Source organism: Saccopteryx leptura, chromosome 3 (assembly GCF_036850995.1).
Source record: "Saccopteryx leptura isolate mSacLep1 chromosome 3, mSacLep1_pri_phased_curated, whole genome shotgun sequence".
Classification (NCBI taxonomy): Eukaryota; Metazoa; Chordata; class Mammalia; order Chiroptera; family Emballonuridae; genus Saccopteryx; species Saccopteryx leptura.
In genome coordinates, this window is record NC_089505.1 from 275,460,020 (window position 1) to 275,532,108 (window position 72,089).

A 72,089-nucleotide genomic window follows, 5' to 3' on the forward strand; every position below is an offset into this window, starting at 1 on the left:
TGAAAGCCTTAGGGAATGTGCTGTACTGGAAAGGCGCCTCCTCATGAGGCCTGTCAAAACTGATCACACATGCAGGTCAAAGAGGATCCGGGGAGGAAGGATGGGCGTAGTATGTTCATAGTACAAGAGAAAGCTTTGCTATAGTCTAGGATGGTGCTAAGGTATAGTGGAAAACCAAGTCAGTTATTGTCTAAATAATTCTGACATGTAAGAGGTAAAAAGGAAAAAAAAGAATTAGCATTTAATCTTAATATATTAGCATTTAAAATGCTAATATATTAATATAGGTAAAAATCATGGCGCCTCAATTGGCGGCCTACTTTGATATACTTATGTTTATAAGTATGAAAGGTGCTTATTGTGTGGTATAGAACAGGCATTAGTTAGCAAACTACAACCCATTGGTCAAATACAGCCTGTTGACCTCTGTAAATATAGTTTATTGGACCATACATCCATTCATTTGTGTATTGACTACGGTTGCTCTTGTGTTATAGTAGTATAATAGCAGAGTTGAGTAATTGCGACAGAGATCATATGGTGTTCAAAGCCCGACATATTTATTCTCTGATTCTTTACAGAAAAAGTTTGCTGACTCTTGATATAGAGAAAAGAACACATTGTTCTAAGTCCTGGGTCTATATCTTTGAATCCACACTAGCTTTTATAATCAGCCTTTCAAAGTATTAACTTCTTATCTGTGAAGTGGGGGGGGGGGGTTGTACTACTGGTGCCAACTAACCACTTAACTCATTAATTATGAAAATTTATGGCACTAAAAGAAATAATAAATGTGAAAATGCATGTTAAATTGTAAAAAGTTACACAAACACTAAATCGCATTAGGGCTGTGTTCAAAGTATTTGGCAAAAAAGAGAAGGCAAAGAAAGTTGTTTGCTCCTTGGTAGAGGTAAAGAAGAAACAAATAATAAATGATTGCCAAAGGGCACAGTAGCCTTTTTTTTGTGTGTGTGTCCGTTGATGTATATAGTTTTGAGGCAATTTTAGCTGGGCTATTACAATTAAAGAGAAAGAAATAAAATCCACAGCAACTTTGAGGCTGGATTGAAGAAATTAGGTACAATAGGGTACCATGGCCGTCAGAGAGGAAGCCTGTGCATCTAGGAGCAGCAGGGTGGGGCTGGTGGGGGCGGGGAGAGGAAGACTCCAGGAACTATGGAACTATAGATTTACAATAGCAACTATGCATCGCTTATCCGAAATTCAAATCTAGCTGGGCATCTTGTATATTTTTTTTGCTAAATCTGACAATTATCCCCACCATGTGTGGTTTCAGAGGGGTCGCTAATCACAGGAGCACCCCCCTCCCTCATCACAAAGCTTGTCTTAGATTCTAGGTCCTCAGACTCTGAATCTTAAGTAAAAATGAATAAGGATGAAAGTGCCAAACATATGATGGTAATGTTCTAGAAAACCTCCAGAACTGCTGCCCTGTTCTGTCCTTTCCTAGGCCGGGGGTTCAGTCCTTTTAATTCTGCAAATAAGGTCTTTTATTTTCAATGTATCCCTGTTTCTGAAGTCCGCCAGGGTTGGTTTCTGTCAAAGAACCCTAAGCCATATACATATATATCAATGCCCCCTAATCAATATCTAATAAAATATCATGGGGGTGGGTGGCTGACAAAGGTGTAGACAGAGTGCGATTAACTAGGGAAAGCTTTGGGGGTGAGGATCTGGACACAGGAAGGAGGGAGCAGATAAGCACCTTCTGGATCCAGAATCTGGTGTTTACCATTGCAGTACCATAAAGTCACAGGTAGCTCCTCAGTGTTCTTGAGCAAGGAGGAACCTGATAAAAATGACATTTGTTTAACAAAAAATATTATTTCTAAAACTGTATTTTAAATGTGTTGGCAGGGGAAGATGGCAGCAGGGTAGCTGGCTGTTCTCATATTCCACACGTCAGGCTGGGGTCTGGCCCTGGTAGAGAAAATCCGCTCAGAGGAGACTCTCAGATTTTAGTAACTTTCTGGTCCCAGGAAACATCCCAGTGGGAGGAGGGAAGGGCTCCAACGGATAACCAATCAGTGACTTAACCTTGTGGGGCTGCCGGGACCATGGGCTTCCCAGATCCCATGGCCGCAGGGCAGGCTGGACAGGAGCTGGGGAAAGAGCAGCCCTTCAGCTGGGAGGCTGGTCCTAATAATTGGCTCAGAGTCTCCAGCCCCGGGAGGGATGTGGTGAGAGTGGAGTCCGTCCAGCAGAAAGTGACAGGAATGATTAAAGGGATGGAAAATCAGGCCCATGAAAAAAGGTTAAAGGGATTGCCGCTATTTAGCCTGGAGAAGAGAGACAGCGACGTAACAGCTCCCTGCAAGTCCCTGCACGGTTATTAATAGACGCGTGCTGGGCAGCTGCCCCGCACGTCCGGAGGTGGGGGTGGGGGTGGGGGTGGGGGAGGCAGCAGCACCCCCCCCCCTCACCGCAGGCTGGGTACCTCCGCAACAGGAGGGGGAGTGCAGGCCCCCCAGGGAGGCAGAGGCATAATTATAAAGGCTCTTTTGTGGTCTCTCCCAAGTGCCTTCTCCCCTCCCCTTTGTTTTTGGCATCTGTCATTATGCGGTGCAAACCACAGCCAGGCCTCTTGACGGCACCTATATCTGCTTTCCTGCTGACTGGGAAGGTAATGTGGCTACAAAATTGACGACTTAGATAAATACCAGTACAAAGGGCAGACTGTTGAGCTCTGTGGCGCGTTCCTTTGGGTTTCCCCGACCTGACCCGACCCGGATAAAGCATCCCATCACCCCAGCCCAGTCTACTCCAGCTGGGCTCTGACAACTCCCCAGGAGTTTGCATTTGCTTGGCCTCCCTGTCTAATTTGTCACTTTGGCAACTCAAGAGGTCTTCTACAATATTTCTTCCCAGGTCAAATATGTTTCATTTCACTTTCTTTCTTTCTTTGTTTAAAATGCGAAGCTCTTCTCAGCAGGCCAGCCTATCTTACTCTCTTGTCTGGGCCGCCACAGTCTGTCCCAAAGGAGGCCAAGAAGGTGGCCGATGGAGGCCAGGTCAGATCCCTGCTGGGGTGACCCAGGGCCTAGGTGTGTGGTGGCTGTGTTTCTCTGATGGACACGTAAGGGATATATATGGTCACTGGAGGAGGTTAGGAACCTTCTCACGAGCAAAGGGAAGGGCACAAGAATCCTTGGTTCTGCATGGAGGCGTGGCCATCTGTGAGCTCCATTCTGCTGGCAAAATCAGAACAATTCCCATTATTTTTGATTCCCAGACCTTGAATGTGTCAGGCTTCAGATTCACTTCCTACATCTCTCTCATCGCCTGGATCTGCAAGTAATTTAACCTTGTTTATACAGAGCGCAGAAACATTCTGCTTGTTTACACTGGAGACAAATTTTCCTCAATTGACGCAATCCTATTAATTAAATAATGACTTTCTTCCTCACTTAAAGGTAATTTTGGTTGGTATCGCGACATGGAGGGGAAAGTGAATGCCTCTTCTGTCCTGCTGTTCCCCTGCTCCCTGCCTGGCTGGCTCAGTTTTCTCACCTGTTCTGGACCCTTGACAGGCAGCTGAGCGAGGGTGGTGCCAGGACCCTGTGAAGTGGTGGGCTCAACACGGACAGGCTTGGTTAGGGACACTGAAGAGCCTACATTTGCTCAGGAATGGATGTCAAGGTTGGGGCAGGGTAGATGCACCTTTGTTTTAAGAATGAATTTAAGGGGGTTGGGGATGAGCAAAATGGGTGAAAGGGGTCAAAAGGAACAAACTTCCAGTTACAAAATAACTCATGGGGATATAATGTTCAGCATGGTGCCTATAATTAATTATACTGGATCGCATATTGGAAAGTTGCTAAGTGAGTAAATCAAAGTTATCACAAGAAAAAATTTTCTAACTATGTGTGGTGACAGATGTTAATTATTTATCATGGCGATCATTTCACAATGTATACAAATATTAAATCACTATGTGGTACACCTGAAGCTAATATAACGTTATATGTCAATTACACTTCATTTAAAAAATAATAATAATAAAATAGCCCTGGCCAGGTAGCTTAGTTGTTAGAATGTCATCCCAATACACCAAGGTTGTGGTTCTATCCCCAGTCAGGGCACATACAAGAATCAACCAATGAATACATAAATAAATGAAACAACAAATCAGTCTCTCTCTCTCTCTCTCTCTCTCTCTCTCCTTCCCTCTCTCCCTCCCTCCTCTCTTCCTCCATCTCTCCCTCCCTCTTTTCCTCTCTCCCCTACCTCTCTCTCTAAAATCAAGAAATAGAATTTAAAATAGTAAAATAATCAACTTGATTTGCTTTCAAGATTATTAACATTTAATAAACTAGGACCTGCACATAAACCATGTTTTCAAGGTCACATCAGATGATAGTCAGGACATGTCATTGGAGCCAAAGATCTAAAATCAAAGGGAAGGGAAGCACACTCAGAGGGACAACAAGATGTGGGGGTGTCACAGAGATTTGGGTGTTCTTGGCTGAGTTCCTGAAGTTCATCAGGGCCCAGATTTCTCATTTATGAAACAGGGGTGACTGGATCAAATAACTTCTAAGGCCCTTTCTCCCTTCTATGTGCTGTGACACAAACAAATCTGGAAGCTGTGTTATTATTGGCTTCCATTCCAGGTCCTTCCACCATGTATTCCAGTAAGAATAAGTCTAGAGGATGACATTGGGGGGATGGGACCTCTCTTCCATCGCCTCTCTGTCATCTCAAGACAGTCAATGTGTTGTATATTAATAATGCCAGTTAGAACTAGACACCACCATATGCTCTACAGGGGACAGTGTATTATGCAGTGATTTAAAAAATAATTTAGAAAATCTTTGTAATTTCTTGGGAATGTATCTCCCAAAGCAAATGGGAGCAAGATGGTGACAGGAGAAAATGAGAGCTGACATTATTTACTGTTCTAGGCACTTCCATGCATTGCTTCCTTTGCTCTTTACCAGGGATCGGCAAACGTTCTCTGTAAAGAGCCAGATGGTAAATACTTGAGGCTGTGCGCTATAACGTCTCTGTTGCAGCTATTCAACTTTGCCCTTGTATCAAAAAAAAGCTAGCCATAGGCAATCTGTAAATAAACGTTCATGGCTGTGTTCAAATAGAAATTTATTTATGGATCCCCGAATTTGAATTTCATAGAATTTTCATGTGTCACAAAATATTCATCTTCTGAATTTTTTTTTCCAATCATTTAAAATGAAACAAATAAACAAACCATTCTTAGCTCACAGGATTCAGAGAAACAGGCAGTGACCCATGGTACATAGTTTGCTGACCTTGGTTATTTACCACAACATTTTAAGGGAGGAACTCTTTTGTAGATGAACAAATCAAGGCTAATGAGGTTAACTATTATAACTTGTCTGGGTTTACCATTTAGAAGTCACAGAGATGGACTATCTTCTGAAAGGCCAGATTCAGGAACTTGAACTTTTAACATACACACTTCAGGGGTTGTCAGTTAAGAGTGGTGGACTGTGGGGGACCTTGTGCCCTCTGACTGTGGTTTAACATAGTTACAAAATCATCTTTTCTTTTCTTTTTTTGGTATTTTTCCAAAGTTAGAAGCAGGGAGGCAGTCAGGAGACTCCAGCATGCACCTACCCGGGATCCACCGGGCATGCCCACCAGGGGGCAATGCTCTGCCCATCTGGGGCGTTGTTCTGTTGCAGCCAGAGCCATTCTAGCACCTGAGGCAGAGACCATGGAGCCATGCTCAGCTCCTGGACCAACTTTACTCCAATGGAGCCTTGGCTGTGGGAGGGGAAGAGAGAGACAGAGAGGAAGGAGAGGGGAGGGGTGGAGAAGCAGATGGTCGCTTCTCCTGTGTGCCCTGACCAGGAATGAAACCTGGGACATCCACATACTGGGCCAATACTCTACCACTGAGCCAACTGGCCTGGCCAGGGCCCAAATCATCTTTTTGATCACTTTTTCATGGTGGTTTAGGTGAGAAAACATTAGGACAAGACTGGTCTCTCACAAGGCTGGGAGATATTTGGCTGGCTTAGGAGTCACGTGGGACAACAGCTCAAAAGGAGACTGAGCAGGAGGGAGAGGGAAAGAAGGAAACAGCTCGGTGAGCATCAGCATCCAAGGCGACCGGCCATTCTTGTCCAGGAGGTTTGGCCTGGCAGGGGGTCAGTTCAGCTCCTTCTAGGGATGGAGAGGGTCGAGGCTAAGGGAGGAAGAAGGAGACTGCCAGACCTCCATTGCCTGCTATTCCTGTTCTCGAAGATGATGTATTTCAGAGAGTTCTTGAATGCTTCTTTGGACAGGCCTTGTCTCCACAGCTAAACTATCACTTCTCTGGGGAGGCCTGTGTGCTTTCTTCCTTACACCTGGCATGGTCCGGGCACAAAGGATGCCAGGTGAGTGAGGCCTCCCAAGTCTAGAACAGAGTGCTTCAGGCAGCCGTGAGCTGCCCGCTCTGGAAGCATTTGGGGTTGCTCACTGCCAGAGGACCTTTGAGGTGGGAGGTTGGTGTAGAAGAGGGCTCGGAGACTGCACCCACATAATAAACACTTGCTTAGTACTTGTGTGTAGGATCCAAATACAGGAGACCCCACAGATATCATTTTCTTTGATTCCCACAAGTAACTTCTGAAAAGGCATTGTGGTCCTATTAGACAGATGGAGAAATTGAGGCTCAGAAGAGCTTATTATTTTCCTGAAGAGATGTAGCAGATGGCCCGCACAGGCCCCTACTTTGGGCTGTGCAGAGCAATGGGCTGCAGTTCTCACTGTGATTTTTGCTGGTTACGTAGCTTGAACAAGTTACTTGACCTCTCCGAGTTTCAGTTCACCTGTTTAAGGGTTGTATCCAGTGGTGGGATTCAGCCACTTTGCACCAGTTTGGCAGAACCAATACCTAATTTTTTGTTGAGTTTGGCGAACTGGTTGTTAAAATGGCATTTGTAATGAGGGTACTTGCTGGGCACCTGGGCAGCCGCCCAATGTGGCAACCGCAAATTCACATTTCTTACTCTTTTTTAACATTCATCTGCGCAACAGTGTTTTCTAAGTGCCGTAGTAATGTTCAATCCGTCCATAGGTCAAGGATGGGATCCTACTCCTACAGTGAAAAGATGGTCAGGGATAAATCACACAGCCCATCATGCTCGGATAAAAGCAAAGAAAATTGCAAATGAGGATGCCGATCAAGAAGCAATATGGAAATGTCTTATTAAATAAGTTTTATTGTTTTTTTTGTCAGGTTTTATTTAATTTTTTTTCATTAATATTTTAAACATAATCTAGTTTTGTGTACCTCTTCTATTGTTCTTTTTTAAGTATTAAATGCATGAAAAAATAAACTACCTTCGGTATATCAGTTTTTTATAGTTACAATGGTCATTAGGCAAATAACTGGTTGTTAGATTACTTGGATCCAACGACTGGTTATCCCTACTTTTGACAGTTGTCATGAAACAAAAACTGGTATGTTAGGATGGTGCCTAAAACAGTGCTAGACATGGAGCAAGTTATACACATGGTTGCTTTCTTCCTTCTGCTTCAAGATGATGTGGTTTTGTGAAGTTGACTGAATAATCAATCTTACTCAGTTTGGGGTTTTCAGGGCCTAGCAGAAAGCCAGGCATGGAGCAGACACTTAATAAATATTTGTTGAATGAATGGATACACAATGCTTATATCTACTCATGCCAGCCATCTGGATACTTAGAAACTATTAAATGGATAGATTCTTTCTTTTTTAAGATATTAATATCATTTTACTTTTTTAGTTTTTTTAAAATCATTTTTTATTTTTCAATTACAGTTGATATACAATATTATATTAGTTTCAGGTGTACACTCCAGTGTTTAAACATATAACTTACTAAGCGATTGTCCTGAGAAATCTTGTACCCATCTGACACCATACATAGTTATTAGAATATGGTTGACTATTTTCCTATGCTGTACTTTACATCCCCATAACGATTCTGTAACAACCAATATGTCCTTCTTAACCCCTTCACCTCCTTCACCCATCCCCCAGCCTTCCTCCCATCTGGCAACCCTCAACATGTTCTCTGTATCTATGAGTCTGTTTCTGTTCTGCTCGTTCGTTTATTTTATCTTTTTTTAGATTCAATTGTTGATAGATATGTTTTTTATTATCATTTTATTGTTCATATTTAACATTTCATGTAATACTGGTTTGGTGGTGATGAACTCCTTTAGTTTTTTCTTGTTTGGGAAGCTCTTTATACATCCTTTGATTCCTGATTTTTCATCTGAATGTTGGATGCCATGCTAGACTAAAAGGAGAAAACATCATCCAAAAGATATAAATATTAATACTTTCAGGCCTTGCCGTTGCAGATTCTTTGGGAGCAATGTATGAATCGGTGAAAGTATGCTGAGGCTATATTTAAAGAAAGATGATTTGTTTTTTTCTTTTCTTTTTTCCTCCCTCCTTCCCTCCCTCCCTCTTATTTATTTATTTATTTATTTATTTTTATTCAGTGAGAGGAAGGGAGGCAGAGAGACAGACTCCCACATGCACTCCAACCAGAATCCACTCAGCAAGCTCACTAGGGAGCGATGCTCTGCATCTGGGGCGTTGCTCCATTACTCAGCAACTGAGTTCTTCTTAGTGCCTGAGGTGGAGGCCATGGAGCCATCCATCCTCAGCACCCGGGGTCAACTGGCTCCAACTGAGCTATGGCTATAGGAGGAGAAGAAAGAGAGAAAGAGAGAGAGAGAGAGAGAGAGAGAGAGAGAGAGAGAAGTGAGAGGGGGAGGGGTAGATAAGCAGATGGGCTCTTCTCTTGTGTACCCTGACCGGGGAAACAAACCTGGAATATCTACATGCCAGGCCAAAACTCTACCACTGTGCCAACCAGCCAGGGCTGATTTGTTATTTTCAAATAACTCCAGCTATGTTGCCAGGTTTATTTATTTACCACCCATCCATCCATTCATCCAATCCTTCAACAGTGGCCTAGAGGGGCTCTTAGGGCCTCCTTTAATAAACAGAAAAGAAAGATTATCTGGAGCATGTCGATTGTTTGTAGATAAATAGAAGCTTCCAACTGCTTATGGGAGCTTGGCTATTGCTTGTTCTCAAGGGTTTTAGACATTCCTGCAATATCTTGCATGCTCTGTTTCTGTGTACCATCTCTGAAGAATCCTTGTGCCAATTTAAAGTCATATTCTTATCTGCTAAAAGGGTGGAAATGCTGAGTGCATCTGTCTGTTGCATGTTAAATACATCTGAAGAGGAAGTGCTAACACAGGGAGGGATGTCTCATTTTCCACACTGAAAATGACGTATGGACTCAGAGGAGTGCTTTGAACTGGGTGAAGCTGGGCCATTATTCTTGTAATCAAAAGATGAGTTGAAGAACTCCTTTTTTGTGTATGTGATTCAGGCACCCAGTAATACATTCAGGTTTACTGAGGTGTGCATGGCTATTGAGTCTTATGCTAAAATAATTCCGGGTTTCAGTGCTTTCGGGACTTCTATTTCTATGTTTTTTATTTTTGCTACCAGGCGTCTTACAGCTAACTATCACTTCTGCAATTCTCAATATGCTTTCATTAGCAGTTCAACCCCTTTCTTTTAATTTGTTGGCTGCTTCTGATATTCCAGAGATAGAAAAATAATAATAATAAAACCAAAAAACAAAAACCTAAAAGGTAAGCTTTTAGAACTGTTTGTGAAACAAGAGTTGGAAAGGATCTAAATGAGTCTGAGAGGCGTTTCAGTGAGCAAGTGGCCTGAACGTTGGAACCTGGACATTTGTGATGTCGATGCTGGCTGTTTGGGGCCTTTTCTACTTCCTTGCTCTTGATTGTAAGCTGGAGAAGTGACTTCAGGATTGGTGAGACATTACCATGTGTGTTGCACCGCACCGTGGCTGCCTCATGCATCTCTCTGAGGTGGGCCTGCGGCTTCCCTTCCCAGCGAGGGGACTGAGGGGGAAACAGGAAGGCGTGAGTAGTGGCTCTCCTGAGGTGTGGCTCTCAGAATCACGCTAAAGAAATGGTGCGGTGGGGTGTTCATTTGGTAAGGGCCCACTTTGACCCACTTATCACAGTTTTGAAACTGATTTTTGATACTCTGATCAGAGCTGCTTCTTATTTATTTATTTATTTATTTATTTAGAGGAGGGGAGGCAGAGAGACTCCTGCATGCGCCAGATGGGGATCCACCCAGCAAGCCCACCAGGGGGCACTGCTCTGCCCATTTGGGGCCCTTGCTCTGTTGCAACCGGAGCCATTTTTTAGCACCTGAGGCAGAGGCCATGGAGCCATCCTCAGCACCCGGGGCCAACTAGCTCTAATTGAATCATGACTGCAGGAGTGGAGGGGAGAGAGAGAGAGAGAGAGAGAGAGAGGAGAGAGAGGAAAGGGGGAGGGGTGGAGAAGCAGATTGGCACTTCTCCCGTGTGCCCTGGCCGGGAATCAGACCTGGAACTTCTACACGCTGGGCCGACACTCCACCACTGAGCCAACTGGCCAGGTTAGAGCTGCTTATTTCTTGATTTCTTTCAAAGATATTCTAGAAAATTCTTGTGTCAGAAAGGAAGCACTCAGGAGTCAGGAATCAAGGGTTACAGACTAGATCTAGCTCTGTGAAGTTGCTTAACCTGTCTGAACCTGATTATAAAATGTGGGGGGCTTTGGCTAAACCTGACGATTGTTAGGAACCCTCCAATAACACCCTGGGTGTCTGATTTTCTCTAGCTGCAGAGCTGACCATCTTCAGAACCCAGAGGAATGTGGCGTGATGACAGCCTGTCTTCCTGTGGAAAATAGCTGGGCAGCTGGGCTGTCTTCAGAGCATCACAGCATTGTGGCATCATGGCCGCAAGAGGGGCTTACAACAGTGACCTTCGACACCCTCCCTAGGCACGTGCCTGGGGCTCTAGAAGGACCTGCATGAGATGCAAGGGGGCATCAGCTGTTCAGGTCCATGCTTCATTCCCTTGGGAACCCCTTTGTGCCTGCCTTTATTCTCTGCAGCCTATCCTGGCTGGAGCCACTGGCAGGAGCCACCAGCAGGCTTGTCCTGTTCCCCGGCCAATTCTGACCAAGGCAGGAAATGAATGTGGAGCCTCAGCCTGCCACTGGAGGGAGGAGGGGCTGGAATTCAGTCTCATGTTTTCAATCAGTAACAATCGTGCCTTGGTTAAACCTCAGAGGCGACGGTACTACCACGGCTCAAAGCTGATAGTAAGTCATGATCCTCAGATGTGGGATCCAGAGGCTTAGGCACGACTCACAGGCTCCTGGGTGCCTTCCTCCTGCTCTTAAGTCTCCTTTGCTCAAATCCAAATGAGGATCGGGTGTGTCAGAGGCAGCCTGGCTGCCCGGGCAGCCCCCACTTCCAGAATTTCCCATTCATCCCCATCCTCCAATGCCATAGCTGCGGTTCCTGAATCCATAATCTCTCCATAGTCTTGTCCAGTATTCTGACTCTGCTCCTCTTCCTTGCATTCTGGTTTGAAGGTAGAGGTCTCCCCAAGTTACAGCAGCCTGCTGGGCAGGGTCCCGCTGAGGATGGACAGCTCAGGGTCCCACCTGTGCCTGGATTCTGCTGGTGTCTCCTCTTGTCTCAGTGGGGCCAGACTCTCAGTGATTACCTGCAAGAATCACACCTGAGCTTGCCTTGCGTGGCTCAGTGCCTTCCCAGAAGTGTCCTCAGAGGCTGGAACAAGTAGCCCAGAGTCTCACCACACGTGGTTCCTAAGCCTGCCTTTTCCACGCCTCTGGAAAAGCAAGAGAAAACCAATAAATATGTTTTGAAAGAATGTCTGAGTTTGTGGAAGAACCATCCTGAGATGTGATTTAAACTTGGGGGGGCCTAGGTCTCTCTGAAATCTTCTTGAAAGAAATCAATGATCTTGAACTGTAACTAATACCTGTTAAGCCATCATCTAGGAAAAGGTAACATGAGGAAGGTTGTAGAGATGGGAGCTTTCTGTGTCTGAGGACCAGACTGAAAACAGAGAAGCCGAGGAGGATATAGAATTTGACAGGGTGTCTGCCCTGGGGTGAGTATGTTCTGATTCTAGACAACAGGTGCTGGGTCTCAGACAGAGGGGCACAGGGGTGGTTGAACATGGCCCTAAGCCCATGCAATGCCTGGGCTCAGCGTCTGTGCTCCTAAATGCGAGTCCCAGCCACTGTTGGCCACAGGGTGGCCCTCCGCCTCCCCTCTGGGGTTCACTGTGGGTGGACACCTAACACTCTGGCTTACCTTTTCAGTCCTGGCTGAGTTTGCCATGAAACAAGGAGAGCCAGGACCAGCGCTTCCCTGCTTTAAGTTCTGAGAAAACAGGCTTCAGGGTATGTAAGCTCCTGCTGCCAGCCAGGTCCTCTGTCGGAGCCAAACTCATCTGCAGCCTTTGGGCAGAGATGCCTTTCTACCCTACCCCCAGGGTGCCAGGCATCAAACATGGGGGACAGAGTTGGGGTGCAGGTCAGGGAGGCTTCTTCACTCCTTACCTGGTGCCTCCATCCCGCCATGAAAATGCTCAAAAGGAATGGTCCCTTTAGAGTCCTCTGAGACAATCCTCAGGGGCCCAGGACTGGAGATCTCAAATCCTTTAGAAGGGTCTGGGAGTGAGAGTGGGGTGAGGGAGGGAGTGAAGCCCAATTGAAGTTCGGAATACCCCCCCCCCCCCAGTCCCTGCCTGCCCCAGGGTGATGATGGGGCCATAGCGCCCCCTTGTGGTCACTATGTCCAAGTGCTCCTCCACTTTTCCTATCCTTACGCTTCCGGGCTTCCCACTTCCTTTCCAGGTCCGACCTCCTCTTCCTAGGACCCTGCTTGCCCACTGTTGTTTTCTTCTATCTTTTGCTTTCATCTAGTCCCTTCTCTTTGTCTCCTGACAGAACTGAGCTTTTGTCTTTTGAAACCTTGCTGCAGAAAACCATCCTGTAGTAGAGCCAAGATGGATACACTAATAGCTGACAGGTTAGCACTGGTCAGGGGCTCACCCCGCTGGAACAATATTTCTGTCAATGCACTATTTGTTTTTTGAATTTCCTCCATTCCTCTTCAACCCTAAACAACTAAAACCGTCTAAATGCCTAGTCAGTGCCAGTCTCCACGTTGGGGCTTTACTCCCTGCCTGCTTTTACTCCTGGTCAGAAGCATCTAGTCCTGATGGGGGCGGGGAGGAGTGGCAGGGAAAAGATGTGAGTGCAGTCGGATCTCTAGCCGGCCCTGTCCTCAACTCCCTCTGACTCGGGCTGGTCATAGTGACCTGGCTTTCTTCAGTCTTGGAGCACAGGGCCCTCAAGCTTGGCTGCCTCATTCCATAAGGTGGATAAGAAGCAGCTGCCCAAGTGGAGTTCTGCATCGTGGGCCTCGTCAGTCCCGCCCACCTTGGCCTCCGCGGGGGTCCTGGCTTCTCACTGCTTGGGGCTGCACAGCACAGCATGTGGGGAGGAAGCACCCAGTTTCAGGAGGCCAGGACGGCAGTCTCCCTCCCACCCCAAATGAGCCTAAAGGCAACAGTAAAAAGTCAGAGGCCTTTAATTTTCTCAAAAAAAAAAAAAAAAAAAGCTAAAAATATTCAAATAAAAATGAAGCTTATGATAGTGCAAAAATCTTTTGGCCTGTGTTCCAGTCCCAACATGTACCAACACTCACTCCCTGCCCCAGGCTGTAATTTCCCCACCTGTACAGAGGCTGGAATACTCTCACCCCCAAAGATCCCTGTATGTGCTGCAGTACTGATTGCAATTCTCTTGCTTTTGCACACTGGGCCAGCTAGGATGCAGCTTTTATCTGTGCAAACTGGGTCCTGTCATAGCATGGACTACCTCGCAGGCCCTCGCCCCTCCGGTGGATTCTAAGCTTGCATTTTTGCCGGAGTAATATTTTTCTAGTGTTTATTTTGAAAAGCTCTGCATCTGTGGTGACCATCTCCCATTTGGAAAATTAACTGCTTACAGATGTTGCATGTGGCACAGCGTTCTCCCAGGCAACCAAACCACTGGGGTTTGGCTGTCATTTCAAAAGGAAGAGGAGGGAAGAAAAGTTACATGTCTCTGATGTAGGTGGCAAAACTGCTTGACCTTTTATAAAATGCTCGAATGAGATTTACTTTTAGAAATTGAAGGGTGGAGAATTTCTTAAGTTTCAAGGGCCCAGTGTTAAAAAGCTCTCATTGAAATGGTCATTTGTGGGATGTCTGTGGCTGTGACTGCAGAGGGGGGGACGCTGACTGCCCAGCTGGGGGTGAGCTAACTCCTTCTACCCCTGCACGCAAAGCATGGAGTTCAGCCCTCACTCCCCTCAGGGTCATGGTCAGTTCTGGCCAATACAAGTGGTGACTTCCTTTTGGGTCCAGGATGACTCTCTGAGTTTTGGTAAAGGGCATCCCAGCTTAGAGCAGAACCCACGAGATCCTTTCCCTGGGGTCCTGGGTGTAGTTATTAGTGCTCCACCTTCTGTTCCCCTCCCCACCCTAGTTTCTGCCCTCCCTAGAAGCTTCCTCCCTGAGGCCCCCACCCCCAGGACTCAGCCCCTCTCCTCCTACCCATGCACAACAGAAAACCAGTCCTGGCCTAAAATGATATCTTGTGAGACCCCAAGGGACCCCCATTCAAAGCCCATTTTTGTTTTCTAATTTACTCGCCACACCCAACTCCTACCTCTTTAGCAGTTTTCAAATCCAGACACAAGACTGGAAATTAAGGAGGAGGAGTCATCACCAACTCTCTGTGTGGGTGCTTACGGTGTGTGTGTGTGTGTGTGTGTGTGTGTGTGGTGGGTGGAGCATTGTGATGTCTAAATATGGTATGTGGGGGGGGGGTAGGGTGTGTGTGCTGTCTGTAGATGATGTGTATGTCGTGTGTGCATGGCGAGTGTGTGGTGAGTATGGTGTTCACAGGCAGGGGGTAGGGTGTGTGGGTGAATGTGTGTGGTTTGTGTGTGTGTGGTGGCATTTGTGGCTGTAAGCAGCAGATAGTGGAGCAGCGTCTTCCCCCAGCTGCTCCTCATCCAGGACATTTTTTTTTTAAATTTTTTATTTATTTATTTATTCATTTTAGAGAGGAGAGGGAAAGACAGAGAGAGAGAGGAGAGACAGAGAGAGAGAAGGGAGGGAGGAGCTGGAAGCATCAACTCCCATATGTGCCTTGACCAGGCAAGCCCAGGGTTTCGAACCGGCAACCTCAGCATTTCCAGGTCGACGCTTTATCCACTGCGCCACCACAGGTCAGGCCTTCAGGACATTTTTTGTCTAGATTTGGGACAGCTTCCTTTCTGCTATAATCCAATTCCCTTTCTCAGCTTAACGATTTCCCTGATTTCTGCTGCTTCCTACTGGGAGGCAGATTCCTGTTGCCTTGGCCCTGGGAGAATGAGCAAGAAACTTTGAGCAGAAGAGAACCTTAGAGACTGTCCCTAATTACAATGAATCTGACCACTTTAAATATGACAAGATTGAGACTTACTCTGGGTAGTCTATTTTTTTAATTGATTTTAATTTATTGTGTTTACATAGATTCTAGTGTTGCCCTGAATGCATCCCCGCTCCCCCGTACTCCCCTCAACATCTCCCTTTTCCTCCCTCCCCATAGGGCCCTCCCCCTTCCCTTCAGATTTATCCCGTCCTATCATCCCCCTTCTGTCTGTCCTCTTTTCCTCTGGTCCCTTTGATCTCTCCTCTGTCTCAATTCTGTTCCTCAGTTCACATTGTTCATTGGATTCCTCAAATGAGTGAGGTCATATTATATTTTTCTTTTTCTGCCTGGCTTATTTCACTTAACATAAGTTTCCAGGCCCTGGCCAGTTGGCTCAGTGGTAGAGCATCGGCCTGGCGTGCAGAAGTCCCGGGTTCGATTCCCGGCCAGGGCACACAGGAGAGGCGCCCATCTGCTTCTCCACCCCTCCCCCCTCCTTCCTCTCTGTCTCTCTCTTCCCCTCCCGCAGCAGAGGCTCCATTGGAGCAAAGATGGCCTGGGCGCTGGGGATGGCTCCTTGGCCTCTGCCCCAGGCGCTAGAGTGGCTCTGGTCGCGACAGAGCGATGCCCCGGAGGGGCAGAGCATCGCCCCCTGGTGGACAGAGTGTCGCCCCCTGGTGGGCGTGCCGGGTGGATCCTGGTCGGGCGCATGTGGGAGTCTGTCTGACTGTCTCTCCCGTTTCCAGCTTCAGAAAAATACAAAAACAAAAACAAAAAAAACACTTTTAACATAAGTTTCCAGGTCCATCCATGTTGTTGCAAAAGGTAAGATTTTCTTCTTTTTCATGGCCCCATAATATTCCATTGTATATATGTACCACTGCTTTTTAATCCACTAGTCCACTGACGGACACTTGGGCTGTTTCCAGATCTTCGCTATTGTGAACAATGCTGCCATAAACATGGGGGTGCATTTCTCCTTTTGAAGCAGTGCTATGGTGTTCTTGGGGTATATTCCTAAAAGTGGGGTTGCTGGGTCAAAAGGCAGTTTGATTTTTAATTTTTTGAGGAATCTCCATACTGTTTTCCACAGTGGCTGCACCAGTCTGCATTCCCAGCAGCAGTGCAGGAGGTTTCCCTTTTCTCCACATCCTCGCCAGCACTTATTCTGTGCTGTTTTGTTGATGAGCGCCATTCTGACTGGTGTGAGGTGATATCTCACTTTATCCACTATACCACCACAGGTCAGGCCAATGAGGTGATATCTCGTTGTGGTTTTAATTTGCATTTCTCTAATGATTAGTGATGTTGGGCATTTTAAAATATGCTTATTGGCCATCTGTATGTCCTCTTTGGAGAAGTGTCTATTCATTTTTTTGCCCATGTTTTGATTGGATTGTTTATCTTCCTGGTGTTGAGTTTTACAAGTTCTTTATAAATTTTGGTTATTAACCCCTTATCAGACGTATTGTAGAATATGTTCTCCCATTGTCTTTTTATTCTGTACTTATTTTCTTTAGCTGTGCAAAAGCTTTTTAGTTTGATATAGTCCCATTTGTTTATTCTGTATATTTTATTTCACTTGCTCGTGGAGATAAATCGGCAAATACAATATATTGCTGCAAGAGATGTCAGAGAGCTTACTGCCTATGTTTTCTTCTAAGACGTTTATGGTTTCACAGCCTACATTTAAGGCTTTTATCCATTTTGAGTTTATTTTTGTGAATGGTGTAAGTTGGTGATCTAGTTTCATTTTTTTGCAAGTAGCTGTCTAATTTTCCCAGCACCATTTGTTAAAGAGGCTGTCTTACTCCATTTTATACTCTTACCTCCTTTGTCAAATATCAGTTGTCCATAAAGCTGTGGATTTATTTCTGGGTTCTCTGTTCTGTTTCATTGATCTATATGCCTGTTCTTATGCCAGTACCATGCTGTTCTGAGTACAATGGCCTTGTAGTATAACTTGATATCAGAAAGTGTGATACCTCCCACTTTATTCTTCCTTTTCAAGACTGCTGAAGCTATTTGTGTTCTTTTTTGGTTCCATATAAATTTTTGGAATATGTGTTCTATATCTTTGAAGTATGTCATTGGTATTTTAATTGGTATTGCATTGATAAATTGGTAAGCAATTTATAGATTGCTTTGGGTAATATAGACATTTTAATGATGTTTATTCTTCCTAACCATGAGCATGGTATATGCTTCCACTTGTTTGTATCTTCCTTGATTTCCTTTATCAATGTTTTATAATTTTCCAAGTATAAGTCTTTAATCTCCTTGGTTAAATTTACTCCTAGGTACTTTATTTTTTGGTTGCAGTAGTGAAAGGGATTGTTTCCTTAATTTTTATTTCTGCCAGTTCATTGTTGGTATATAAAAATGCCTCTGATTTCTGAGTATTAATTTTATATCCTGCCACCTTGCTGAATTCATTTATCAGGTCCAGTAGTTTTCTGATGGAGACTTTAGGGTTTTCTATATATAATATCATATTATCTGCAAATAATGATAGTTTTACTTCTTCTTTTCCAATTTGGATGCCTTTTATTTCTTTTTCTTGTCTGATTGCTGTGGCTAGAACTTTCAGAACAATGTTGAATAAGAGTGGTGAAAGGGGGCAACCCTGCCTTGTTCCTGATCTTAAGGGTATTGCTTTTAATTTTTGCCCATTGAGTATGATGTTGGCTGTGGGTTTGTCATAGATGGCCTTTATCATGTTAAGGTATGTTCCCTGTATTCCCACTTTGCTGAGAGTTTTTTGATCATGAATGGGTGCTAGATTTTATCAAATGCTTTTTCTGCATCTCTTGAAATTATCATGTGGTTTTCCTCCTTCCTTTTGTTCATGTGATGAATCACATTGATTGATTTGTGAATATTGTACCAGCCTTGCCTCCCCAGAATAAATCCCACTTGATCATGATGTATAATTTTTTTCATGTATTGCTGGATCTGGTTTGCTAATATTTTGTTGAGCATTTTAGCATCTAAATTCATCAGGGATATTGGCCTATAATTTTCTTTCTTTGTGTTGTCTTTGCCCGGTTTTGGAATCAGAATTATGCTCGCCTCATAAAAGGAGCTTGGAAGAGTTCCTTCCTCTTGAATATTTTGAAATAGTTTGAGAAGGATAGGAGTTAGTTCTTCTTTGAATATTTCATAGAATTCACTTGTGAAGCCATCAGGTCCAGGACTTTTGTTTGTTGGAAGTTTTTTGATAACTGTTTCGATCTCATTTGTTGTAATTGGTCCCTTTAGGTTTTCTGATTCTTCCAGATTGATTTTTTAAAAGATTATGTTTTTCAAGGAATTTGTCCATTTTATCTAGGTTGTCTAATTTTTTGGCATACAGTTCTTCATAGTATATTCTTATAATCCTTTGTATTTCTGTTGTGTCAGTTGTTATTTCTCCACTCTCATTTCTAATTTTATTTATTTGAGTCCTTTCTCTTTTTTTCTTGGTGAGTCTAGTTAAAGGTTCATCAATCTTATTTACCTTTTCAAAGAACCAGCTCCTGGTTTCATTGAGTCTCTGTATTGTTTCTTTAGCCTCTATGTCATTTATTTCTGCTCTGATCTTTATTATTTACTTCGTTCTACTACCTGAGGGCTTTACTTGCTGTTATTTTTCTAGTTCTCTTAGATGCAGGGTTAAGTTGTTTATTTGAGCTTTTCCTAGCTTCTTAAGAAATGCTTGTAATACTCTGAACTTCCCTCTCAGGACTGCTTTTGCTGTGTCCCATAAATTTTGAGTTGTTATATGCTCATTATCATTCATTTCTAGGAATTTTTTATTCTTCTTTGACCTCATTGTTAACCCATTCATTATTTAATAACATGCTATTTAGTTTCCAAGTGTTTGAGTATCTTTCAGTTTTTCTGTTTTGGTTAATTTCTAGTTTTAATGCCATTGTGATCGGAGAAAATGCTTGATATGATTTCAATCTTCTTAAATTTGTTGAGACTGCTTTTGTGCCCTAACATGTGGTCTATCCTAGAGAATGTACCATGAGCACTTGAAAAGAATATATATTCTGCTGCTTTAGGGTGAAGGGTTCTGAAGATATCTATTAAATCGAGTTGATCTAGTGTGTCCTTTAAGTCTGCTGTTTCTTTGTTAATTTTCTTTCTTGAGGATCTATCTAGTGATGTTAGCAGGGTATTGAAATCCCCTACTATTATAGTATTGCTGTTGATCTTGCCCTTTATATCCATCAAGGTCTGCTTTATATATTTAGGTGCTCCTATATTAGGTGCGTAGATATTTCTATTGGTTATATCTTCCTGTTGGAGTGCTCCCTTTATCATTATGTAGTGACTTTCTTTATTTCTTACTATAGCCTTTGTTTTAAAGTCCATTTTGTCTTATATAAGTATTGCTACCCCAGTTTTTTTTCATTTCCATTTTCATGAAATATTTTTTTGAATCCTTTTACCTTCAGTTTATGTGCATCTTTGTTTTAAGGTGTGTCTCTTGTAGACAGCATATGTATGGATCCTGTTTTCTTATCTACACAGCTACCCTATGTCTTTTGATTGTATTATTTAATCCATTTACATTTAAGGTTATTATTGATATGTAGTTGTTTATTGCCATTTTATTCTTTAAAACTGTATTCCTCTTTTGGTATATTGTTTCCCCCCTTTGATCTGTTTACAACAGGCTCCTTCACATTTCTTTCAGCATTGGTTTGGTTGTAATGAATTCCTTGAGTTGGTTTTTTTTTGTCTGGGAAGCTTTTTATTTCTCCTTAAATTTTAAACAACAGCCTTGCTGGATAAAGAAGTCTTGGTTGTAGGTTCTTGTTCTGCATTACTTTGAATATTTCTTGCCATTTCCTTCTGGCCTCAAGTGTTTCTGTGGAGAAGTCAGATGTCATCCTTATAGGGGCTCCTTTGTAGGTGATAGCCTTTTTTTCTCTACAGCAGCTTTTAATACTTTCTCTTTATCACTTAGCTTTGGTATTTTTATTATGATGTGTTTTGGTGTAGATTTCTTTGGATTTCTCTTTAATGGAATTGTCTGTGCTTCTTGAACTTGTGTGACTTTTTCCTGCATCAATTTAGGGAAGTTTTCAGCTATGATATGTTTGAACAAAGTCTCTATCCCTTGTTCTTTCTCTTCTTCTTCAGGAACCCCTATGATGCGGATGTTATTTCTCTTCATGTTGTCACAGAGCTCTCTTAGAGTTTCCTCGGACTTTTTGAGTCTCTTTTCTTTTTGCTGCTCTGCTTCTATGCCTTCGTTTATCTTGTCCTCTAACTTGCTGATTTGATCCTCAGCTTCATCCATCCAGCTTTTAATTCCTTCCAATGTGGTGTTTATTTCTGATATTTTATATTTGTCATTTCTAACTGATTCTTTTTTATTATCTCAATGTCCTTTTATATACTTGCTATATCTTTATTTAGGTGTACATTATGTCCATTTATTGTTGTTCTAAGATCTTTGAGCATCCTAACAATCATTATTTTAAACTCTGCATCTGGTAGTTTGGCTATATCTGACTCATCAAGTCCTTTTCTGGGGATTTCTCTTGATTAATTTGGGTTGCATTTTTCTGACTTCCCATTTTGTCTGTGTATAAGAAAGGTGTGGCTTCTGGAGTCCAATGGGCATAGCCTCTGTTCCCTAGGTGTGGTCTGTCTGCAGGCCCGCCACCCCTTGCCATGCCCTGGGCATTTGCGTATGGGCATTGCTGGCGCTGGCCTGCTGTGGCTCTCACTGCGATTTCTGCCTCTCCTCCACAGGTGGGGCTGTGCGCTGCACCCCAGGTTGCAAGCCTTGGCACTGTGGACAGGGCTGTGCACTTATGCTCTGCTGCAGGTCTTTGCCCGTTTCAGGCTTTTGCCCCACCCCCGTGGGCAGAGCTGTGTTCGTGCGTCAGGCTGCAAGCCCCAGCTCCACATGCTGGGAGGTGCTGCATGCCCGTGTTCAGCCAGGGTCTCTGCAGTTCCCAGGATTTTGCCTTTGCCCTGTGGGCAGGATTGCAGGTGGAATCACTCTTGGTTGCCTGGCCCTGCAGCCAGGCTGGACCACTTGCTTTCGTGTGTCCCCTCCATCCCTTCCAGGCTAGACTGAACTCACGCTGGGCCTCAGTTTTGGCCGGCCTGGCTTCCGCCCTTGCCTACGGGACTGTGCTGCCTGCCCTCCAGCGAGCCCTCAGCAGTGTGGGTGGTGGTGCTGCAGCTCAGACCTAAACACTCAATACTGTATTCCTGAAGGCTCCCTCCTTCTAAGCGACTCTGCTCTGAGTGCCATGGGAGAGCTTGTTTGGCTGGTGTCTTGCTTCCCTTTGCTGGTATTGCTTGTTCCAGGGGAAATATTCACTTTAGATTGGGGGGGTGACTCAGCCCAGGGATTAGGGTGGCTGTCCCTCAAAGTGTTTCTCCCTGTCCCTCCTAGATTACACTCTCTTTCTGCTACTCCGGTCCTCTCATCTCTCCCCGTACCCCAGAGCCCCAGGTGAGTGGTTGTGAAAGAGGTTTTCTGTGCGGTCCCTTTAAGAAGAATCCTGGGTCTGAGAAATCTGTCTCTTTCTCACAACCAGTATCCTGACTTGTTTTGAAGCTAAATATTGTCCATATGCTTCTCCTAGGCTCTGGGGCTGCAGGCTGGGGCTTTCTTCCTGGGGCTCAGGACCCTCCCTTCTCCGCTAAACTCTCTTCCCACCATGCAAGTCTCTCCTGGCTACTGTCCGCTCCTGGGAGTTGGGCAGCCCTCTCCATGTTTCTACTTTTCCTACCAGTCTCAGTGTGACTTCTTCAGTGTTCCTTGGTTAAAGAGTCTTCTTAGTTTAGTCCAAAGTTGGTTTTTCCAGATGATGGTTTTTAAAATTAAGTTGTAATCCACTTTGGTTCTGGGAAGTGGAAGTTGGTACATCCACCTACTCCATCGCCATCTTGCCACCGCCTGTGCAGTCTATTTGAATAACAATTTCATGCTAGTTCCAAATCAGTAGATTTAAACATTGAAGCAATACTATTTTGTATTTTTGGTGCGATTTATTTTATAAAAGAGATAGCTTACAATAACAAGGGGAGTATATGTAATATTTACCATAGGCAGTTAGACATGTGTTTAGAATATGGAGATTTAGAAGATAAACATCAAGCTAGATACATTTTCCCCCCCAAATCCTGTAAAATAAATATGAGACGAATAAATTGAGTGAAGGTAAATTTATGATTAGGTATAGTGTTTTCTCTTGGAACACAGTAACTATTTAAAGAAAACAGTATGCACGAATAACACTTCAGTAGGAAATATTGATGTTATACTCAAATCTTTTTTTACATATATAATAAGGAGAAACACAATTTATTCTTTTTTAAAGAAACAACATAGAAATTTATCAGTCATCTCTACCATTTGGGAAGTGCTGTCTGGTACAAAGTGGGGGAAACAGAAAAGGAGACAGACAAAAGACAAGGCCACTGGTGGATGGTAAGGCAGTCCTCTCTTTTAGTAGTTATATGAAAGTGGGCAAAGCTGAGCTAATACTCCTGCCTGTCCAGGGTTTGCATATAAGCATATCAGAGAAAGTCTTTATCTAGTGTCCTTTCATCATAAAATATCAAACCCAAGATTACCTTTTAGGCTTGAAATCTGGGACAGAAAGGAAGAAATTGTTAATTGCTTCCTAACTGATCACACAAAGAAAATATTTTCTTACTGTGCAAGTATTCTCACCACTTTGAAGGGCTTCTTTGGTTGAAAGCCATCATGACCTTGAGGGGGAAGCTGGCCCCACTACCCAGACCTCTTACCCTGCCTCACACCTCTTGCAGATGAATGGATCGGAACTTATATGCAAATATGCAGCCCCTCTTTTGGTCAACATCTGCTTTCTAGTTTATTTGTACTTGGTCCACATGATGCTGAACAACTGGTCTGGCTGGTTTTTGTTTCTGTAAAGGGATGAGACTGACCTATTTGATGTCCTGTGGAGACACGTGGGAACAGGCTCCCTTTGCTTGGAGGCAAGATTGAGTGTTCGTGTTTGTATAAGGTATTTCCATACAGCAGGCCTGTAAGGATATGTTCTCAGTGGTTTCAGAGTAGGTCTGGAAAAAGCAACCACCAACCACACCATACCCCGATGGGAGGCACAGGAAATGGAGTTTAGTGGTGGGTCTCAGAAGGACACAGGCTGTTGGGGATGCTGATGTGATTCATGCCAACTCCAAAGCATGGGCAGTGGCTGCAGGAAGGAGGGGCCACGAGAGAAATGGGGTGCAGGACACCCATTTCTGGGCCTCTTGAGGTCCCATCTATAGGGAGCATCCAGACATTGGTGACCACATCAGAAAAATGGTACCAGTGAACTCAGTATAATTCTGCTCCCAATTCCAATGTGTGCGTGCCGCCCCCCCCCCCCCAATTCTCTGACACCAGCTGGTTGTTCTACGATTCAATTCTGACACTGTTTATCTGGAGATACCGTCATATCCCACAGGTTAACAGCTCAGAACTACAAGGGTGCCCAGTCCCTACTTTAGATATTGGTACCTGGTTCAAGTGACCCTTCTCTTTGGGTTTGATTAATTTGCTAGAGTGGCTCACAGAACTCAAAAAACATTTTAAGTACTAGGTTTCCAGTTTATTATCAAAGGATACAACTTGGGAACAGCCAGATGAAGGAGGTGCATAAGGCAAGTTGTGTGGGAAAGAGCACGGGACTTCCATATCCTCTCTGAGCATACCACACTCCCCAAATATCCATGTTTTCCACCAACCCCGATATCCCTGAACCCCATTCTTTTATATTTTTTATGGAGGCTTCATTGCATAGGCATGATTAATTAAATCACTGGACATTGGTGATTGAACTCGATATCCAGGCTGGGTCCCCTCCCCAGAGGTTGTCAGAGGGTGGGACCAAAAGGCCCAACTCCCCAATCACAGTGGTTGGTCCCCATGGCAACCAGTCCCAATCTTTAGGTGCTTTCCAAAGTCACCACATTAATATGAACTCAGGTGTGGTTAAAAAAACATTTGTTCTATGACTATCAAGCTACCTTTATCTCTAATCACTTAGGAAATTCCAAGGGTTTTAGGAGCTCTGTACCAGGACTGGGGACAAAGACACAGTATCACACTCAGGTTCCTGCACATGTAAATATAACATTTGTTTTGCATGGCATGGTTCACCCTGAGTCTAGCCACTGATAACTACTTGGTACTGAATTTTACAATGACTCCAATTCTGAGACAAGTTGGCACAATGGATTTGCTAGTTACAAGTGATTGACTTCATTATGCAAATTTAAAATGGTTTAATATGCCTCCTCCCTTCCCCAACAAATTGTTCGATTTGTAGAATTACGTTTTATAGATAGCATGTGTGGTCATATTGTTAGCCTGTCTGGGTGTCTGTGTGTGTTGCTTGGGCATAAATGCCAGAACTTTGGTGGTATGATAGTAACTTGAAAGATTTTGAAGAGTCAATATTGTCCAGGCAAAGTAAATGGGGCAGAGACAGTCAGGCTGGGGTTAGGCAGAATTTTCTGGTGGATCCCACAGACTCCCAAAAGGGCTGGGTTGAAGAATGCTGTCTTAGGGGGTAGAAGGATGAAGCCAGGGAAGGGGCTCTCTGGGGCGAGGTAAGGACGTGCTTTCTCATCAGGGAGGTGGGGCCAGGGTGGGACCTGAGACTGCTGGGCCTGGGCAGAAGGGCTCTAAAGAACCCCACATGATACAAATACACAGAAGCATGTCACTCTGGTGCGGCACTTAGCATTGGCATGGTGTGACTTGCAACTCCAGACGTTCACTCTCTAACACCATTCAAGAGCTAGCAAATGCTTCTCCATTTGTTTTGAGCGGTGTGTCCTTGGGAAGAAAGGTGGCTATGTTTCCATAGGAGGAAGGTTTTGGGGTTGTGTTGCCACCAATATCAGAAAAGGGTACTGTTTCAGAGTGCAAGAAGGATTTCAGTGGCAGTGTTCTTGGGTGGAGAACAAGTTGATTTGTTAAGACAGTCATCTGAGATAGCAGAAATACTATGAATTCTTACCAAATATCATTTTCTGGAAGTGCTTAACATCCATAATAATTCAGATTACCCTTATTGGTATATATGTGCATCTAGATGTAATGTGTGTTAAGTATATGACTCATTTTTTACATTAGCAAGAAACTGGGTAGATTTTGAATGCAACTTAAAAATAAAAAATGCTTTACTTTTATAAAGATGCTCAGTATAATATTAAATTTTCAGAAAATCAAATTAATATGTTACCCTTATTTAGAAATTTATATTTATTAATTATAGTTTGTATTTTTCCATTTAATTATAACAGATAATTTTAAATATTAAATATAATTAAAATAGATTTAAAATATAGGAGGAAATAATTTTACTTTTTCTTTCTTTACATTTTGATGAAATACAATAAAATTAGGCCAATTTTGAATAGAACCACCTTTTATATTAATCCTTTTATAAATGAGAATAAGTTGAGGTGGTGATAAAACATGTAAAATAGGAGAGTAACATTCAGAAGCTGAAAAGAAACAGCACATTGCTAAAGATGTGACCTGCTTACGTCTTTAAAAACTGCAGAAATAGTAAGTGAGTGGCCTTTTGTTGGACCATTCCATGTAAACTTTTTACACAGAACCTTACTAATTACTTAGTGAAGATCTAATTAGTGATCAAAACAGTGAGAATGTACAAGGGAATTATTCATATCAAATTCACAAAATGGATGTAACTTGCACCTTCCTAGGAAACACCAAGAAAGTTACATTCACGAAATGAGCCCAACCGGAGAAGAAGAGAGAAATGGGAAACTTGGGGGCGTTCCGTGCTTTGGGAGAATGTCTCCTCAAAACCCAGCCCCATCTAGGGAATGATTGCAAATCTTGGATGAACATCACAGAAAATTTCATATTTTATTTCATACCATAATTCTTTCAACTGGAGAAAGAAATGATAGAAACTGGCTTTTCTATATTAAATTCAAGGATGGTATTTTGCTAATTCTGTACCGATCATAACCAATATTGAAGATCACCTTTGGCTAGAGAAAATATTTACGGCCAGAAGATGAAAATCACATGTCAACAAACAAACAAAAATCACACAGGTGATTGAGGAAAAAATGTGAATAAGCAACAAACAATGAATAGTTTTAAACAAAGGCAAGTAAATACTAATACAGGACATTGGCCTGATAGTCTGAACAGAGAAATATTATGTATCGAATATTTAGCCAAATGAAATGATGTTTATAATGGTACTAATTATATAATCTTTATGGAAAACATTGGAAACTTGTCTGGGTTATATAGAAATGAATTAAAAATCTGCTGCTAGAATGACCAAACATGAAAGAAATTTAAACACCAATGATCATGACTGAAGATGGAAGATTAAAAAGAGATTATTAAATTAATGGGTAATAAAGTGATAAAAATATACATAAACTTTAAAAAAGAAAATATTATTCAGTCCAACTAGGTTGTAGCAGAGTCAAAAGTCATGCTGAATGACTCACATTTATGATACTTGTTGCTAAAATGTCTGGTGGAAACAAGAAACTTGAAATTATAATAATAAGTATTTTATTGATTTTTCACCTGTTGTGAAAAATACAGGCTTTGTCTTAACTGAAAACATAGCTTTAAATTTTAGCTACTGATTTAAAAGATTATTGAGTGTAAGCCTATGATAGTAATATTAACATGATTGTTAAAAAAAAAAGGTGCAGGCCCTGGCCGGTTGGCTCAGCGGTAGAGCGTCAGCCTAGCGTGCGGAGGACCCGGGTTCGATTCCCGGCCAGGGCACACAGGAGAAGCGCCCATTTGCTTCTCCACCCCTCCGCCGCACTTTCCTCTCTGTCTCTCTCTTCCCCTCCCGCAGCCAAGGCTCCATTGGAGCAAAGATGGCCCGGGCGCTGGGGATGGCTCTGTGGCCTCTGCCCCAGGCGCTAGAGTGGCTCTGGTCGCAATATGGCGACGCCCAGGATGGGCAGAGCATCGCCCCCTGGTGGGCAGAGCGTCGCCCCATGGTGGGCGTGCCGGCTGGATCCCGGTCGGGCGCATGCGGGAGTCTGTCTGACTGTCTCTCCCCGTTTCCAGCTTCAGAAAAATGAAAAGAAAAAAAAAAAAAAAAAAAAAAAAGGTGCAGAATCCATAAGTTTGGCTGAAATACGGAAGCATGCTGTGGTTTGAATTTAACACACATAGTTTCAGCTGTGCTGGTAGCACTGGTCTTCCTTGGAACATTTCAAAGACTATATACATTATTTTCAGTATGTTATGTTGTTATTGCCCAAAGGTGGAACATCTTGATGAAAAACATACCAAATTTGACCGATGAACATTCTGCTCTACAATGAGAATTCCAATGAAATGTTGTTAAAGCAATTAGATTTAACTTAAACAAGATATGAAACAAAACAATAGAAGATCCTCAAATAAAGCTAATTTTGGTTCTTGGTAAAAAAGTGAAATTAATTTTGAATTCTCACCATCTGGTTATTTGTTATAAACTGTTGCTTGCTATAATGTCAGCAAAGGTTCACAAAAACAGAAATAAAAACAACCTAAATCCAGAACCATTTTAAATTTGGTTGTTTTACTTTTAAGGGGATTCTAAACCCGTTTTTAAAAATTTAGAGAAAATTGGCCTGACATGTGGTGGCGCAGTGGATAAAGCATCAGCCTGGAATGCTGAGGTCGCTGGTTCAAAACCCTGGGCTCCCCTGGCCGGTTGGCTCAGCAGTAGAGCGTCGGCCTGGCGTGCAGGAGTCCCGGGTTCGATTCCCGGCCAGGGCACATAGGAGAAGCGCTCATTTGCTTCTCCACCCCCCCCCCCTCCTTCCTCTCTGTCTCTCTCTTCCCCTCCCGCAGCCAAGGCTCCATTGGAGCAAAGATGGCCCGGGCGCTGGGGATGGCTCCTTGGCCTCTGCCCCAGGCGCTAGAGTGGCTCTGGTCGCAGCAGAGCGACGCCCCGGAGGGGCAGAGCATCGCCCCCTGGTGGGCAGAGCGTTGCCCCTGGTGGGTGTGCCAGGTGGATCCCGGTCGGGCGCATGCGGGAGTCTGTCTGACTGTCTCTTCCCGTTTCCAGCTTCAGAAAAATACAAAAAACAAACAAACAAACAAACAAAAAAACAACAAAAAAACCCCCTGGGCTTGCCCGGTCAAAGCACATATGGGAGTTGATGCTTCCTGCTCCTCACACCTTCTCTCTCTCTTCTTTCTAAAATTAATAACTAAAAATAATTTAGAGAAAGTTGTTATTCTAAATATTTTAAAGCTGCATGATAAATGTGCAACAAAAATATAATTCCAGTAAAACACAAAGAAATTCAAATAATGAAGCAAAAACAAATGCATGACTCTGAAGAAGATTCATTTAAATACACTCTGGAAACTGGTTTCTATAGACTGTTTCCTGGCTTTCTAGATTAAGGCATTTTGCTTTAAGAAGGTAATTGACAATTGTAAGTTACTACCTTAGCAGGATGTTTCCCTAAATTGAAATAGAGAGATTTGGCATCATTGTGAACAATTTTTATGACATTAACACAGTTAGTGATTTGCTGAAATGAAGGACAAGAAATACAGATTTTAGGGAATACATTTGTAATAATTAATTATTGTATCACCCACCCAAACATCGGCTCACCAAGGCGTGTAACCACACACGTGCAATAAGTTATCTTTGATATTTTGCCAACTTTTTTTTTTTTTTTTTGTATTTTTCTGAAGCTGGAAACGGGATAGACAGTCAGACAGACTCCCACATGCGCCCGACAGGGATCCACCCGGCACGCCCACCAGGGGGCGATGCTCTGCCCCTCCGGGGCGTCGCTCTGCTGCGACCAGAGCCACTCTAGCACCTGGGGCAGAGGCCAAGGAGCCATCCCCAGCGCCCGGGCCATCTTTGCTCCAATGGAGCCTCGGCTGTGGGAGAGGAAGAGAGAGACAGAGAGGAAGGGGGGGGGGGTGGAGAAGCAGATGGGTGCTTCTCCTGTGTGCCCTGGCCGGGAATCGAACCCGGGACTTCTGCACGCCAGGCCGATGCTCTACCACTGAGCCAACCGTCCAGGGCTGATATTTTGCCAACTTTTAGATATATGAAAACCATAGCTTTGCACACATTTTTCAATTTTGATGTTATGAATATTATACTTGTCAAGGAAAGAGGAAAGGACATATAGCATTTAACGGTTTTTAGCTTGATTTATAACTTTTAAATATTTAGACATGTGGTATCTTGGGTGGGCTTGGACGATGGGCTGAATTCCAGGTGGAGGTGCACCGGGCTCAGAGGAAAAGGTTTGGGAGCCCACACCTGGACGGAAGACTAGGAAACAAATTTGGTGGTGAACTGAGAATTCTTCCACATCTAAAGGTAGTATAAACCTCAGGCTCCTTTCTGCTAAGAGAGTTCTCAACCTTGGTTGCTGGTTAGAATCATCTGGAAGCTTTAAAAATGCTGTGCCCAGGCCCCACTCTCAAGAGCTTCTGGTCTAGATGGAGGCCTGAACATCAGTATTTTTAAAAAGCTCACCCTGTTGATTCTAACGTGCACTGAGCGTTGAATGCAGCCTGGTTAGTAAACAACATCCTAGCAGGGGTGAGTGAGCTTTGCAACCAGATCACACTGTGGCCAAATTTTGGTTACGTTATGTCAGGCCTGGGTCAAGCCAAGGTTGGACAGGGCTGGAACAAGAGGTTGTCACTGTGCAGAAATAGCAGGTGAGCCCCAGGATTGTTCAGCTGACATTTATTGTGCTTCTACAGTATTTTAGGAACTCAGGATACATAAAAGAATCAAACAGTAATTCCAAAATGGGGAACAGATGTGTAAACAGCATCGATCAAGTATTATAAATATATGGTAAAAGTACCGGTATAATGTAAGGTAGAGTAGGGGCACAATTTCATATACAAAGGAAGGACAGATGAAGGGGGTCTAAACTGAGCCTGGAAAGACAAGGGGTCATCAGGGGACTGTTGGACCAAGAGTTTGTAGAAGACTTCTTGAATCAGGCAGAGGGAGACTCCCAGGCGCACTGAGAGCAGGAACAGGTCTGCAGGAACCAACACAGTCAGGGAAACGAGAACATGGAAATCAATGTGAGAATGACTGCCTGGCGGCACCTTGTCTGGAGCCACTTTTAACAGACATGGGATGCATTTTCTGATCAACATCTTAGAGCATCTTTAGACTGGGGTTTTCGGGTGATTTTCCAAGAGGTTTGATAGCACAAGAAGGGAATCTATTTCCAGATTCTTAATGAACTTGCTTAATGAACTTTCTACGTGTATCTTTTCAAATTCACTGCTAAAAAGCAGGTGATGGAACTACTCACTCAGCAGCTTTAAGCTGTTTTTTCTTTCCCACAACCATGTTCCATGATTTTCACAAGAGAGCAGTACTTCTTGACCTTTCAGAATCTTCCTGGGATGGGCGGCCACAGGGTGTTACCTCAGAAGCACCAAATAGAGAGATTATTTGAAACACCAGTTCTAGGGACTTCCTTTAATGATTAATCAAAGAACCATAAACCTGCCTTCTGGTTCTATATCTTAATCACATTTCTTTTTAAAGCAAAAGCATAGTGTTAGAAGATAATGCTTCCTTTTCATTTTTGACAATGGTTGATGTCATATTCTCTCTTTTTATCTTGGTCAGTCTGGCTAGACATTTATCAATTTTGTTGATCTTTTTCTACTCTTATTTTTATGACTTTCCTCTTGCTTTGGGTCTAATTTCCTCTTTATTTTCTAGTTTCTTAAGGTAGAAGCTTAGATAATTGATTTGAGACATTTTAGATTTAATATAAATATTAAATGCTTTAGATTTCCCTCTAAGCATTGCATTAGGTGCAACCTGTAAATTTTGATAAGGCTCTATTTTCATTTTTATTCCAATTTAAATCCCTGACCCACCGCTTATTGTCTTGTGACCTCAGGCAAGTTCATTAACCTCTCTAAGCACTGCTGTTTACTCTGTGAAACGAGGACCATGGTACTCATCTTGATGAGATTCCTGTGGTACCTGGATAGGGGTTGTGGGGCAGCTGTGTTAGGCTTGCTTGCAGGGTTACCTGCTGCAAGCACTTGGCCTGATCGGTGCGTGAGTGCGTGACTTTGTGTGTACAGCTATGTAAGGCTATAGGTGCTTGCGCTTGAGAGAGAGGGAGACTGTGGATGGCGGGTTGCCTGCTCGCCAATGTGAGGGGCCATTGTTGCTGTTTGTGTGCCGGAGAAGTGGTTTCCCCTGCCTGTGTGCTTGTCCACCCCTCTGAGACTTTATTAAATGGTAATGGCCCAATGCTTTTCTGGCTCCACAGTTTCTGTACCATCTGTCTGAAACCAATGTGGACCTACCTGGCCTCGGCCACCAGCAGTAGAGGGTGTCTCACATTTTCTTTGATTGGATCCTGCTACGAGGCAAAGACTTGGCATGGCCAGTGACCAGCACAGTGCTGCTCAACAAATGCTCAACAAATTGCTGATGACAAGTGACAGTAGGGAAGCATTGGTGGATTATGAAATTAGATGAGCCCAAGTTCAAACCTTAGCTTTGCTGTTTACTAATTGTGCAAGTTAATTTATTTTCCTTCACTTTTCTTGCCTCTAATGTGGGGATGATTCGAGAATGGGCCTTAATGGTTGTTTTGAGGATGAAGGGAGGAAGTGCACGGTGGTAAACGAACCAGGCATCCCGGCTGCGATGACTGTGGAGGGGACGCAAGGGGCAGGCGTGAGGGAGGAGCCAGGGGACCGGTGCCCACGTTCCTGGTCTGATAAATAACCACCCTCTGATCTTGGACAAGTCACCTGAACTTAACCTTTGAGCCTTTTCTTATCTGTCATAGTCACATACTTCATTGCCTCAGGACCATTGTAGAGTTTGGATGAAGTGATGATATATGAGAAAGTCTGACATCCATGAAACAGTAACAGAATATAAAGATTATACTGTGACCCCTGTTACCTCAACCACCCGCGTGCTCCGTGGGATATTCGAGTCTTCAGTAAGGGGCCCTGAGGATTCCAATTCCTGTCCTTGCAGAAAAGTTTCTTCTCATGAGGATCTGCTGCCCCCTGGTGGGTACAATCACCAAGTTGTAAAGAATTTTCCCAGAAAAGATTAGGTGGTTTGGCTCAGGGCCTCTAGTGAAGCTACCACTTTTCCTGCCGTAGCCCGGGAGCACCCCAGTTGCCAACTCCGGATGTCTGAGGCTGAGGAGTGCTTTGGGGTCAGGAGACCATAGCGCGTCGGAGTTTGAGCTATGAGTGGCCAGAACTTGGTTGGCCTTCCAGCCCTCTAGGGCAGTGGCTCTTGACGTGTGGTCCAGCAGCAAGAGCACTACCCGGGTGTTTATTAGAAATGTTAGACTCAAGCTCAACCGAAACCTCCTGGGTCAGCAACTCTGGACGTGGGCTCCAGCAGTCTGTGCTGAACAACACCTCGGGGCTGTCATGCTCTGAAGTTTGCGAACCATTGTTCTAGGGACTCCAGGACTTCAGAACAGGAAGAAAGGGCCCCGGAGAAGAGGTAGGGAGGGTGGTGACTTTGAGGTATCCAGCCACACCGTTGGCTGGGGATAAGGTTCCTAAAGCAAGTCAGGGCCATGGGCTTTTGGAAGATGCAGGGACTTCTAGAGAGTGAACCCTTAGTAACAGGACTTAGCGCCTCTCCTCTCCCTCCTGCGGGAGCACACATGGGGCTCACCCCACAGTTTCCAGAAGAGACTTATGGGTCTGTAGGAGCCAACTGGGAACCCCCACTCCTATGCGGTCCTAGAGTCAGTGTGGACAGTCCTGGAGCTCACCCTGCGGGAGGAGCCGGGTCTGGGCTCACCAGGTGGTTCCTGATACTTCAGGGTCTGGGAAAGTGCTCATTTCCTCATGGAGGCAATATTTTATTACTTTATAATGGTGCTATACTTTGGCTCACTGTAAGAAAAGCTCTTGATTATCTCCCTTTTTGCCCCTTTTTCTGTGGTGGCAGGAAGAGTAGCAAGGCTCCTAATATTTGTATGTGTTGCACAGACAGCTGTGGAATTCAAAACTGCTGCTAGAATCTTTAACATCTGTCTTGTATTTTCCGGCAAAGTCACAAAGAAGGAGCTATCAAAGACAGAAACCCTCTATTTTCTGAAACAAACAAAAGGTGGTTTAAAAATCTTGACACATGGCCAATACCATATACATAACATTTGCTAATAATGTTAATAGAATGGCTAAAAAACTGTGATGTCCCAAAATGCTTGTATGTTTCTACTTTGCCAAATAAATAGATTGACTGATTTTAAATTTATATTGTGGCAGGGGAAAATGTTTAATTCTTTTACATGGTTTTCCAGTTGCCATCTTAAAACAAAGCAAGATTCTGTTTATATTATCAAGAGAGTTTTATTTTGGAGACGACCCAAGTAGCTGTCTGAATATCATTTTATATTTCACGTAAAACGTAAATACAGGGGTGGGCAAAAGTAGGGTTACAGTTGTGAGTACACGAAACAGTTTATTCTTGCATTGTTATTTATTAACTATTGTATTGCTTTCCGTACAAATAACTGTAAAGCAACTTTTGACCCACCCTGTATTTTTATTACCTGGTAATGTTGTAGTTTAGTATTTAGTAGTTTTATTCAGGCCATTTTCACTTTCATATTTTACAGGTGAATTTAGTGTTGTTCTCTTAAAGTGTAATGGGTAAGCATAGTGCAACACGGAATTACAAAAAAATTTAATCACACTGTCTGTGTTATGGGGGGAAGTACTGGGAGTCAGGAGGCTGTAAAAGAGGGGCCCTACAATTCAGAAGGCTTTATTATACGTATGTAGCAAACATATAGGGACATTTAAGGAAACTTCACAGCTTCACCATACATCATTTATTCAAGACAAAAACGTGTCTTTCCATTTATTCAAGTTTTCTGTCCCTCAGTAGAATTTACAGCTTTCCTTTAGATACACATGTTTCTTTATAAGTGACTTTCAGGTAGTTTGTTCTTTGTGTTACTTTTTTTGTGTGACAGAGACAGCGAGACAGAGAGAAGGACAGATAGGGACAGACAGACAGGAAGGGAAAGAGATGAGAAGCATTGAGTACTAAGGACATAGAGACAGTTAAAGTCACATCCATCAGCAGTGATTTTTATGAAAAGTATGTGGCAAAATAGGTTATGATAAAGGTGAAGAAATCAGGATAAATACAGAGTGATGACAATTGGAATGTATGTGGCACAAATAGTGATTTTTATTTGTTTCCTTCATAGCCACTGAGTGCCTAAAACAGTGCCTAAGACATGGTAGGCTCTCTGTAGATACATGATTGAGTCAATGAATTAGGTATAAAATAAGCATGAAACTAAAAACCCAAGTAGTGTCAAGGGTAATCAGGTGATGTGATTACTTTTATTTTGTGTCTTCCCAATTGTCTACAATGGAATCCGGCAATTTGTATAATGAAAAAAACTTCCTGAAATGTTGCCTTTCTGTGAGGGCACTGCACTGGGTGGCCACCAGAGGGCAGGACTGCATTACTGTGGGGATTGTGACCACCTGACCAAGTTCTCCAAAGCCTCTTAAGTAATGCAGAGGTTTAGTTCATGTCTGTGACCTTCCTGGTGTGGGAAAACAATCTCATTCTCCCTCACCTAGATGTCAGCTCCCTAGGTAGGAGGAAAAGCATCTTTGGTTTGCTTTTGTATGAAGACACCAGCATTTATGAAGTGCTGAACCCTTCCTGAGTGCCCTGTCTGGGATCAGCAGGAACAGGTCTCTGTTATTCCCTCAAGGAGCTTGTCCCAGAGATGCTAACCTTCAGATTCACACAGGAAACTCAGGCTTGGAGAGGTGTGAAGCCTCGCTAAAAAGTTAAGAGCATGCCTGACCAGGCAGTGGCACAGTGGATAGAGCATTGGACAGGGATGCAGAGGACCCCAGTTCGAAGCCCCGAGGTCGCTGGCTTGAGTGCAGGGTTGCTGGCTTGAGCATGGGATCCTAGACATGACCCTATGGTTGCTGTCTTGAGCCCAAAGGTCACTGCCTTGAAGCCCAAGGTTGCTGGCTTGAGCAAGGGGTCACTCACTCTGCTGTAGCCTCCCAGTTAAGGCACATATGAGAAAGCAATCAATGAACAACTAAGGTGCCACAACGAAGAACTGATGCTTCTCATTTCTCTCTCTTTCTGTCTGTCCCTATCTGTCCCTCTCTCTGTTTCTGTCACACACACACACACACAAAAGGTCAAAAGCATAATTTACAAATCTATTTTATTTATTCAAGTGCCCTTTTAGGAAGCACACTCATGTGATTTGGGGCTTGTGAGAAAATTCATTCATTCTCCCCAAACATACACCAAGTACCTCTTCTGCACAGACCCTGCTCCAGGCACTGGGGAATCAGTGGGCCCTACTCTCAAGAAGCTCACAGTCTGGTGGTACTGGGGGGATGGCAAACAACAGACACAATGTGATGGTGGTGATGAGTGCTGCAAAGGAAAGCAAGTAGAATAAGGGGCCTGAGAGTGATGGGTCAGGGGTGCTGTTTGGTATAAAGAGGTCAGGGTAACCTTCTCAGTTGAGGCTAGTTTTGAGTGGAGACCACAATAAAGTGAGGGAGGGAGCAGGACTAGTGGCTATCTGGGAGAAGGCAGTGGAAACAGGATATGCAAAGGCCCTGAGGCAGGAATGTGGTGGGGTACGGGATCCCACAATTGCTGTGGGCTGTTGCTGATTTTGCATTTTTCTGGGAGTGAGTTGCTGCATTGGGAATAATCTGTATAGGCTCAAGGTAGCAGCAGGGAAACCGCTCAACCAGGCAAGGTGATGGTGGCTTTGCACCTGGGACACTCAGTAAATGCTTTCTAAATTAAACTGAGCTGTTCTGGTCAGAGCTTGCTTGAAATCATGACCCCCCTGACCCCCTACAGAGAAGGGAAGAACCACTGTGGGAACAAAACCTCCAGAGGAAACACTGCCCCAATTTTGGCATTTGGGGTTAAAAGAAAGATGTATTTTTATCCTCAAACAGGAGCCAGAGAGTTCTAATGGGGAAAGGAAAGGATCCTAGCTGGCTCTCCAATTTGACAGGTGAACTATCTGAAGCCCAGAGTGGTAAGGTGACTTACCCAAGGTCACACAGTGGTTTAGTGCCCACCTGAGATTCCAGAGTGAGGACTCTTGCCCTGCACGGGGTACCTCTTGCTGCTTTGCTCCTTTCCCCAGGCTCTCACACGGGCTGTCCTCTGTTCCTATAGTAGGAATCCCCTCTGCCCTGGGCTTCTGCCGAGATCTGCTGGTTGCTTTGGCTCCTTGCTGGCTCCGGAAGGTCGTGCCTGCAGCCCAACCTGGCCTGCTCTCCTGGAACCCTGAGATTTACCATTTGCCACTAACATTTGGATGTTACAGATTTTTCTCTGTGCCCGTCTGTTCATGAATTCTCTTGCTCATGAGGTCCAGGATGCCACCAGTGAGGTGTACTGCCCCAGTGCAGAGCAATACCCCTTAGTTGGGTCACATGTACTGTGGGCCTGCAGGTCTGGTGAAATGATGAAGATCTCACTGGGGATATTAAAATGAAAGGGAGAGGGAGGGAGGGAGAGAGAGAGAACATGCCTGGAAACACAAGACAGCCACCTCCTTTGCCTCAGACCAGCTCCTCTCCAATCCAGAAGGCCCCTTCCTCTCCCATATCTACCCTCCTGTCCGTACCCCTGAGATGCAGAATTGTGAATATAACAAGCTAAAATAAAGTCTTATGTACAGACATTATTTTTGTCGTATGTTCATATATTTTGAAACTAAAAGCAGCCTGACCCGTGGTGGCGCAGTGGATAAAGTGTCAACCTGGAATGCTGGGGTCGCAAGTCCCAAACCTCAGGTTTACCCTCGTCAAGGCACATATGGGTGTTGATGCTCCTGCTCCTCCCCCTTCTCTCTCTTTCTCTCTCCTCTCTAAAATGAATTTAAACAAAAATTTAAAAAATAGAAAATAAAGGTATGTAACTTCATTTGAAGGATAAGCTGGTTTGTGTTAGGCAGTATAATATCGAGTAGGTCATTTATATGAGATTTGTTTGGGGGGGGCAGAGGGTTTGCCTAGGTACAGAATTAATAGCCCTTAACAATGGCTGCTGCTGGGCTGTATTTTTGTAAATGTTATGCACTCTTTGAAAGGAAAATACATAAAATAAAATGACCTTTTTCTTCTCCCCAAGGCCAGTGTTGCTGCCTAAAAAAAATGATGCTGTGAAATGGTAACAGCTTTTTCCAAACAGCCCCAAGTGTTGAAGTCTTTACTCTATTTTGTTCTATTCTGTTTTGTTTGCAAAATGGTAAGAGGGGTATTGGTGGGTTGGATTTTCACACGTTGTTTTGTTTCTGCTTTATTGATGCACGGATGCTTTCCAGCAGTAGAGGAAAACACTAGACATGGAGAAGCTGCTCTGTTTGTCCTTTATACATCTCTGTAGCTCACAGAACACTGTCATGTGCCTTGGAGCTTAGAAACTTGTAATAAATTCAATTAATATTTTTAAAAAAGGGACCAATTTTACCATAGGTAAGCAGGGTGCCCTTGGGTTACAACACAATTTGGTTTCTACGACAATGATGTAACCCAAATTTTGGTATAAGTCTAAACACACCCTAGCCTAACACAAACGGAACTCTTGCACTTTTAATAGTCCAAAATAGCGTAGGTAACGGACTGGGGATGCCAACCAACTCCCTCACTCATACGCTGCCTTACTGCAGATTCTGCTGTGCGCAGCCAAACTGGTTTGCTCACATAGCCCATGGCATAAGCTCGTGTCTCAGTTTTTTGAAGTTTTTATGGGAGTGAGCGTCTCTAAACTCAAAACATTGTGAGGTTGTATGTCGGGACTGTCATAGCCCGCGGAACCCTGTAACATCAAAAGAGTTAAGTTCCTACAGCATCTCATCAATATTATAATCAAATGATGTTGAACAAAATGATGTTATTCAAATTCAAAGACCTGTTCTATCCATCTAGTTATATATATTATACTATACTGTATCTTCCCAATGCCATGTTTGGTGACATCACACTGGCACTTTGAAATGACCACAGTGGTGGTATTTACCCCATGGAGATTGGCAAATGCTATAAATCAGCACCCTCCACCCTCAGGCTTTGTGGGTATGATCCTCTGCTGTGTACTCGCCTCAGTTTCTCTTACAGGTCCATTACACACGTGAGTGCCGGCCCCAGCTCACTGCACTCAGGGCTGAGGTCTGGATTTGTCCTGAGTGTTTGAGGAGTCCTGGTCCAGAGGTAACAGAGATGCCAAATCGCAGGTCTTACCCTATGGCTACTGAGTCAGAATCTGAATTTTAACAGGACCCCCAGGGAAACCCGGGCACACTCAAGTTTGAGAAGCAGGTAAGTAATTATCCCGTGTGAACTAGAGCAGAGGAGTTGAAGTTTACGTTTGTTTTTATTCACAGGTTGATCTTACGGAGATGTTCCGTACCTCCCTGGGTGCACTTTAGAAACACAAACACCCAGATCCCGGTGTGGCCTCTTCAGAGAGCAATTCACAGGGCGCAGAATGGAGCGCGGAGAAAGGCCGCTGTGCTGAGAGCCCGGGATAGCTGGGGCCGCTGTGTTTAACTGACCCAGGAATGGCTTTGCACTTAATTTTAATTTGCTGTGGGTGGCAAAGGTGTTCTTTTTCTATAGGGAGAATAACCACCCTGCGGTGGCCATAGGGGGCGCCGGGGAGGGAGGCAGGGCCCTGCGGAGGCAAGGCCATCTTCCAGCTGCACAAAGAGAGGGAGGGGGCAGGCAGCTCCTTCCTCTGTGGAGTTTGTTTTCCGCTTTGGAGGAGCCATGGGGGGCGGCTAGAGCAGGATGCCCCCTGGGCTTGGCTTCCTGGAGTTAGGAGCAGACTGGGAGTCTGTGCCAGAGGCCCAGGGAGGGTTACTTGAGAGGTCCTAGGGATTATCCTTTCTACAACTCCACCAGCGCCAGGCACAGCGGAGGGGAGCTCCTGGCTCCCTTGGCCCCGCCTCTTTCCCCCTGACCGGACCCCAGTTCTTGTTCCTCCCATCCTTGGTCCAGGAGCCCTCTGTGATGCCCCTCCTCCTTCAAATCCTGCTCTCATCACGGACACCTGGGCGCCTCTGTGTCCCAGCATCCAGCCTGGAACCCAGCCCCGAGGGATAGGTCTTCATGGGGCCTCTGCTGAGGCTGGACGAGTCCCCGCTCCCGCAGAGTGACCCACGTGAACCAGAATCCTGGCTGGGTGTGCCACACACGCTTCTGTATGTGGAGTTGTGCAGTACGCAGCCTCAAGAGCTACGTGCAGAAGCCTGGGCCTAGCTTCAAGGCACTTCAAGGTTCAGGAAGCCACCAATGGAGACACCCCATGGAGATACCCAGCCCCCTCCGCAGAGCCTTCATTACCTGTTACCATGTCCCCTCAGGGGTTCCGTTACCTATGGTGGCCACAAAGACGTTGATCTAGGAACATTTCAGGCCAAAATTTTTTTACAATAACCGCCAAAGCCAAGTCAGTTGCTTCCATGGTGGTGAAATAACATGGCATTTGAGGGTGTTATTTTGATGGTGGGACATACATCCTTTAAGGTTAAGAATGATTTAGTCTTACTATTGTATTTCCCAGAACTAGAACTCAGACCAGGAACTCAGAAGAATTCATTGAGCCTGACCAATGAATGCAGTGGGTAGGATATAGAGCATTGGCCTGGGACATTAAAACTCAGGTTCAAAACCCTGAGGTTCCTGGCTTGAGCGTGGGCTCACCAGCTTGAGTGCAGGATTGCTGGCTTAAGCCATGGTCATTGGCTTGAGTCCAAGGTCACTGGCTTGGCTGGAGCCACCTTGTCAAGGCACATATGAGAAAACAATCAATGAACAACTAAGGTGTCTCAACTATGAGTTGATGCTTCTCATCTCTCTCCCTTCCTGTCTGTCCCTGTCTGTCTGTATGTCTCTAACAAAAAAAAATTCATTGAATGGCAATGACCCAAGATAAAATTTGGCCAAGAGTGTGGCTCCAGTGTTCCTGGTGGCCAGCCAGAGGGTCAGGGCAGCCACAGGGCATGGCAGTGGATAAACACAGCACACTCACAAGAAGAGGGTGGGATGTTCTCCTAGTTTCATCCTCAGGAAGAGGAGAGAAGAAGCAGGGCGACCAAAGCTCAGCCTGAGGCTGGGGTTGGAGAACATTTCAGCTCCTGGGGAGATGCCTTTATTGAACCCACTAGATACCTGGGAACCAAGAGGAAGGAAGTAGGTCATTCTAAGAAACAGGACTTTAAAGATGTTTATGTGGAAGGCAGTTTGACATACTCATTAAACTAAGGCTTGGTTTCAGGAGTCAGGTTTCCTAGGCTCAAATCCTGGCTCCTCCAGGAAAAATACTTCTCTAGGTCTCCTTAGAGGAGACCAGACAAGACCAACTTGAAGACAGGAAGCAGGAAGTTCTCTTCTGTGAGGGAGGAGAAGGGACCCCCGTCCCCTGAGCTATAGTCTCAAGGGCTTGTGGCTCCAGCTTTTTATTATTTTTTAAAATGGAGGTGCCAGACCCTGGGCAGCCCCCTTCTCCCTCCTCCTGCAACCCCTGCCCTGCCTGCGGGCTGCAGCGCATGCTAAAGTCAGTGTCTTAGCTGAGTTTCTAGTGGCAGGGCTAGTGTGACAGAAGCCAGTGGAAAGGAACTGAGAAGTCTGAACAGGAGCATTTGCTTGGAAGTTCACTATTGAGCATAGAGAGGCAGGTGATGTCAGCAGCTATACCCACTTGGTCACCCTGGAGGGGTCATTGCTGTGTCTTCTGAAAGCTCCTTACTTTCACTGCATGGTCAACTTCCCGTACTTCCTGTGGGCTCTGAGGGCCTGAGATAGAGCCTGGAGGCTGGGTGGCGTGAGCAACTCTGAGTATGAAGGGGGTGGCCTGAGGGCTGCATGCAGAGGGGAAAAAAGAGGCCCTCTTGGCTGAAGCTTTGTGTTCATTCTTGGTCCCAGTTTTCTGCCCAGCCTGCATCACCGCATTGCAGCACGGCGTCTGCTGCCCATGCACCATCTTTGTTGGGGTGAGGAGGACATGGGGTTCTCCTGCCCTCACTGTAGACAAAACCTGCTGCAGAAGAACCTACGGCCTGACAGGCAGCTGGGGGTCCTGTGGCCACACTGCCCTGCCATCTGCAGCAAAGAGAATGCCTGGCTGACCACCCCGCACCTCAAAGATCTCTTGGCCCTGACATTCTTTTGCAGGGGGGAGGGTTATCTGGTCCGTGCTGTCTCAGGGGCCGGGGGATCCCACTGTACTGAGCTCCTTCCAAGCCCAGAGGGGTGACGTTCAGCCTTTTTGCCTATGTGCAATTTATATTTTTATACTCACAGATGCCCAAGTATTAGCTTTTGTCTCAATTATGAAAGTGTCCTCCTGTTTTATTGCAAAATTTTGGAAAAGCCAAGGGGTGAAGAGTGGAGAAAATAAACTCAAAATTAACTATAATCTTCCCACTCATGAATAACCAATGTCAACATTAAATATTTTTTTAAATATTTAATGTCAAAACGGCAGACAATTTTAAATAATGATAGATTGAAGAGCCACATTCCCTTCACTGGATTTATCGGTTGTTACCACTTCCTTCTCCGAGAGAGGGAAGTGAGGTGGTCCCTGGGGTCAGAGAAAGTCGAAGCTGAAGGAAAAGTTAGGAATCATCTTCTCCCATCCTTTCATTTTACAGGTGCACAATCAGAGACTAGGAGAAACTCAGAAGTTTGTCACCCACCTCTTCATTAGCCAAGTGGGGAAACCGAGGCCCAGAGAGAGAAAGGAAATGACTTGTTCCAGGCACTTTTGTCCATGGGCCCTCCCACAAAGAACCAGGAGACTCCTAGGAAATCTCATTTTAGTCTCATCCCTGTTCAAAAATCCAACACCAATCAGGAGGGGAAGAAGACGGTGGGGAAGTAATGAATAATGAGACCACATGAGGTGTGGAAACCAACAACGGTTATTTTAGGGGTAAGATGGCAGGAGGCACGAGCCGGTGAAGGTGGGCATGCTGTTCGTGCAGGTAGAGGATGGGAGAGGATCTCCGCCCATGTGTGTTGGAGCACATATTTGTTATGCATGGTGCCAAGGAGTGGAACTGTGAAGTTCTTCAGGTAGCTGATACTGCCACGATTCAAACAGCTTGAGGCCTCAGTTTCAACCTTTCAGAATAGTTTAGACAACCACTCAAAAGGACTGAGGTCACGTCTCATGCTTTTGGTTATGTCCTCAGTCAGAGCCACCAACCTCAAACAAGGTTTAGCCCAGAGTTGTCCAGAGCGGGTTTCACGGAGTGTTGCTGTATTTGATGGAGTGGGGGAAAATGTTTGCAAAATATGGGGGTTCTTCCTGGCAAGGAGTTGGATGTTTCAAGCAAGTTCCACTCTGCTTTGTCTACAAATTTCTTTATATCACTTTATTCTTGAAGGGTAGTTTCGTTTGGTACTAAATGTAGGTGGATGGTTATCTCCAATGTTCAGTGCCTTCATTTGTTAGAAGTGGATAGTAAATATCTTCCCTAACAATTTCATCAGGGGGTTCTTGGCAGGACCATATGGCATAATGACTAGAAGCCTGAAGCCATACACGTCAGATGTTGTGTTTGTCCTCTGCTCCACGGGAGAACTTTGGAAGTTGGGTAAGATAGCACAAACTTTCTCAGTGAATAGGCTCTTTGCCCAAATGCCTTAGCACAGGGTATCTCAACTTTATTTTCATTATTGTCCCTGTATGGAGACTTCTTAGATGGCTTTTTTCTAATTTCCTCTCCTCCCATAAAATTTAATACTACTGATATACAGCATATCCGTTATGTACCATATGTACATCTGTGCTTTATATGTAAAGAGTAAAGTTTTGCTTACTCTCCCTGCCCCAGGAATCGATTTTTCCTCCCTTTAGGGCCATATCCCTATCACCCTCACTGAGAATACATGTCCTACTGGCATTAGAAAATTAGCAGCGTTTTGAAACCACAGTGTCACCTAAGCATTAAAGGGTCAGGTTTGGGGACTGAATAGACCTGGATTGAGTCCCTGCTCTGTCATTGACTAGTTGTCTTACTGGGAAATAATCTCTCTAAGTCTATTTTATTTTATTTTTATTTTTTTGTGGCAGAGACAGAGAGAATGAGAGAGGGACAGGTAGGGACAGACAGACAGGAAGGGAGAGAGATGAAAAACATCAATTCTTTGTTGCGGCTCCTTAGTTGTTCATTGATTGCTTTCTCATATGTGCCTTGACCGGGGGGCTACAGCAGACTGAGTGACCCCTTGCTTGAGCCAGTGACCTTGGGCTCAAGCTGGTGAGCCTTGCTCAAACCAGATGAGCCCGCGCTCAAGCTGGAGACCTCGGGGTCTCAAACCTGGGTCCTCCACATCCCAGTCCGACGCTCTATCCATTGCGCCACCGCCTGATAAGGCTCTAAGCCTGCTTTAGATGTGAAATATTGTGACAACAATTAAGTAGGCATTTATTACAGTGCCTGGCATGTAGTAACTGTTTAACAAATGATAATTATTTTTTTTTCGTATTTTTTTTTTCCTGAAGCTGGAAATGGGGAGAGACAGTCAGACAGACTCCCGCATGTGCCCGACCGAGATCCACCTGGCACGCCCACCAGGGGCAACGCTCTGCCCACCAGGGGGCGATGCTCTGCCCCGGGGCGTCGCTCCACCGCGACCAGAGCCACTCTAGCGCCTGGGGCAGAGGCCAAGGAGCCATCCCCAGTGCCCGGGCCATCTTTGCTCCAATGGAGCCTTGGCTGCGGGAGGGGAAGAGAGAGAGAGAGAGGAAGGGGGGGGGGGTGGAGAAGCAAATGGGCGCTTCTCCTATGTGCCCTGGCCGGGAATCGAACTCGGGTCCCCCGCACGCCAGGCCGATGCTCTACCGCTGAGCCAACCGGCCAGGGCCACAAATGATAATTATTAACAAACACTTCCAAAATAGGCTGCATTCCTTAACATTTTTTTTTATTATTTTGTCATGGAAAGAACATATATATGGTTTTAACATATTTAGACTTTAAAGAAAAATAAGGTCTCTAATTCCACCCTCTCCCCCTCTTCAGTCCCAATCACCCACGTTGCAAGGCAGACCCCAGAGGAGGCGGCTGGCTCAGTGGGCCAGTGAGAAGGAGCCCTCCCTGGATGGCCCGAGGGGCGACCTGGGGCAGGGGAAGCAGAAGGAGGTCCCGGCGGGCAGAAGAATTTCAGGGCAGCTACCTCTGAACTCAGAGCAAGAAATTCCCCCAAGGCCTGAAAGAAGTAGCCTGAAGAATCTGACCCTCCTCCAGGGCAGTGGTTCTCAAATCGTGGTTCCCAGGACCAACGGCGTCAGCATCACTAGAGAGTTTATTAAACCTTCAAATATTTGGGACCCAACCCAGAACTTCTGAATCAGAAATTGTGGGGTTGGAGTGTAACAGCCCTCCTGGTGACAACGAGGCCCTCTCACACGTGAGAACCACTGCTCAGGGACAAGTGATCCCTCTTGCAATGTCTTGTGGAGTGCAGGATTGTAAGAGGTTTACTAAAGAATCCCCTTCCTAAGGAATCCCCTCCTAGGAGAAACAGGGGTTGGAAGCTTAGAAGGTGTTGAGCCAGAAGTCAACTGACTGCTTGAACATTACTGAAATGTAGCTGATTCCCTTCAAAAGAGGCTGTTATTTCAAGTTCAGTTTGGAGCTTGAAGTGAACACCACCTCCAACAAAAACGTACAGGAGCCTGCCTGCGTGCGGAGGAGTTTCCTCTGTAGAACACGTTTTCTTTCTACACGAAAACAGAATGTCAAGGCCATGCCAACACATGGCTTAAAGAGAGTATGTTGTATGTTTTGGATGCCAATGTTTCATGAGTCCAAGGTTAATTTTGGGCTAGTCAACCTGACCCAGTCAGAAAATGTTCTAATTTATAAATGTATCTCTCTCAAGTTAAGGTAGTTGAGCCAATAACAGACTCTTCATTTCTCTACTTGGTTCTTAAGAAAAATCAGTGGGATTTAATCATCTGTCCTTCCACTAACTTCTGTACCTTAGGGCAAAGAAACTGGTTAATTAGGACTTAGGCCAGGCTACATATAACAGGAAAGCTAAAATAGCAATGGCTTAAACCTAGAGATAGGCAGTACAAGGTCCAGATTATCAAGATTCAGGCTTCTTTTATATTTCTGCCCCATTATCGTAGGTTGTGACTGTCATCCTTAGTGAAGGTCACCCCATTCCTAGAAAGCAGGACTGAGCAAGGGGGAAAGGAGGAAAAAGAGTAAGGGGAAGAAAACAAAGGGGGCTGAGGCTACCTTTGCTGTAGAAGCCCCTCACTAAACTGTCTCTTATATCTCATGAGTCAGAAAACTAGCTGCAAAGGAGTCTGGAAAAGGTAGTCTTATTCTAAAGGGCAATGATCCCACCTGAAAATCAGGGTTCTGTTACTAAAGAAGAAAGAGGGCTGGATAGCGGGATAAGCAGATGATAATCTGTGCCCTATGTGAGACTGGTTCTACTGATGTTCAGGATCTTCAAGGAGCCGAGGAGGGAGTACTTTATAAGAGCTGAGACCTGGTGACAGCCTTGAGCAATAGCACTGAGATGATGTCCTGAGACATAAGCTTATATCATGTCTTCTTCAAGGAACAGGACTGGGGGAGGCTCTCATGCTGAGCTGTGCTTCAGGAGCTGCTCCATCCATCCCAAAAGGGAGAATGCAGGGCTTTGACCTAGTTCCCCCCACACCTCCCCTTCCAATTTCTGATAGCTTTGCCCATGATGTTTACATGCTCCCTTTCTCTATTTCTATTTGACAGATGAAGAAACTGAGTCAGGGAAGATAAGCAACTTTCCTGACAACAGGGCTACTATTTAGAACTGGATGTCTTAGGGTCCCCTGTGTCATGATGGTTGCCCATGACCTCCTTGCATTCCTTCTAGCTCCCAGCTGAGCCTGATCCCTAGAGAGAGCTGGGTTGGGAACTCGGCCAGAATTTCTTGGGTGCTTTAATGAAATAGGGGCGCATCTGACAATAGGTCAGTGTGTCTTCTTTCGGTGGGGAGAGGTTGCAGTTAAGTACGTCCTTAGGGGGTAACGTGTGTGATGGCCCTGGATGGGATAGATACAGGGCCAAGCTGCTGAGAAACCCCAAGCTTTGCGGAGGTGCCGAGAAAGCCCCTCTAAATCCAGTGCCACTAAAGAGCATCAGCCCTTTGCAGCCCTCCTGAGCATCCCCTCCTGACCCTTTCCTCACTGGAGGAAGGACCTGAGCCCCACAGTTTGCTGGAGCGTTGGGCTTGTGGTTTGAGAAAAAGGTGAAGCCAGGTGGAAACTCTTGACCATAAGAATTTTATTTCCTGGTGAGTTGAGTCGTTGGGTCTGGAGTCACTTTGAGTCTGATCAATCAAGACTTGGGCCTGGAGGGACACAATAGAGTTTGACTTTAAAAATTAGAATGTATGAAAAAAAAAAGAGAAGATTTAAGAGACATGACAACTAAATTCAATGCGTGTTCATGAATCAATATTTTTTGGAAACAATTTTCTTTGAAGAAGGAAAAAATGATAATGTATGACAATAGGGGAATGGTTAAATGAATTCAGGTGTGAAAGACTGTGATGTAACTAAAAATAGGGATCTAGGCATTAAAAGATCTCTGAGATGTATCGTTAAGTGAAGAAAATTGTAGAGTAAAATTTAAAATACAATAAAAAACAAGGTGCTTTAGGATTTCAGCAAACTAGTGACACTGCTCTGAGCCTCATGGGGTTGCTCTGAGCCTTAAATGAGTTAATATATGAATGTGCTTTGCCAAAGGTCAAGGGGAAGACAAGTGGGAGGTAGAGGATGTGAAACTATACTGGGCCATGACTTTCCTGCCCTTGCTCCCGGAGTGAAATTGGGATAAGGAAGAAAGGAACAACTGAGAGCTTATTACAGGACAGACTCTGTTCTGAGGCTTTCTTGTGCACTACGTACATGCACTACAACCCTCTGAAGTGGGCATTGTTGTCATCCCCACTTTACAGCTAGGAATTATTTTAAATTAATTTCCATGGTCATTCAACTAGCAAGCTGCAGTCAGAAATTGAATCCCTCCTGAGTGCTGTTCTTAGTTGCAATAACACGCTGAAGCACCCTGGACACAGTCATTGTCAAATATATATGGTATATAAAGCTTTCTGTCATCCCTTTCTTGCAGTTCTGAGGAAGCTGAGAGTTAAAACGCCAAGAATGAGTGAGTTACGTGAAACTGATTCTAGACACTATTGAGTACTTCCATGCTTGTGACAGGCACAGGAAAACAGTGGCTAACATTTTCCGAGCATTTGCTGTGTGCAAGACACTAAGTGTTTTACAAGAGTTCATTTAATTTACACGCTTCATGCAGGAAGTACTATTATCCTCACTTTACAATTGAGAAAAGGGTTGCATCAAGTTTAAGTAACTTGCCCAATGCAAACATGTTTAAGGTATGGTCTTACCCGTAGTCCAGTACGGGAGTATTTAAAAACAAAACAAAACAAAATGCAGTAAAGGCCGCAATTGATATTTACAAAGCTCCAAAGGCGGGCAGAGTTGACCAGTCCGTGCCAGGGGAACAATGCCATTTTGTATGGGATCCTGAAAGTGGAGGTGGGCGCAATAACCGTAGGGGGGACTGCACAAGCAAGGCTTTGGGATAAATGAGCGCAGATTCAATTTAAACTTCTGGGTCGGAACCAAGCCCCATGCCGAGGGCAGCATCTGTCAAAGAAACGCAGCGACTGTTATCACAGGCCCGGGGACCTCCCGCAGACCCCAACCTCTACCTGGGTTCTGCATCCACACTCAGCTCGGGCCACAAGGAGCCCGCCTCGTTCTGCCATGTGACCGGCAAGCGACAAACTGCGCTCCTGATGGGCTCAGAAGAGAGAGCGATAATTGGTGGGAGCGATAAATGTGTAAGAGGACTATCCGGATTGGTCGCCACCTTCTCTGCTGTAGCAGGCCGGGCAGAGATTCCTCACCTGGAGATTTTTGCAGGTGAAAATGCCTGGAGTCTTCACTTCCCGGCTCTGTCCTCTTGTGTAGACTCATTCGCGTCACTTTCCATCTTTGGAAACCAGATGCTCCTAAAGGGGAATTATCCAGTCTTCCTCCACGCTTGTTCGCGCGGTGACCGCTGCGCTGTCACCGAGCTTTCAGATTGGCCGCTGTGGGATGTGGCCGGCCTGGAGAGAAGCCCCGGCAGCTCGGGGAGGGAGCCTGGCTTCCCCGCCTCCCTCTCCAGCCCAGGATGGCCGCACCCCCTTGTGGTGCGCAAAAGTAACACCTGGCGCTGTGGCCGCACTGACTCCACGCTCGGCTTTTTGGCACCCGCAACGCAAAGCCTTTTAAATTAGAAAGACAAAGACTTAGACAACAATAGGAATGAGCGGTGCTGGATCCGAGCGCAGGCTCTCGGGGCAGGCTGCCTGTGGTAGGTTCCAGCTTTATACTTACTCAGTTTCTTTTTCTTGGCTGGGTCTCATTTGTAAAATAGGAATAGTAGTACCTATCTCAGAGGATTGCTCTGAAGTTTCAATAAATTGATATGCCTGAGGTTTGCGCAGTGCCAGGCACTGAACAGGTGCATAAGAAACGGCAACTGGTGGAGATTTAGCAACTGGTTAAGAATGAGTGTTCTGGAGCTTGAAAGACCAGCTGTTGATTCTCAGATTACTTAGCCCTTGTTTCTCAGTTTCCTCATCTGTAATGAGACTAGCCCTAGCACCCAGTTCATGGAATTGTGGGTTGAGATAATAATGGTAAAAATACCCAATATATAGCAATTGGTAAATGTTGGCTCTTATTATTACTATTATTATTTAGCTATAATGATTACTTCTCTTCTTTCTCCCCCAGGCAAAAGGCCACTTCAGTCCAAGTTAACCCCTTGGAAAGAGTGATAGTAGTTTACTTTGCCTGGAATTACAGCCTATAAATTTATGACATTCTCATGTGTAAACATCAGACCTGGAAAATCTCTATGTCCACCACTTTCATCAGTCTTTCAGGCACTGTCTTCTTAAGCCCCCACTGGCAGCCCAGAAGAGTGTAACATTATAATCATGAACTCTTTGGTGCAGAAATAGTTTCTTGGACTATCTTTTCAGTTGACTCTAGTGTTGAACAGTATTCTGAGGGCAGGGTACACAGCATGACATGTTCTGATGGGATAAGCGAAGGTGTCAGGGGGTCTGAAACGGAATGACCTAAGTCAACATCTACCTTTGGGTAAACCTGTGGTGGGACCAATGATGGTAAAGTGTGTGGAGGTGGTTGGGTGAAGAGCAGTCTGGAGTCCTTGTGAGTCATGGGAAGACCATTGGATTAAGTCTCAGAGATTTGAATTCTCTCTATAACTTAGTCTCTGGTGGTGTGACCTTGGACAAGTCACTTATATTTTCTGAGGATTAATTTTCTTGTTAGTAAAATGGAAATGCAATAAGATTCTCTTGTATGGTGTCTAGCATATAATAAGAACTCTAATAAATCCTAGTTACTAATGTCATTAATGCCTTCTCTAAAGTATGTTGAGGATTATGGAAAAAAAAATGCAGTCTATTTTTATAGTCCATGGGCCATGGGTGCCTCATTTCACCAAATGAGCAGTTGGGGGTTTGGCAAGGGTAGTCTACCTTTCTGTTCTTTTCACTGTCTAGTTTTATCTCCTCTACTGTTTCTAATTAAAAGTCCATTTAGCAGGGGAAGTCATACAAGTGACTCAGTTTAATGAGGTCTTCATAATTCCTTGGCTGCTTCCCAGAACTACTTTAAATCTGACTGTGCCACACACTGCCTTCCCTTTTGGTGTATAAGATGGGATGCTAGCTACAGCCTCAGCCCTGCATATGGTGATCTCCATGTACTGTGGCAGCCCCAGGTTCCTGGGATTCTTTTTTTGGAGTCAATAACTCAGTCATGAGAAACCCAAGGGTTAAGGTGGTACTGTTTAAAGTGGACATGGTGGGGTAGGTGGGTGGGACAGTTGGCATTCTCTCTGATTGTCCAACAACCTATTATTTTGTGTGTGTGGTCATTATATTCTGCTAATTCTGGAGGCTATGTCTCTCCCATACTGAAGATTTACATGGAATCATTTCTCAGTTAAAAATGAAAAGAAGCAGACTTTTTAGTGGGAAAATCTGAGGCTTTTGTGTCAGGTGGACTTACATTTGAATCTAATTCTTAACTGTGTGACCTTAGATGAGTTGCTTACTTTCAGTTTTCTTATCTATAAAATAGAGATAATTGGACTACTACTCAACAATGAAAAGGAATGGACTATTGATCAATGCAGTAACATGAGTCATCTCAAAATAATCATGCTGAGTGTGAGATGGCAGCCAAAGAGTATACATTGTATGATTCTATTTAGATAAAATTCTAGAAAATGCATACTAATCTATAGTGTCAAAAATGGACTACTAGGCCCTGGCCGGTTGGCTCAGCGGTAGAGCGTCGGCCTGGCGTGCGGGGGACCCGGGTTCAATTCCTGGCCAGGGCGCATGGGAGAGGTGCCCATTTGCTTCTCCATCCTCCCTCCTTCCTCTCTGTCTCTCTCTTCCCCTCCCGCAGCTGGGGCTCCATTGGAGCGGAGATGGCCCGGGCGCTGGGATGGCTCCTTGGCCTCTGCCCCAGGCACTGGAGTGGCTCTGGTCGTGGCAGGGCGACGCCCCGGAGGGGCAGAGCATCGCCCCCTGGTGGGCAGAGCGTCGCCCCTGGTGGGCGTGCCGGGTGGATCCCGGTCAGGCGCATGTGGGAGTCTGTCTGACTGTCTCTCCCCATTTCCAGCTTTGAAAAAAAGAAAAAAAAATGGACTACTAGTTATCTGGGGACAAGTGACTGGAGGTGATGGTTTAACGGGTGTATACACTCATTAAAACCAGTGGAGCTAACATGACGTGGTGAAATTTCACTGGCTGGCAGACGATCGCTTCTTTCCAAATGGTTCCTGGGAAGCTTCCTTTGGCGGGCTTGATTGAGGGCGGTCCTAGCCAAAGTGGGAGGGTCTGAGTTCCCCACATGACCATCCCCCATTATCCACCAACCTTACAATAGGGAAAGCACATTTATACATAGTTGAGATATTTTTTTTTTGTGACAGAGACAGAGAGAGAGACAGAAAGAGGGACAGATAAGGACAGACAGACAGAAAGAGAGAGAGATGAGAAACATCAATTCTTTGTTGTGGTACCTTAGTTGTTCATTGACTGCTTTCTCATATGTGCCTTGACTGGGAGGCTACAGCAGAGCAAGTGACCCCTTGCTCAAGCCAGCGACCTTGGGCTTAAGCCAGCGACCTTAGGCTTCAAGTTAATGACCTTTGGGCTTACACCAGCGACCATGGGGTCATGTCTATAATCCCATGCTCAAGCCAGTGACCCTACACTCAAGCTGGTGAGCCCATGCTCAAGTTAGATGAGCTTGCGCTCAAGCCAGATGAACCCACGCTCAAGCTGGCAACCTTGGGGTTTTGAACCTGGGTGCTCTGTGTCCTAGTCCGATGCTCTATCTACTGCACCACTGCCTTGTCAGGCAGTTGTGATGTTTTAATAAAGAAAACATATTAGCTCTGGGCAGTTAGCTCAGTTGGTTGAAGCATCATCCTGATATGACAAGGTTGTGGGTTTTATCCCCAGTTAGGATACATACAAGAATCAACCAATGAATGCATGAAAAAGTGGAACAAGTTGATGTTTCTTTCTCTCTCTCTTTCTAAAATCAATACATAAAAATTAAAAAAGAAAACATATTAAAGTACCAAGAACACAACAAATATCCTTTAATGAATAAAGGATATTTGCATTTCCCCCATTTTCAAGCATTTAAAAAAACTACCAAAGTATTATTAGCTTTAGTATCATATATTTATATGACAAAGCTTAAGAGTAGGTACCAACCAGGTGTATTTTTTTTCTGCCATTTTTGGGATTATAGATGCATTATAAGGATTAAATGAGACAATAGGGTGATGAACTTTGAATAGTACTGGGTATGTAGTAAACACTCAATGAATATATTTTTTTGTTGTTTTGACTATTATTATTTTCACAGATTTGATTGATGCACAGGGTGAGTAAGCAGTACATACTGGTTCTAATTATAGTTATTTTCATAACTAGTTTGGAAAGTTTCATTACTTCTTTTAGCAAGAAAAGACTTGCTAAAAGATCAAGCAAATTGATTTAAAAAAGGTCTTGCCTTTTCTGAGATTCCTTGATGTGGCTGAGTTTTTATATTTGTTTGGTGCCAAATTATGACAGAAACCATCTGAAAAAAATTTGGTTAATGTCCTTTTCAGAAATAATGAAACACTTATCATGAGCGTTAATAAAGATAATATTAAAGGTATCAGGTACATTTACAGTTACCAATGAGTTTAATGTGAATAAGTTGTCCCCAGTCCTAAAAAGTGGTATGACATTTGGGAGACATTGTCTTAACCTCAGACATAAGAATTTCCAGGGACTTGTGAGACTTACCTATAAATACTCTGTCTCAGTAGTTCAAGGATGGACCAAGAATTTGTATTTTAACATGCATATCCAGTTGATTTTGATTCAGGTAGTCTGTAGACCAGGGGTCCCCAAACTTTTTACACAGAGGGCCAGTTCACTGTCCCTCAGACCGTTGGAGGGCCGGACTATAAAAAAAAAACTATGAACAAATCCCTATGCACACTGCACATATCTTATTTTAAAGTAAAAAAACAAAACAGGAACAAATACAATATTTAAAATAAAGAACAAGTAAATTTAAATAAACAAACTGACCAGTATTTCAATGGGAACTATGCTCCTCTCACTGACCACCAATGAAAGAGGTGCCCGTTCTGGAAGTGCGGCGGGGGCCGGATAAATGGCCTCAGGGGGCCGCAGTTTGGGGACCCCTGCTGTAGACCATACTTGGAGAAACTCTCATCCTAGACATTTGGAACCTTGGACAGCTCCTGATGAAGCTGGCCCAGTATTTTCAGGACGCAGGACAGCTCCCAGCACCTCCAGCCCCATACACTGGGGGAAGAAAACTCCAGTTCTCAGCGGGGCTTGCCCATTTTCTTAGAGAACAACAGTAAGAACAATGACTCTTAAGACTACACTTTGATAAACTGAAAGTTCTGGTTCCTGATGGCAAATAAGGAGAAGGGGTACCTGGTAGGTACAGCCTATAGGAGAAAATATTCTAAGTCCAGAGTGTTTAACTTGGAAACTCTGGGGCAAGGGGGTATAAGTAGTCCTCAGAGGATCTAAGACCCTCCTATGTGCCACGCTTGTGGGGAAGATAATTGCAAATGTATTTTAGTGAATAAGGAAATGAAATTTTTCTTCATTGGAGGATAGAGATATTCTGGATCAACTAATCGGTATACTCTTATGTAGAATTTATGTGCTTTGATGGACCTTCTAAGGTTGTGTTGGTGACTATAGAATTTTAATTTTCTTCTTGTTATTAAAGTACCTAATAACTATCTGCATCACTTAAACTATGAAAATATCAATAAAAACAAGCAAACAAACAACCCCTGAATGTTTCCAACTCTGGTGTCTCAAGATATGACTTGAACTGTTGTGATGGAAGTCTGTTAATGTTCGTACAGAATTGGATATAGCTCTTCTTGGCTAATATGGAAACTTTATATTACTAAAATACTATCATTTTAGGCCATAGTTAATATCAGGAATGAGGTGATTTGTGTAATTTAGGAGGTTTTATTTTTCATATGTCATTTGATTTTTTAAATGTTTTTATCTTTGATGGCTTTATAAATACATAAGTCACTGGTCATGTAGTGTTGGGTTGGCTAATATTTTTAGCAGGTCAAACTATTTCCATTGAAAGCGATGGCCATAACAGTATTTCATTTAAAATACATCCCCTAGGGCAATTCAGTTAATAGGAAGCAGACTATTCCACATTCATCATCTGTGGCCTGTCTGATGGTAGTATGGAGCTTGATATTCATTATCTACTTCTATCTCTATCTCTGAGAGAGAGAGGGGGGGTCATTTTCTCAAAGGCATAGCTGATTTGAATTATCTCTCCTGAAAGCTATTTTTTTTTTGATAATGAAAAAGACTCTTGAGTTTGTGCCAATAAGACAGTGCAAGAGAGGAGAAAGTAGAGCTATGAATATGCTCATCAGCTCTCTAGGAGACTAAGGGCATGCATTTGGGCGGCAGTTTGTATTCATGACCCTGATATTTTTCTTTGTATGGGGAATAGTGAAATAGAAATGATTGACTCAATGCTCTAAGCAACCCAGCAAACTTTCTGAATGATCTGTGCTAGTTTCAGAGTAAAGCTACCTAACCCAGGTAATTTTTCTGCTTGGCTTCTATGACAGCAGCTTCTCAGGTTTGTTTGGTTCTCCACCTCATCTCACTGGATGCTTTTAAATTCTAACTGGCTTTATCTTCTTTGCTTGACCTTCTGGCCCCTTTCCTGGGTTCTCTTCTATAGCCACCCTATTTCCCTGGTGGATTTTATTTAGTTCCATAATGTTAAAGCCATCTATATGCAGATGAGTTCCAAATGTAAATCTCTAGTCCTGACCTTTTCTTGAGCTACAGGCTCATAAATCATACTGCCTACTTGATGTCAAGCTGCCTCCCTGACTTGGTTGTCTAATAGGCATCTTAAATGTAATGGGCCCCAAACAGAATCCTTTATTCTCATTTCTTCTCCCTGACTGAATGGCTAGTATTCACGGCCATTGCGGCCATGCAGGTGCAGGTTCTCATTAGATTTAGAAAGATGGTAAAGAAATGGTGGAGCCAAAAACTAGTGGGCCATTCCTTTATTCTAGCCTCACACCTGGCCAGTGAGTAAACACACACAGAGGGAAAGACACTTCCCTTCTACTCATTCAAGGCTCACAAAGCTACTGACACATCTGGGTTTTCCTAGAATCAGAGGCCCCCACCAGTCTCAGTCACCTCTGGTTCCCCATCTGCACACCTTCTCCCTTCTCCTCTCTACACAAACTGGCTTCTCCTTCAGCACCCTGCCATCTTGCCTTCCTTCTTCCTTCTCCTTCTCTGCTTCTTCACAAACTTTTCTTGGGACAAAAACCCCTCCTCCAGCAATATTAGCATAACAACAATCCTTCCCAAGCAGGAAGGTAATTAGCAATATCACAGACAAATGCCTGATGTTGCCCAGTGCCATTTTTAACAATAAAAGTGAGCAAACTCAAATAACACAAATTTTACAAACTCATTTGCCCAACACTAACCTGTTCTTCTGCCTGTCTCTTTCTCAGGAAATGGCATTACCCTTCCCAGTTTCTGCAGATAAAAACTTGGGAATCACTCTATTCATTTTTTTCACATGTCATATCTAGTTAATCAGTTCTATCTCAAAGAATATATTCCCAACATATTAAGTTTCTATCTTGACAGCTGTCATCTTCAGGTCAAACAGTCAACATCCCTCATCTGGACTATTTTAATGGTCTCTTAAATGTTCTGTCAGCTTCCATTTTTGTCCCACCCTAAGCCTTTCTCCAAACAGCTGCCAAAAGAATCATCATTTAGACCAGTGGTAGTCAACCTGGTCCCACTGCCCACTAGTGGGTGTTCCAGCTTTCATAGTGGGCGGTAGCAGAGCAACCAAAGTATAAATAAAAAGATAGATTTAACTATAGTAAGTTGTTTTATAAAGATTTATTCTGCCAAACTTAGCAAAAATCCGACATAAAATACTTAGTAATTATTATTATATGCTTTAACTTGCTGTAACTCTACTTTATAAATTTTATAAAGTAAAGTTACTTCCCTACTTTATAAATCACCATTACTGTGGAACCAGTGGGCGGTTAGAAAATTTTACTACTAACACATACAAAAGCGGGCGGTAAGTATAAAAGTTGACTATCCCTGATTTAGACCATCTGCCTCCCTTCTTAACACCCACCAAGGGCCTCTTGTTGAATTTAGTATAAAATTCTGACTTTTTTTATTTCTGTGGCCTTTAAGACCCTGCATAATATGGTCACGCCCATCTCTCTGACCGACTTCCTACTTTTTCTTGCTTTTCCTGCTCCAGCCACACCAGCCATCTTTCAGTCTCTTAAATATACCAAGTTTGTGTCCGCCTCAGAGCTTTTGTGTTTGTGGTTGTTTTCTGCCTGCAACTTTCAGTTTCAGGATTTGACATGGCTGGCTCCTTCTCAATATTCAACTTTCAGCTCCAATATTATTTTCACGGAGAGATCATTTATTCATGACACAGAAACCATTCCTTTATTTCTTCTTTGGTTTCTATTGCTCACATCACCTTGCTTTGTTTTCTTAGTATTTATCACCTACTGGGTACAAGTTTTATGTCACATATTCAAATGAGCAAAAGAAATGAAAATTTTCTTATTTTTGATAGTATCCACAGTAAGCTAACTGCTATCACAAACAGTCTCAAATTTCAGTGGCTTGCCACAATAAAGTTGGTGGTTTTACACGTCACAGTCCTATGTTGGGTTGGAGATGATGGGAAAGGGGGCTGGGGAAGGCATGTCTGATCTATTGCTACTTCTTGTCCATTCCAATCTCTCCTGAGTGGTTGAAGATTTTTGCCGCTGTTGCTATCAGTGACCAAGGTCCTTACTCTGCCTTCTTGTCAGTTCCATGCTAGTCACCCAGCCTTTTATTGTCCAAGATGAGTTGCCCCTCCTGGTCCACTGAGGCTCTCTCAGACAACTCTATTCCCTATTTGGGATTAGAGAAAACCTTTTGATTCTGTGCTGAAGGAGGCTGGGAGGGGGGTTTGAGGACTGCTCTATTGGGCTTTCTTTTTGCTTGAACATGTCAGCCGCCCTTCTGCTCTGCTGGGAGCTCCCCGGCAATGTGAGACATCAGATAAATTTGTGAGAAATTCTCTGCTCTCAGATTGCTGAACCTAGTAATAGAACCACCCAACCAAAGTTTCCTTTCTGAAAAGGACCAGGAGGGAGGGCCTCAATTTCAGGGACCGTTACCAATACTTTTCTTTCTCAGTTTTGAAGCTATTTCCCTTCAACTCAGAAAAGGCTTTGATCTCTATGTGTGGTGAGAAAATTGACATCTCATCAATTTTCTTTCCAAATTGTGTTTGTGTGTTTTTTTTTTTTGTTTGTTTTTTTACAGAGACGGAGAGAGAGTCAGAGAAAGGGATAGACAGGGACAGACAGACAGGAATGGAGAGATGAGAAGCATCAGTCATTAGTTTTTCATTGCGCGTTGCAACACTTGAATTGTTCATTGATTGCTTTCTCATACGTGCCTTGACTGCGGGCCTTCAGCAGACCGAGTAACCCCTTGCTTGAGCCAGTGACCTTGGGCTCAAGCTGGTGAGCTTTTGCTCAAACCAGTTGAGTCCGTGCTCAAGCTGGTGACCTCGGGGTCTCGAACCTGGGTCTTCCGCATCCCAGTCAGAGGCTCTATCCACTGTGCCACCGCCCAATCAGGGCGAATTGTGTTTATGGATAAACTCTATGCCTTCTTCTTCTAGGCTTTGTGTTCTTGATGTTCAAAGACAGGCTTTTTAAAGTTAAAATAAGGCAAAACAAGGTAAAGCATTTCCTCTGCTGATGCTTGATTTTAATACTATTATCTCTTCTAGGAATAAAAAACAACTACTTACACTTAAAGTCACTGAGAACAGTGCCAATGCAAAAGGATTGCCACTTCTTAAAGGACAGAGGAACTGTGAGGGTTCAAGCAGGGCTGTGTGTGGAAATAGAAGACCTCTATGGAGGTCTCAGAATACTGCTCCTCCACCATATCTGATTGTGTGTAAACTCGGTTTTCCCCCGAAAACTATCTCTATAAGAGCAAAGACTTGGGCATAGAATAGGGCTTGTACAAAGCAAAAATTTGTTAATTAACCCTTTGAGTAGTACGAACATTCATGTATGTCTTCGTGCCTCCTGACCATCCAGAGTATGATAGATTTATTTTAAAAATGTGTAAGGCAACATTGAAAAAAAGACAAATGTATGTTCTTGTTTCCATAAATTGGTTATCAAACAAACAAACATGATTTTAAGGTAATAAAACTGTAACTGAAACTAATTTCATTTTTTTTTAAAAACAAACAAACAAACAAAAAATTTACTCCCGGAAGTTAACGAGCATGAAAGAAACTCATTACTCAAAGGGTTAAACAATTTATAATAATCAGTTGATTATCATGGAATGAATAGAAGAAAAGCTTTGGAATTTTTATGAGTCTCCATTTAAGGTAGGACGTCTGTCTCTGTCCATCTTTCCCTATTTTGGTACCCTTTAAAATGACTTGACTGGCCATGGATTACCAATTGAACTGTGTTGACACTTGAGGAATTCTTAGCAGACCTTCTCTGTAGACTCATACAAATACTCTATGGGCTGAATTGCATATCTTTGAGGCACACTTGCCAGGGATACAGCTGGAATGCTAATACAGACCTTACAAGGCTCCCTTCAAATAATAAGAATGGAAACAAAATGAAGTTTTATTATTCAGAAATTATAATACTTCAAGAAAACAGATCCAAAATGTGTCCAGACTTTAGAACATTTTCTTCATGTAATTTTAACTTCTGTACCATTAAAATAGTTTGGGCATGACAGTCATCTTACAAAGATTAATACAACTTAATAAAATGCTATTTGTATTGGTTAAAGGAACTAAGTGTTTTACAAGATTTGGAGAGAGAAGGAAAGAAAGGAAATCCACTTTTTTTTCCATGAAGCTCCATTTTTGCTTCTGCATCATAATCAGACTCTCATGTGTTGTAGGAACATGTTATGAAGAAATGCAGAGTTAGGGTAAACAATCAGAGACAGTAAGACGCCCTAGGGCAAAAGCCCTGAGTGGACCTGAGTCCTGAGATCTCTGACCCTGTGCTGGAAACGGCAAAACAGCAGGATAAGATTCAGTAACAAGAAGATGCTCAGAACAGCATCTTCCTTGCACGTTACTTCACCCCCTGAAAACTTCTTCTGTCTGCATCCTTGACTTATTTGTACTGGCTAATAAATATCTGAGTAAGGCTGGGGATGGGGCTTCGGTGCTTTGGTCTGCTGACTGGAGCTGTTGCCTCCCCTCGGCCCCTCAGAGCATGTCATCTGGTCTCCAAATAGTTCACTGTCACTGCAACAACATGTGGCTCCACCCCCTTTTCCCAGGCTGTCTCCTGGAGCACCTTGTCTGTGACCAGCCTTCTCCAGCCAGCCAGGTGCTAGGAAGCTAAATTTCACCTTCTCTTTGAAACCTTATTTCCTCCTTCTCCCTATCAGAACCAACTGTTCCCTTGTTCCCCATAGCATGTCCTAACACATATGTCACACACATGAGTCAGGGACATGTGGGTCTCTCTTACTAGCCTGCAGGCCTCTGGAGAGGCTTCCCTCACAGTGCCCAGCACGCCACGGGTGCCCAACTATTAACTGCTTTTCTTTAGCAAACACGTACCTACCATGTTTCAGGCACTCATCGAGGCCCTAGTGTAACTTGATAGATAAAGCTTTCTGCTTGTGACTAAACAAAAGTCTACTTACATTATTATTTTTAATTAAATACACGGATTTTACTTCAGTATTGTAAGACAGATGGCTTTCTATTTTTTAAATTATAGGTGCAGTACTTAAACAGATGACTCTACTTTTTGACTATTTATCACCCCCCACCCAGATTGAGTCATATTTCTGCTCTAGTCTAGCTGTTCAGAAATGGAGCAAGTCAATTACACTCATGACCATGTAGAGACATTTCTGTCAGCTTGGTGGGAGGGGTTAGGGGTGACAGTTTACATCTGTGTCCACCCGCCTGTGGTCTTAGTTTGAATTGCTTTTTCAGGCTGAGAGTTCCTGTTGAAACATTTATTCATTGAACACATATTTGTTGAGCACCTTCTATGCATAAAGCACTGTGACCAATTTTCCTTTTGTTTGCTTTTTACTCATAGGGGGCAATGTGTCGCCTAAGTGCACATCTTCAGCCTGGCATTTAGAGTTGGTAGTGATTGGACTGGTGAAGGCTTCTAGTTATAGCTGATTAGTGTTGGGGGAGATCTAGAATCCAGAACCTGTGGCTTCCAATCTGAATTCCTTCTCACCTTATTAATGCTTTATTGTTACACTGTGTTGTTCCACTATGCCAGGTTTTTTTTGAAATGTAATGATAGTTACAAACTGCATCTGTTTGTGATATTGTTACCAAAAGTCAACTTGAACTGAATAGTAATGTCAAGATAAAAGTCATTTCCCATGAAAAATAAAATAATACCCTTATTATTAATTAGTATTTACTCTTGGTATAAGCTACCACTAACCACCCACTTTTGAAGGGATTATTAATTTCCTGCTGAACTCAGCCATACATTGGCTGAATTAACTTATTAATTATGAGATTGCTACTTGTTAAAAGGGAGAACCCCTGAATTCTCAGTGGTGGAACCAACAGGAATTATTCACATAATAACAGTTTAGTGCAGGTGTTCAGTGGGAGGCCTTCCAAGCTCTTTCCATTTTGTGGTTCTGCCCCTTCTTAGAGCTTTAGAATCCTTTGCTAACAGCTGGTGGCTGGAAAAGAGAGAGGGCAAAAAATGTGTAGGAGATTTTCACAGGTTAGGCCTTAAACTGGAGTCCATCATGGCCCATGAGCCACTGTGCAGAAGTCCATTCCATGGCTCCCCCTAGAGGCAGAGAGAGCTAGCTGGAGAACAGTCTCTGGCTCAGCAGTTGCTTCCTAGCAACAACTCTAGCTTTATGGACTGGAGCATGAATGTTCAGTCTCTGTATTACTCAGGCTAGGAGGTGGTGAAGCCAGTAAGGTCTGTCCTCTCATGTCCCCAGTATCTTATTTCTGTTCCTTTTGCTTCCTTTCTGGGTGTTCCTGTCACTTCCTCCCTGGCTCTACAGGTGCCGAGTTTCTGTCCTCCCTCAGAAACTGCTCTCACAAGACGTGACGGCTGAGCTGAGCCTCACTGCCAGACAAGACTCAGTCTAGAACTGTCTGCATGTTAACAGAAGAAAGCCCTTCTTTCATAAAGTAAAGAATATGAAGCCCTACTAAGAGATTCTGAAGCCATGTGAAGTATTTTGGGGGAACAAGAAGCATGCAGTTCCTAAAATTAAACCACAAGTTACATCTGGCTGTATCTTTCTACACAGCCTTCCCCCCACCCCCACCCCAACCACAGGGCTCTTAAATTAGGAATAGGTTACTTTGTTGTTTCATGTAATTTGGAAATGGACCATAAAGACATGCTGCTAAGGGCTGAATTGTGTCCTCCCCAAATTCGTATGCTGAAGCTCTACTGCCTAGTATCTTATAATGGGGCTGTATATGGAAAGAGGGCCTTTAAGGAGGTGATTAAGTTAAAATGAGGCCATTAGAGTGGATGCTAATCCAACCTAACTGGTGTCCTTATAAGAAGAGGAGACTGGGACACACAGACAGACAGACAACAGGGCACATGCACAGAGGGAATACTCTGTGAGGGCACAACAAGAAGGCCATCTGCATGCCAAGAAGAGAGGCCCCAGAAGTACCCAAAGCTGCCAATACTTTGATCTTGGACTTCTAGCCTAGCCTCCAGACTGTGAGAAATAAGTATCGGTTGTTTTAAGCCACCCAGTGTGTGGCATTTTGTTATGGCAGCCTGAGCAAACTAATACGTACACAGGTTCTCCCATTTTGCATATGGGTCGGTGTTGTTGCATATGAAAGGGGGCTCTGGGAAGGGTTGGAAACAAGGAGTCTGGACAATAACATAATTATGAATTAGAGAAAGAGCTTAACAACTTGAGATGCTCTGTTTCCTGGAATAGCCAAGGGTGCAATCTGTTTTATATTCTCCAGGATAGTGAATTTTCATGGTCAACCCTCAAAGGGGTCAAGTTAAGTTTGTGCTTGTCTCCATTTGTGTTTCTTTAACTGGTTTATCTTAAGTTATGTGGGAGAATGGGAGATTCATACAAACATTTTTAATGCATGGAAAATAAAAATTTCGGTGAAATATTAGTTAAAAACTTTTTGCCCTAAACTATAGCATATACCCTACTCCCAAGACATAACTGGATGATTCAGATTGGTGTTTTCATTTGAAAGGCGGCACTGATTAGCAGTTTCTTTGGCACCTTGGGCTGCTCTGTTTTGTTTTTTCCTTAGTAGACAGAGCCTCAAGTCTTAGTGCTTGCTTTTGAAACTCAGCAATTGCCAATACTTATAGCACCCAAAGCTGAGGTCAGGACAACAAAGAGCCTCAAGGCGTGCTAATACTGGGTTGGCAAAGTGCTTCCCCTTTCTTGCAGACACACCAGTGACTCTGAAGCCTTTTCTAGGAAAGAATGTTTGAGAATTCAACCCCAATCACATATCCCCTGGGGTCAGACAGGAGAAAGCAGTCATCTGGCACCCAGAGATAGGGAACAGAAGCAACACGTCCTGTCAAAGTGCTTTCTACAATGCCTTGTAAGAATTCAGTTCTCTTTATCTTAAGAAGTAGTTATGAGCTGCTTAATTTGAGATTTTTGGAAAGCAAATCATCCTTTTTGGCAAAAAACCCAAAAAGTAATGTGTCAACCATCTGGCTAAATCAAAGGCATCGGCATAGCGGAGGGAGTTTGTGCAATGGAAGGGGGCAGAGTGGGACGGGAGAGTGAGTCTGGGACTGGGGTTCTTCCCACCCTACCACCAGCTGGCTATGCTCGAGGCTCTGTGGCTGCCCCAGGGAGGAGGGCAAGTGGAACGTGCCCCCACTGAGTCTCATTTCTGGACATTTTTGCCACAAAGACTGGACCTAAGTGAAATGGTGAAATGGGAAGATAACAACAATGACAACAACAAAAATAGAAACTCCCATTTTATTACATGCTTAGAACTGAGAGAAACACCTTATAAACGTCATACATCTTATGCCTCCATGAATTGATGTTTAGTCAACTCTGTATTAGAATGCTGTATTAGCCTGACCATGTGGTGGCTCAGTGGATAGAGCATTGGACTGGGACGAAGAGGACCTAGGTTCAAAACCCTGAGGTCACTGGCTTGAGCACGGTCTTACCAGCTTGAGTGCTGGGTCACTGGCTTGAGCGTGGGATCATAGACATGACCCCATAGTCTCTGGCTTGAGCCCAAAAGTCACTGGCTTGAAGCCTACGGTTGCTGGCTTGAGCCCAAGGTTGCTGGCTTGAGCAAGAGGTCACTCGCTTTGCTGTAGCCCCCCAGTCAAGGCACATATGAAAAAACAATCTATGAACAACTAAGGTGCCGCAATGAATAATCGATGCTTCTCATCTCTCTCCCTTCCTGTCTGCCTGTCCTTATCTATCCCTCTCTCTGTATCTCTCTCTCTGTCTCTTTCACAAAAAAAAAAAAAAGAAAAAAAATAAAGAATTCTGTATTAAGAGGTCTGTATTAGAAAACAGAAGCTCAGGGAGATTAAACAAGTGGTTTGATGATGAGGTTTGTGAGCAGAAGGCAGAGCCAGGGCTTGAATCCAGGTAAATGGAACTCCAGTGTCTGGATGTGACATCACTACCCTATAGCATCTCTCTAGAATGATACTTTTCTTCTCCTTCTGAGTCACCCTGCATCTGCACCTTGCTTTGTGTGTGGGACATTTTCCCTTGACAGCTTGCTGGGTTCTAGTGCCCTCCAGCTGTTCTCTCCAGTTATAAGCCAGAGGAGGGCACTGCCTTCAGTCCCTTACCCTTCAGGAATGCGGAGGAAAAAGTTAAGATTATTTTGCATTGTTTTAAAATGTTCTGTCATAGTCACTGTTAATATAAGTAGTTTCTTGTACAATAATTGGCACGAAGAAAAACACAGGTGACTTTCACTAACCTCAAGAGGATCTGAATAGTTTTTATACTGGTGTACTTTATTATAACAAGCTCAGTGAAATTGTTGTGAGTTAAATATTACAAAATGTGATTTCCTAAAACAAACAATTGTAAATGCAATTTCTACAATGGACAATTAAGTGAATTTTATACTCTCAAGGTTAGAGGTTGTGTAATAATTAACCATTATAGTTACAATAAAAGCCCACAAGAGACCTCTGTATACAAACTACTGAATTTTATGATGACAGAATACACAAAAAGAGAAATGTGACAAAAAAAGTATTCTAACCCTTTAACCTATCTTATGTTTGAATTTTTAGTGGCTTCAAGTTAACCGATTAATAAATTCCAGTTCTTCTCTTATCTGTAGAACAAGGTATAATTGTTAATTCTGTGTAGAGTATTCTCAAAGCCTCATGTCAATGGTTCAAATCTTCTTATTCAAAATTCTTCTATCAAAAAACTTCTGACTGCTGTTTTTTAACATTTTATTTTTATCCCCCCCAACTTTATTGAGATGTAATTGACATATAAAATTTTGTAAATTTAAAGTGTACAATGTGATGATTTGATACATGTATATGTTGCAAAATGATTACCACAATAATAGTTAACAGTTCCATTACTTTACATAATTTCCTTTTTTCTTTTGTGGTGAGAACCTTTAAGATCTACTCTTATAGTAACTTTCAAGTATCTAATATAGTATTGTTAACCATAATCACCAAGCTGTGCATTAATTAGATCCCTACTTCTTAATTTTTAATCAATGGTTAAAGAATTTAGGGTTTTTGATTTTTATTTCTGCAGATTTAAAAGGCATTTGCATTTTGACTTGCCTGTATTTGAGAAACAGTAGCTTTGACCTCCACATAAAGAAATTTTGAGAATAACCCAAGGAAACATACTGTTTTTGTGGTGAGACAGGGAGTGACTTTTCTTATGGTTTCTCAAATCCTGACAGCCCGAGGTCCTTCCTGATCCAGCAGGTCATGCAATCAGGGCAGTGTCTTCTCAGCGCTGATGTGACAGTGAACAGAGAACACTGGTGACAAAGCGCAGAGGTTGGGGACAGGAGCGATGGCGTGAGCAGGCCTCCCCATAAGGCTGCAGCCAGAGAGTGAAGCTGCGGGGACCGCTGGGGCCAGGAGAGCAGCCACACAGGCTTGAACTGGGCAAGGAAGGGCGGAGGGGGTGAGGCTGGGGAGGTAGATCAGAGGCCATGGAATGGTTAGACTTCATCTGAAAGACACGGAGAAGTCCCTCAAGGGTTTTAAGCAAGAAAATGATGTTGTAAAATTCACATTTTAGGAAGTCACTCTTATTGATGCTGGAAGAATAGATTGGAAGAGGGCACAGTTAGGGGCAGGGAGACTAGGTAGGAAGCTCTTGCAGACTTCAAGTTGGCAGATATTGGGGGTCTGGACTAAGGCAGTGTCACTGGAAATTAAAATGGTTTGAAGGATTTTGAGAAGGTAAAACAGGCTTGGTGAGAACTTTAACATGGACGTGAGGATGGAGAACAGTTAAGGGCGCCTGGTTTAGGACAGTGTCCTACGCATGTTCAGGGTCCGGGGTGAGGTGGGGAGGATGATGAGCTCAGTTTTGGACGTGTTGAATCTGGGTCCTGGTAGGACAAGTGCATGTGATGAGTAGGAGGTGGGTTACTTGGGTATGGAGCTTGAGGGAGTGGCGTGAGTGGGTCATATAGAAGGTAACTAAAATAATGGGAGAGGGTCTGAAGGGAAAAGAGAGGCTAGGCTAGAATACTGAGGAATCAACATCTGAGAGACGGGCAGAGGAGGAGAAAGGTCCTGTGACTAGAGAGGGGGAAGATAAGCAGGGGCGCCTGTGCCATGGAAGAAAGTATTTCAGTAAGGGACAGGATGAGTCAAGTAAAATGAGGGGTAAAGAGCGCCCACTGGAGCTAGCACAAAGGCAGCACAAACTGGCATCTTGGCCAGAGCAGTTGAAGTGCAGTGGGGGCCTCAAGCCAGACTGCAGTGGGGTGAGGATTTAAAGGTGAGGGAATGGAGGCAGGGAGTGTAAGCACACTCCTTGAAGAGGCGAGGGGCTGTAGTCTGAAGAGAGCACAGGGCTAAAGGGGCACATTTTATCTTTTGATGGAAATGTTTGAAGATGCTGGGAAGAGCTGGGGTAAGGAATAAAATGAGGTTGAAGGTCAGTGGTATCCAGAAATTAAGGAGAAGAAATTGGCCATAAGCAGGAGAAGCCTTAATTCACTGGGTGTGAAAGGTGCAGGTAGAAGCACAAATGTCAGCATTTTGCAAATGTGGAGGCAGAAGTTGTGAAGTGGGAGTGAGGGAGGTGGGTTAGTGTTAGAGACATAGCCCCTTCTTTCCTCTCATGCACCTCATGAAATATCACCAGTGATGCCGTAAACGTGCTTTCCTTTGCTATTTATCTTTTGTAGTTGTTGCTTTCAGGGAGTCCCCTGATTAAGAAGAGAGAACTCTAAGCAATAACTCTTCACTTTTTTTTTTTTGACAGAGACAAAGAGAGAGAATCAAAGAGAGGGACAGATAAGGACAGACAGAAAGGAAAGAAGAGAGATGAGAAGCATCAGTTCTCCGTTGCAGGTTTTTAGTTGTTCGTTGATTGCTTTCTTATATGTGCCTTGACTGGAGGCTACAGCAGAGTGAGTGACCTCTTGCTCAAGCTAGCGACCTTGGGCTTCAAGCTGGCCATCTTTGGATTCAAGCCAGCAACCATGGGGTCATGTTTATGATTTCATAAGCAAGCTGGTGAGCCTGTGCTCAAGCTGGCGACCTTGGGGTTTCAAACCTGGGTCCTCTGCATCCCAGTTTGATCCTCTATCCACTGTGCCACAACCTGGTCAGGCTTTTCAAAAAAAGATTTTATTTATTGATTTTAGAGAGAAAGATGGGGGGGGGCAGGGAGGAGGAGGAAGCATCAGCTTGAAGTAGTTGTTTCTTATATGTGCCTTACCTGGGGAAGCCCGGGGTTTCAAATGAGTTACCTCTGCATCCCAGGTCAACGCTCTATCTACTGTGCCCCCACAGGTCAGGCAGTAATTCTTCACATCTAAGTGAAAGAGAGTGACGGTCCTGACCAGTCCCAGAATTATGGCATTAACATACCTGGCCATTCAGCCTGGCTGGTCTTTCTTTGGCTGCCAGTTTTAGGTTAACATCCATCAGGATGTCAATCATAGGGGCTAAAAGAGACTGCAACCACTTTCATTATTCTAGCCTTCTACCATTTAGTTTTAGGCAGAACATTTAAGAATCATTTCAGATAATACTTTTAAAGGTGCTAAAAAATTGTAGATGATCAGAAATGTAGTGAGGCTGGTATGAAGTGGTGGAAAACAGTGGTATGGAAATTACTTGTATGATTTTGGTTGGGTGACTTAACTTCACTGAGAACCCCCAGCTCCTCATTAATAAAGCAGCTGGTTTTGGTTGAAGGATGATTCTAGCTTCATAAAATGAATTGGGAAGTCTTCCTTTCTCTTCTGTTTTCTGGAAGACAGTGTATAAAATTGGCGTTAATTGTTTATTAAGCATTTGGCATAATTCTCCAGTGAAACCCTCCGGACCTGGACTTTCTTTTCTGTTTTTGTTGTTTCCTTCCTTCTGCTTGACTTGGGTTTGTTTTGTTGTATTTTTACCTAGTTTCTAAGGTGAGGTTTATCTTCTTAATTTGAGGCTTTTCCTCTTTTCTTTTTCTCCTCTTTTCTAATATATGCATTTAATACTATAAAATTCTCAGCACTATTTTAGTTTTGTCCCACAAATTTTGTTATACTGTATTTTCATTTTTGCTGAGTTAAACCTATTTTTTAATTTTTCTTGAAACTTCCTCTGTGACCTTTGGATTACTTAGAAGTGTCTTGTTTAATTTTCAAGTGCATGAAAATTTTCATGTTATGTTTGTTATTGACTTCTGGTTTAATTCCATTTTGGTCTCAGAACACACTCTGTGTTATTTTAATTCTTTTAATTTTGTTGAGGTTTCTTTTATGACTCAGAATATAGCCTATCTTGGTTTTTATAGTTGTGTTGTTTGGTGCATTTACATTTAAAATTGCTATGTTTTTGTTGGTTGATTGATCTTTTGATCATTGTATAATGTCCATCTCTGTCTCTGGTAAATTTTTTTTGCTCTAATGTTGACTTTACTTACATTAATATAGTTATGCCTGCTTTCTTTTGATTAGTGTTTGCACAGTGTAGCTTCTCTTATCCTTTTACTTTCAACTATACATTTAATATAATCATTGGTATGTTAAAGTTAAAGTTTGCCATTTTATCTTTTACTTTTAGTTCATCCTCTCTTTTATTGTTTTTGAAGTTCTCTGTTTCTTTTTCCTGTCTTTCTATGGGTTACTTGAACATCTTGTAGAATTCCATTTGGACTTTCGTAGTGTTTTGTTTTTTTTTTTTTTAAAATATGGAATGCTTCACGAATTTGCATGTCATCCTTGCACAGGGGCCATACTAATCTTCTCTGTATTGTTCCAATTTTAGTATATGTGCTGCCGAAGCGAGCACTCATAGTGTTTTTGTGTGTTTCTCTCTGTAGAATGTTTTTAGTAGTTGCTTTAGGTATTATACCACACACACACACACACACACACACACACATACACACACACCCCTTATCACAGTCTGTTGATATCATTTTACCAGTTTTGCAAGATGTGTAAAACTTTTATTCCTCTTTTAAAAAAAATTTTATTTAGAAAATTAAATTTAAAGGGTGACATTGATCAATAAGAGTGCATAGGTTTCAGGTGAACATCTCTATAGCATTTGAACTGTGATTATGTTGTGTACCCATCACCCCCAAATTTTTATCCCTCTTGATGTCCCTTTTCTTCTTCAAATTTGTAATACAAATGTCTTAAATATCAGACAGAACCACATCAGACAGTATTATAATTTTGTCTTGAACCATTAAACATAATTTAGAAGACTCAGGAGGAGAAGATAAGTTTATTGTATATATCTGTATTTTGGCTTACTGTCTTCTTTCTAAGGGTGCTTCTTTACCACTCTGTAGAAAGACCACAAAGTCAAAAATACATGAATCATCAAAGACTTTCTTGAAAGCTGACATTCCTTCAGGAACCCTCACAGGATCATGTAATTCATGTTTTTATGTCCTATGTGGGGATTTGGCTCTTCTGTTTATATGAGTTTGGTTAAATACAACCAGGTTAAACATTTAGCCAGTGTCCCAATAGACACCAGAGAAGCAAGTTTGTCAAATGTAAATTAACATATATAATCCAAACATACTTCTACTAACTGGTTTAATATGTGCTCTGCTGACAAAATGTCTCCCAGGTAATAAATGTTGAATGCTGGGGAAAAGAATGCAGACTTCAACCTCAGCCAAAATTCAGCTCCTGAAGTCAGGCTTTGGGCAAAGAGACAAAGTGGGTTTTTTGCTTTTTGTTTTGTTTTTTGCTATTTTTAAAAACTCTGAATGATGATTTAACTAGATAAAGAAACATAAAAATGATGTAATCTCTTTTTAGTTGATTTCTCATTAAAGAGTTTTATTAAAAATAAAAATGAATACATTAGTTTATTTTAGGATAACTGTACATATATATATAAACATATAAATGTATTTCAAGAAGGTAAAAAACTCACTATTTTGAGTAATTGGCTTGGTAGTATACATAAACCCACTTATTTTGTATTGAAATATAATTGACATGTAATATTGTATTAGTTTGGTGAATAACCAGTCTGCTCCAAGGTAACTTAGAGCAGAGTATATACCCCATTATATTTAACATAACAGTTCGCGGATACCCGTATTGGCTATATATATCATTGATTTAATTACCATGGCTTTGAATAAAGAGTTTGGACCTCTTATTTCTGAATAGGTGCTTTATTGCCCTTTTCCTTATAGTTCTTCATCACCTTAATGACACATTCACTAATTTCAGAAAGACTAATTCCCCTTCAAAGGCTGATGATTTCAATTAACTGTTTTGATCCAGGGAGGATTTATAAGTCTTTGCCAGTTAGGTTAATTGCTCACTCAAGGATTTTAATTGTTCCCTGGCTAATTTCTTTTTAAGAGGCATCTGAACTGGCCTTTCTTTTGCTCATTAGGTGCTTGGCAGCTTCCCAGAGTAAGCAAGGTTGACATCTGGTGGGTGGTACTCAGTGCACCGGGATTTTGCCATCTCCTTGATACTCCACTGTCCCCTTCACTTCTTTCAGGACAAAGAAATCAGGATGATCCTTGATTTCTAAGGAGGCTAATGCATAACATCAGGAGCTGACAAGAGGCTGAGGGCAGTGAAAGCCTTCAGCTTCTATTTTTCCTGAGTCTGGTTGAACCATTTTTACATAGGCTAAGAAAATACTGTGGTTCATGTGGGGCATGTTCGGTCGAAAGGTTGGGTGGGGAGGGGGTGCTTAGGAGGTGACATTTCGGTCTGCCTGGGACTGCCAGGGCATGGGGCTGCCATTGCTAAAATCAGGGAAGTCCCGGGCAAAAGACAATGAGTTGGTGACCCCAGCAATGCTACTGTAATCCAGATATCTCAGGGTTCCGCAGCCCATTAGTGGAAATATGGCCACATGGCCATCCACAACTGAAAGATGATAGTTTTGCGTCCCCACAGCATAACTGCAGGAACTTAGTTCCCTGGAAGTCCAGATTCTTCTAGGAGTTCCCAGAGAGTACGTTATATGTTTTCAGAAAGAAAGTTTCTCTCTTCCCCCTTTCATTGTTCCCTTCCCTTTCCTTCCTCTAGTGATTCAGAAGTAACCTGCAGCCCATCAGCGGCCTAAAGAAGGGGCTCCATAGGGCCACTGTTGGGGATGTCCATGAGAACACTGGGTCACCTTATGACCTGGTCCTTCTGCCACTTTGCTGAGGACAGTTTTCTCCTGTGGGAGATCCTAAAGCCTTCAGGCTATTCTGAATGCCCACAGAGTTACAAGATCCTTCAGCTCCTGGGCCCCCTTCTCTTTATTCCAACACTGCCCCCCACCTCTGCTCCTTTCCTTTCGTTGCCCTTTTCTCCCACCTCTATGTATTCTCAGACATTCCTGCACCTATAAAATGGAGGCCCCCAAACTCCCAGGCGACAGCAACCCACATCAGAGGGGGCTGGAAGGGCAGTGGTGTGGTCTTGCTCGGCTCTGCTCAGCCAAGCCACTGTCTTACACAACCTCAACGTGGAGGATTCTTCCAACCCCACCAAGAGTTTCCTCTTGGCCTCCAACTGCTTAATTAAAACCAGTTCAGGCTGTCCTAGCCCCCATGGTTGCATGGCATTAGTCCGGGCCTTTATCCATCAAATCTAGAGTTACCAGGAAGCCATCTGGTCAGAGAACAGGAGGTCGAGGACGTTGCCCATCTGCTGCCTCGGTGCTCAGTGTCGATGAGCACTGACGGGTTTCAAAGCACCGAGTTACAGGGCAAGTCACTCCACCTCCCACTTTCCCATTAGCCACTCCCATCCTAACGAGTAGTTTCATATCTTCTGTTGGAAAGATTTTGGCTGCAAGTACCATGACTTCTGATTCAAACTGGCTGAGATGAATTGTCCACAAGTAGGGTAAACTTCAGAGCTGAGAAACTCAGTGGCTCAGAAGTATCAGCAAGAAGCCAGGTTGTGCCTGTATCTGTGTTATGCAATGCATGCATTGTTTCATCTTCAGACTAGTTCTCCTGGTCACAAGGTAGCTGCCGGTAGTAACTGGGGCAACCTGTGCCCTTAATTTCATGCATTCGGAGAAAGGGAGAGAGAATGCGAGAGAAATGAGAGGGGAAAAGGGAGAGAGTGAGGGAGGGATGTTTTTTCCTCAAATAT

At 43.6% G+C, this 72,089-nt stretch overlaps 1 non-coding gene and 1 pseudogene across 1 annotated transcript; both read right to left on the reverse strand.

Moving 5' to 3' along the window:
• Window positions 1–11,081: 11,081 nt before the first annotated feature.
• LOC136401846 (U4 spliceosomal RNA) lies at window positions 11,082–11,198 on the reverse strand (annotated as a pseudogene).
• A 57,485-nt stretch (window positions 11,199–68,683) lies between these two features.
• Window positions 68,684–68,790, reverse strand: LOC136401897 (U6 spliceosomal RNA). Its single transcript, XR_010750822.1, has one exon. It is a non-coding gene; the product is annotated as a U6 spliceosomal RNA (small nuclear RNA).
• Between the last annotated feature and the right edge of the window lie 3,299 nt (window positions 68,791–72,089).